Genomic DNA, 72,089 nt, shown 5'->3' with positions numbered 1-72,089 from the left:
AGATGTCCCTTATGCTTCAACGGGTAGGTAGTCGTCCCAGGTTCATTCTTAAAATTACCTTATCACCACTGTTATTTTGCTAATTCCAAAATATAAAATTAATTTTTAGAAGAAGATGTGAGCCCAAGAGATGCGAGTCTTAATTGTGTACTTTAAGTGAAATGTTCACATATCACATGGTAGCTTCATGACATATGCAATTCATGTATTTTTGTGTATAACCCATAATGAATTATTCAAACAAATAAGAGTGCTTAATCAAGCAATATATTTACTCCATTACTCAAATACCACTCTATATCTTTTATTTTCCTATAAATGCCTGCATGAAAATAAATCTCAAGGTAGAATATGGTAATATATACATACTTTGATAGTAAACTTTACTTTGACTTTGACATGAAAACAGTACACAATATTCTTAGTGAAGTCTCAGTAGGTCTCTGTATTTGGAGTAAGACATTTTTATTCTTAACATCTTTACCCAATTTTTCTCCTAATAAAGGACAAATGTTTTAAGAACATCAACAGGCTAATAAGCACACGTCCTCTTGCAAAGTCATCTAACCACATGTTTATATGGGCTATATTTATTTCCTTTCCTTAATTTCCCCCCATGTCCTCATGCTTTTGAAACTGGATTTATTGTTCAATTTCTCTCTCATTGTTTTTTTTCCAATATGAATCACAACTGGTGCCCTCCCAACTCCCCAAAGAATTAGTTGTCACTCAACATAATTTGACAAAAGATGATGTAGGACTCTAGCTTCTGGATGCAATGTCAGCTATCTACTTGTTCCCATCCCCAAAACTTCTATTATTAAATTCCTGACAAATACCAGATCAAGGCTCTTTCCTTCTCAGTTGTACAATAGCCAGTCAAATACATTGTCTTCAGTCTATTATCATATCTAATTGCAGGATATTTCTGTTCATTGATCCCAGATGCTCAGCAGGTAGTATGACAAATCAGTTTGCAGGGGTGGTGAACTGGGGTGATGGTGAGAAGGAGTTGGGTGACATCAGTATAATTGTGAAATGTGTACACTCCACATGAGCTGAAATAGAATCCTGTCAAAGGACATTTCTCTTCAATATCACCAGGCAACATTTTTTCAAAGTTCCAATAGCACTGGAAACTCTCTTTTGCTGTCATATACCATGTTTCCAGTCATCTGTTTTTTTATATATGCCATGGTTTCAGTATAAGTGGTTGTATTTAAAGCTAAATCAAATTGCTGCTGAAAAAAGCTACTTATTTTGTACACTTCACGAGTAAATTGGCTGTCACCATGTTCAGCAGTTCTCAAATGATCCGAGTTAATGTGCAGTCTCTGGATTGCTGCCTGTGCCATGTACCGGTGAGGGTAAGAATAGGATGATTTGGCAGCTGAATGCGTGGCTCAGGAACTGGCGCAGGAGGCAGGGTTTCAAATTTCTGGATCAATGGGATCTCGACTGGGGAAGGTATGACCTGTACAAAAGGATGCATTACACCTTAATTTGAGGGGGACCAATATCCTTGCAGGCAGATTTGTTAGATGTGTTGAAGAGGGCTTAAACAAATCTAACAGGAGGGATGGGAACCAGGGTAATAGGTGTGAAGGTGGAGCTCTTGATGTACAGGTAAATACAATGTGTAGAGGACCTACGAGGAAGGGTAGACAGTTGTTAGGGTAAAACTGCAGTCCATGGATCAGTTGAAGTGTCTATTTTAATGCAAGAAGTATCAGGAAGAAGGGTGATAAACTTAGAGCATGGGTCATTACATGGAACTAGGATGTTGTGGCCATTACAGAGACTTGGCTGGCACAAGGGCATGATTGGCTGATGGATGTTCTGGGGTTTAAGTGTTTCAAAGGCGACAGGGAGGGATGTAACAGAGATGAGGGAGTGGCATTTCTAATCAGGGATAGTATCGCAGATACAGAAAGCCAAGAATTGTGGAGGGATTGTTCTCTGCATTAGTGTGGGTAGACGTCAGGACAGCAAGGGAGTATTCTATAGATCCCCAATAGCAACAGAGACGCTATGAAACAGATCTGGAGGCAGATTTTGGAAAGTGCAAAAATAAAAGTTTGTTGTCATGGTGAACTTCAACTTCCCTAATACTGATTGGCATTTCTTCAGTGCCAAAGATTTGGACAGGGCATAATTAGTGTTAGTGTGTACAGGAAGGATTCCTGATTCAATATGTAGACTGACTGATTAGGGGAAAGGCTATAATGGATTTGATACTAGGCAATGAACTAGGTGAGGTGTCAGATCCCTCAGGGAGAGAGCATTTTGGAACAGTGACCAGAACTTCCTGACCTTTACTATAGCTTTGTGGAGGGATCGGAGCTGACGGTATGTGAAAGCATTTAATTGCAGGAGGGGGGATTATGTACTATTAGGCTGGAACTGGGGAGCATAAAATGGGAACAGATGTACTCAGGGAAATACATAATGAAAATGTGGAGGTTATTTAGGAAGCACTTGCTGGGGGGGTTCTTGAATCGGTTTGTCCCATTGAGGCAGAAAAGGATGGTAGGGTGATGGAACCATGGTTGATAACAGACATGGAACATCTAGTCATGAAGAAGAAGAAGCTTACTTAAGGTTTAGGAAGTAATGATCAGACAAGACTCTAGAGAGTTCCAAGGCAGCCAGGAAAGAGTTGAAGAGTGGACTTAGGAGAGCCAGCAGGAGGCTTGAAAAGGCCTTGGCAAGTAGGATTAAGGAAATCACCAATATGTTCTACATGCATGTGGAGAAAAGGAGGATGGCACAGTGAGGGTAGGACTGATCATGGATAGTAGATAAAACATGTGGCTGGAGTCAGAGGAGGTAGGGAAGGCTCTTAATGAATGCTTTGCTTCAGTATATACCAGTTAGAAGGACCTTGACAATTGTGAGGTCAGGGGAAAACTGACAGACATGCTTGAGCATGTTAATGAGAAGAAAGAAGATGTGTTACAACTTTTGAAATAATAGATACCCTAGTTTATTACAGAAAGTGGGGGAAGAGATTGCTCTGCCTCTTGCAATGATCTTTGCATCTATCTGGCCACAGGAGTAGTACCAGATGAATGGAGGGTACTTAATGTTAATCCTTTGTTCAAGAAAGAAAGTAGAAATAATCCAGGGAATAGTAGACCAGTGAGTCTCCAGCGGTGGGCAAACTATTGGAGAAGATTCTTAGAAACAGGATTTACACTTATTTGGAGAAGCATATTCTGATTTGAACATGACTTTGTGAGGAGCAGGCCGTGCCTCAGGAGCCTGATTGAATTCTTGAGGATGCAACAAAGCATGCTGATGGAGGTAGAGTAGCGGCTGTGGTGTATGTAGATTTTAGTAAGATGTTTGATAAGGTTCATTCAGAAGGTCATGGGATGCAGGGAACCTTGCCTGTGTAGGTGCAAAATTGGCTTGCCCATAGAAAGCAAAGGGCGGTAGCAGATTGACAGTATCCTGCTTGGAGGTTGGTGACCAGGAGATGTTCACAGGGATCTGTTCTGGGATCCCTGCTCTTAAACGAAAAGTGGAGGGGTAGGTAAGTAAGTTTGCAGATGACATGAAGGTTGGTGGAGTTGCGAATACTGTGGTGAGCTGTTGTAGGTTGAAACAGGACAGTGAGAGGATTCTGAGCTAGGCAGATGAATTCAGCCCAGAAAAGTGTGAGGTGATTCACTTTGGCAGGTCAAATTTGAAGGTAGAATACAAGCAACCCCCCAACAAACCCAATTAACTCTGAACTAGAGCAAATTTGCAGAAACAGGAAATCAAAGTAATACACACAAAATGCTGGAGGACCTCAGTTGTCCAGGCAACATAAAGAGTAACCATTCAATGTTTTGGGCCGAGACCCTTCATCAGGACTGGAGGAAAGAGATGGGAAGTCAGAGTAAGAAGGTGGGGGTAAGGGAGGAAGAAGCACAAGGTAGTAGGTGATAGGTGGAATTGGAGGGGAGGGGAGGAGTGATGTAATGAGCTGAGAAGTCGATTGGTGAAATAGATAAAGGGCAGGAGAAGGGGGAATCTGATAGGGGAGCAGAGAAAGCCAATGGCAGAAAGGAAAGGGGGAGGAGCACCCGAGAGATGTGATTGCCAGGCAAGAAGACAAGGTGAAAGAGGGGAAAGAGGAATGGTGAAGGGGGGGGGGGGGGCAAGGCAATTACTGGAAGTTCAAGAAATTGATGTTCAACCCTAACCCTAACCTAATCACAGGACAATTTACAATGGCCAATTAACCTTCCTAGTAAACCTTTGGAGTGTGGGAGGAAACTGGAGGACCCAGAGAAAACCCACGCATTCCACAGGGAGGACTTACAGACACTCCTTACAGAACAGTGCCGGAACTGAACTCTGAACTCCAGAATGCTCCAAGCTGTAACAACAATGTGGGATTGAGTTCAAGAGCTGTGAGGTGATGTTGCAACTCTATCAAACCCCGGTTAGACCACACTTGGATTGTTGTGTTGATTTCTGGTGCCTCTTGATAAAAAAGGCTGTGGGAGCTTGGGGGAGGATGCAATGGAGATTTACCAGGATGTTGCTTGGACTAGAGGACATGTCTTTGGAGGGTAGGGTGTGTGTTGCCCTTAAGGCATTCGTTTAGTTTATTATATTTTCACTTTAGTAATTCGTTTGTAATCATTTTCTAGTTAAAGTTAAGGTTGTTGAAAGTAAATTCGTTGTCTGTGATATATCGCGGCATGCGATGACGTCACACCCGGTTTCGCTGCGTCCTGTGGGAAAATACCGGTTTGGATAAATGGGAAGGAGGGGGCTTGTGTGTGCAGGATCAGCGCGAGAAAAGTTTTCTTTCTACGCACTAGAAACATCATAGAAGCAACGCCGTAAGTTCATAAGATAATCGATATGTTGAAGTAAAAATGTTAACGCTGATTCTGTTAAAAGTAATGACAGTTGATAAAGTTTATGTTCTTTGTTATTTAAAGAGTTGCGGATAGTTTGTGTTGAAGTGTATTTAAAGCCAGTCGATGGCTTAGGTAGATTCTGACTGTATGTTGTACTTTAATGTAATATAGTTTGTTGTAGTTTTATTTTTGCAAGTATTTATGATGTAAATGTGATGCCAAGAAGGAAACAAATACTGTATATATTTTGTATTGTTTTATCAACAGTTTTCACCATACGTTAATGTGGAAGAGTGAACAGTAAACGGTTAATCTTACTGAGATCGCGCAACATTAACTCCGGTTTATACTTGGTGTTTAGTTCAGAGTTTTTACACCTGTACGAGAACACCACAGGGTGATTGAACTAGGCCTTTTCTCCTTGGAGCGAAGGAGGATGAGAGGTGACTCATAGAGATGTACAAGATGATAAGAGGCATAGATAGCGGAGATAGCCAGGTTCTTTTTCCTAAGTTGAAAATGGGTAATACAAGGGGACATAATTGTAAGGTGATTGGAGGAAAGTATAGGGAGATATCAGAGGTAAATTCCTTATCTAGAGAGTACTGAGTGTGCGGAATACCCTACAAAGTAGAGATATATAGATCGGGGCATTTAACAAACTCTTAGATAGGCACATGGATGATAGAAAAATCAGAATCAAGTTTAGTATCACTGACATATGCTGAGAAATGGTGTTGTTTTGTGGCAGCAGGACATTGCAATATATAATAATAAAAAGCTATAAATTACAATAAGATTTATTTTATTTTCATTTTTTTGATATACACTAGTGAAAAAAGACAGCAAAAATTGAAAAATATAATAGTGTTCACTGGTTCATTGTCCATTTAGAAATCTGATGGCAGGGGGGAGGAAGCTGTTCCTGAAACAGTTTGAGTGTGTATCTTCAGGCTCCTGTACCTCCTCCTTGATGATAACAATAAGGAGAGGGCATGTCCAGGGTGATTGAGGTCCTTTGTGATGGATGTCGCTCTTTGAAGGTGTCCTCGACGGTGGGGAGGCAGGTGTCCTTCATGAACCTGGCTGAGTTTACAACTTCCTGCAGCTTTTTCAGATCTTGTGCAGGGGCGCCTCCATACCAATGATGAAAACTGGGGTGGGGGGGCTATATATGACAGAAGGGTTAGATTGATCTTACAGTAGGTTAAAAGGTCAGAATAACATAGTGGGCCAAGGATCCTGTACTGTGCTGTAATGTTACATAAGAACATAAGAGATAGGAGCAGGAGTAGGCCAATCGGCCCCTCAAGCCTGCTCCGCCATTCAACAAGATCATGGCTGATCTAATCTTAACTCTAGTTTTCACCGAATCCCACAAGGCAACAGTGCCAACCAACAGGGCACCATGCCGCCCATTTTATTTTATTATTCATCCCGCCCAAACCCATGTGATCACCCGGGGAAAAAAAACCGAGTTGCCAATTGAGGAGAAAAAATCTGGAAAATTCCTTTCCGACCCATCCAGGCTATCGAAAACTGGTCCAGGAGACCACATGGCTGACCTAAACCTAGCCTCATGTCCACTTACCTGCTCGCTCACCGTATCCCCTAATGCCATTTTTATCCAGGAAAATGTCTATCTCCGTTTTGAATTTATTGAGTGTAGTAGCTTCCACAGCTCTCTGGGGCAGTAAATTCCACAGCCCCACTACCCTCTGAGTGAAGAAATTTCTCCGCATCTCAGTCCTGGAACGGCATCCCCTTATTTTAAGATTATGCCCCAGTCCTAGTTTCACCCATCATTGGGAACATTCTCCCCGCATCCACCCGATCAAGCCCCTTCACAATCTTATATGTTTCAATAAGATCGCCTCTCATTCTTCGGAACTCCAATGAGTAGAGTCCCAATCTACTCAACCTCTCATCATACATCAACCCACCCATCCCCGGAATTAACCTAGTGAACCTTCTCAGCACTGCCTCGAGAGCCAGTATGTCCTTTCTTAAATATGGACACCAGAACTGCACGCAGTACTCCAGGTGTGGTCTCACCAATACTCGGTACAACTGCAGTAAGACCTCCCTGTTCTTATACTCCATCCCCCTAGCAATAAAAGCCAGCATTCCATTGGCCTTCTTGACCACCTGCTGCACTTGCATACTAACTTTTTGTGTTTCCTGCACCAGGACCCCCAGATCCCTTTGCACAGAAGCACTTTCCAGTTTCTCTCCATTTAGATAATAACTTGCTCTATTATTTTTCCTGCCAAAGTGCAAGACCTCACACTTGTCAGTATTATATTTCATCTGCCAAATGTCTGCCCAATCACTCAGCCTATCTATGTCCCCCTGCAGGGTTTCAATGTCCTCCACACTCATTACACTCCCTCCCATCTTTGTGTCATCAGCAAACTTCGATACGTTGCACTTAGTCCCTTTCTCCAAATCATTAATATAGATTGTAAAGAGTTGGGGTCCCAACACCGACCCCTGCGGAACACCACTAGTCACCAACTGCCAGTCTGAGAATAAACCATTTATCCCAACTCTCTGTTTTCTGTTAGAAAGCCAATCCTCCACCCATGCCAGAATATTATCCCCAATCCCATGATTTTTTACTTTAAGTAATAATCTTTGGTGTGGCACCTTGTCAAATGCCTTTTGGAAGTCCAAATACACCACATCCACTGGTTCCCCTTTATCTACCCTATATGTTATGTCCTCAAAGAACTCCAACAAATTTGTCAAACATGACTTCCCTTTTGTAAAGCCATGCTGACTTTGTCCTATTAAGCTATGTTTATCCAAATGCCCTGTTACTGTTTCCTTAATTATCGATTCCAACATTTTGCCAACCACAGATGTTAGGCTAACTGGCCTATAATTCCCAGCCTTCTGTCTATTGCCCTTTTTAAATAAAAGAGTTATATTAGCATTTTTCCAATCTGCCGGGACCATTGCCAAGTCCAGCGAGTTTTGAAAAATTATCACTAATGCATCCACAATCCCGACCGCCACTTCCCTTAAGACCCTAGGATGCAAGCCATCCGGTCCAGGGGATTTATCCACCTTCAGTCCCATTAATTTATCAAGTACCATTTCCTTGGTGATTTGAATCATAGTTAGCTTCTCTCCCCCTAGAGCCCCCTGTTTATCCAGTGTTGGGATATTTTGAGTGTCCTCTGCTGTAAAAACTGAACAAAATATTTGTTCAGCGTTTCCGCCATCTCCATGTCCCCTACCATTAATTTCCCGGTCTCATCTTCTAGGGGACCAACATTTACTTTAGCCACCCTTTTTCTTTTTATGTAACTATAAAAACTCTTACTATCTGTTTTTATGTTTTTCGCCAATTTACTTTCATAATCTATCTTCCCCTTCTTAATCAATCTTTTTGTTATTTGCTGCTGATCTTTAAAAGCTTCTCGATCTTCAATCTTCCCACTAGATTTAGCTACCTTATATAACTTTCTTTTTAGTCGTATACTTTGCTTTATTTCTTTACTTAGCCACGGATAACTATTTTTTCTTTTACACCCTTTTTTCTTCAGTGGAATATATTTTTCTTGATAGTTGTAAAATAACTCCTTAAATATACACCACTGACCACTGTAACACTGATCTACCCTTTAATCTATTTTCCCAATCCATCTTAAGCAATTCCGCTCTCATACCATCATAGTCTCCTTTATTTAAGCTCAGTACGCTTGTTTGAGATCCAACCCTCTCATCCTCTAATTGAATATGGAATTCGACCATGTTATGGTCACTCATTCCAAGGGGATCCTTTACTAGGACATTTTTTATTAGTCCTGTCTCATTACACAGGACCAGATCTAAGACTGCTTGCCCCCTTGTCAGCTCAGTAACGTATTGTTCAAGGAACCCATCCCAAATACACTCAATAAACTCTTCTTCAAGGCTGCTGTGTCCAACTTGATTAGTCCAGTCAATATGAAAGTTAAAATCCCCCATAATTATAGCTGTTCCCTTATTACAAGCCCCAACTATTTCCTGATTTATGCTCTGACCAACTGAGTTACAACTGTTTGGAGGCCTATAGACTACTCCCACCACTGCTTTTTTCCCTTTACTATTTCTTATTTCTACCCAAATTGTTTCGTTATCCTGATCCTTTGAGCCAATATCATTTCGCTTTATTGCAGTGATTTCTTGCTTTATTAACATAGCCACCCCACCTCCTTTTCCTTCTTGCCTGTCTCTTCTAATTGTCAAATACCCCTGTATGTTTAATTCCCAGTCCTGGTCACCCTGCAGCCATGTTTCCGTAATTGCCACAATATCATAACCATACGTAATTATTTGTACCGTCAACTCATCAATTTTATTCCTAATACTACGTGCATTCAAATAAAGGACTTTCAAATATGTTTGACACTTATTTCCTACCTTTTCCTTTTGTACAACTTTACGCTTATCTCCGTACATTCTTTCCCCTCCTGACACACTCTGTCTTTTTATTCCTCCACTTTTACCTACATCCATTACCTTCTCCATTGTCTTTTTAATTATTTGCTCTCTAGAATCCTCCCCCCCCACTAGTTAGTTTAAAGACCTCTCTGCAGCCCTAGTTATATGATTCGCCAGGACACTAACCCCAGCCCGGTTCAGGTGAAGCCCGTCCCTCCGGAACAGTTCTCTCCTGTCCCAGTACTGGTGCCAGTGTCCCAAGAAGCAAAACCCACTTCTCCCACACCAGTCTTTGAGCCACGCGTTTAACTCCCTAATTTTATTTAACCTAGCCAAATTTGCTCGTGGCTCAGGTAATAATCCAGAGATTATTACCCTTGAGGTTCTGTTTTTTAATTTGACCCCTAGCTGCTCATATTCCTGTAACAGAACCTTCTTCCTTGTCCTATCTATGTCATTAGTACCGACGTGTACTAAGACAACTGGATCCTCCCCCTCCCACTGCAAGTTTCTCTCCAGCCCAGAAGAGATGTCCTTAACCCTGGCACCAGGCAGGCAACATAGACTTCGGGACTCTCGCTCTCGGTTGCAGAGAACCCTATCTATCCCCCTGACGATACTGTCCCCTATTACTACAACATTTCTATTGACTCCCCCCTCTGGAATGGCCCCCCACTCCACGGTGCTATGGGCAGGTTGCTCATCCTCCCCACAGTCCCTGCTCCTGCCCTCACAGGGAGTTAAAGCCTCAAATCTGTTGGACAAGAGCAAGGCCTGCATCTCCTCCAGCCCTACCTCCTGGATTCCCCTACTTGCCTCACTCATAGCCACACCATCCTGTGCTTGACTGCAATCTACATTAGTTAATCTATTAGGTGTGGCTATCTCCTGGTACACAGAGTCCAGGTAATGTTCTATGTAAGAACTATTTCTTTGAAATCCAGAAATTCCTATCAATGCCCATTTAGGTAAACTTCTACTGTCCAAGTGAAAGCTCTATTTATGTGAACTATTCTCATCACTATAACTAATTGCAACTTCTGTATATTTACATCATATTTGCAGGAGACCATTATGTCTGAGACAGAAATTACTGATACATTCAAAATGAGGACGACATAATGCCTTTTACAATTAACTTCTGTCTACAATATGCAGCTTGATAGTTCATATATAATTTGAGTCATGGTGTACAGTATATGATTCAAATTAAAGAGATAGGACACATTTTTTCTCTCAGCACTTGTACAGTGATATTGCCTTTGGCAATGACAGAATGTGTTATGGGATGTTTAGGTGCTCATTCTTTTACAAGGCAATGGATTGAGAGAAATATTCACCAAGAAATCTGGAAATCATTCATTTCCTAATGTAAAATCATGAATGATATGGTTTTAAATGTCTCAATAACAGTCTTATTTTATGTCTTATACTTACTGTATGTAATACTGTTGAATAAGAATATCTGACTCTGTTATAAGAGGTGGGGCATGTTACATAAAACAGAATACATAACTAATTACTTAAGTTAGCAGCGATGATATTAAAATTTAGATGCCTTTTGGGCTGGACAGTGGGGAACTGCATGGATGAAATCCTTGGTTTAAATTAATACATTGGACTTACGAAGACATGCTGAGTGAAGGAGTTAAATACGGACCTCTGTGCTTGGCTCTTCAGGCTGCACATGAATGGAATGAATCAACTCAACTCTTCTTGGGAGCGTAGACTAGAAACAGATATTGGAAGAACCAAGAAAGGTTTACAGTGAAGAGAAGATGACATTCACCCAAGTGCTGAAGTCATGTTTAAACAGCATTGTTGGTGAGTTCTAGGCTACAAGGCAATATTATACATTCCAGAGACTACCTCAAGAGTATGAGAATGGTGAAAGGGATTTATTTCGTAAATCTCCAAGCAATTCTATTGTGCTGAAATTCTAATCAGTTTGGTGTTGTACGAAGGATAAAAGTAGCGAGGTATTTTCTTACTTGTACTATTACTATTTTCATGGAGAGTGAATTTTTCCTGACTGACCTTTCTTTCCTTGTATAATTGTAAATGTGTGTGCTATACACCTAGACACTCATTAGGCATTTCATTTTGCAGTTCTTTTTACCTGTTTGTTTTTGTTTGCATCCATCCCTGTGAGTAGCTTTGCGATAGATTTTGCCTGTGTGCTTTGTCTTATGGTTTTATATTGCTTTGGAAAAATACCACCTGCATAACCTATTCACAGTACTCCAAGTTTACTGGAAGGACAAGCAAACCAATACAAGTGTTTGCTTATAGGCCTACATTCCCAGTACAAGTTCAAGTTCAAGTTTATTGTCATTTCAACTGTGCACATTTGTACCACTAAACAAAACAACATTCCTCCAGACCAAAGCACACAACACAGTACGTATAACTTACACACAACACACTAAGTAATATTACTATAAATAAATTAACAAATACTAAGATACATTTACTTCACAAGCTAAAAAGTAAAGAGTATAATGCTATTGGTGCTTCAGAAGTGGAGATCTGGGTAGTGGCAGAAAGTTTTGTTGTCTCATGGCCTGGAAAAAGAAACTGTTTCCCAACCTAACAGTCCTTATTTTGGTGCTATGGTACCTCCTGCCTGTTGGTAGAGATGTCAAAGAGATTGCTGGATGGATGGAAGTGATCATTGACAATGCTGAAGTCCACACATACGCAGCTCCTGCTAAGTAGCCCGGTTGGTACTGGTAAGATTTAGGACTCCAGTTCCATTCACTCAGCTGCTGTATCTTGGACAGGACATACTATTTGCATGTTTGACACCAGTCTGTCAAAGCAGTCATTCTGTTCTGAGCTCTTTCATGGAAAGAAATTACCAGCTGGGGAGTTGAAAAGATTCAAAGATGTGCTCAAAGCCTCTGTAAAGAAATGCAACGAACCCACTTAGAATTTCCTGCTCATGACACTCAGAGTGAAAAGGAGCATCAGAGATATCATTGAGAACCTCAGAATCACAAACAGAAACATGGTTATTGTCACTGGCAGACTGTAAGGAGAAATCTTTAATGGCAGCAGTGCAGACAGAACAAATTATTTCATAACAAAAAGAAAACAAGCCTATTACCAGCAGAATATGGAGGATTTGCACTATTGTGGAGGCACAGGGCTCCGTTACAAAAGATTCATTTACTCTCTATCAACCACTATCTGCACCATCCATCGTAAAGCCTGCAATTTCCACATTGACATCGGGCACCTGAGAACCCATAAAATCAGAACGGAAGCGAATATCCCCAATCCCAAGGAACAACCACCAAAGAAGGATTCTCGCACCCACTTTCTCAGTCAGGAAGATGAGATGTTGGGAAGGCCCCCAAATAGAGAAATAAGTTACGTTTCCACAAAAAAAAAAGAAACAGACAAAAAGTAATATCCTGGCAGGGAGGTTTGCTAAGGCTATTGGGGAGAATTTAAACTAGAATTGCTGGGGGGTGGGAACCCAACTGAAGAAACAGAGGAAGGAGCTGTTGGCTCACAAATAGAGAAAGCTTGGAGACAGTGCAAGAGAGAGGATAGGCAGGTGATAGAGAAGGGATGCGCACAGACCAATGTGATATGTCTTTTTTAATGCAAGAAGTACCACGAACAAAGCAGATGAGCTTAGAGCGTGGATCAGTACTTGGAGCTATGATGTGGTGGCCATTACAGAGACTTGGATGGCTCAGGGGCAGGAATGGTTACTTAGAGTGCCAGGCTTTAGATGTTTCTGAAAGGACAGGGAGGGAGGCAAAAGAGGCGGGGGCGTGGCACTGCTAACCAGAGATTGTATCACAGCTGCAGAATAGGAGGAAGTCATGGAGGGATTGTCTACTGAGTCTCTGTGGGTGGAAGTTAGAAACAAGAAGGGGTTAATAACTCTACTGGGTGTTTTTATAGACCACCCAATAGTAACAGGGATTTCGAGGAGCAGATAGGAAGACAGATTTTGGAAAGGTGTAATAATAACAGGGTTGACGTGGTGGGATATTTTAATTTCCCAAATATTGATTGGCATCTCCCTAGAGCGAGGGGTTTAGATAGGGTGGAGTTTGTTAGGTGTGTTCAGGAAGGTTTCTTGACACAATATGTTGATAAGCCTACAAGAGGAGAGGCTATACTTGATCTGATATTGGGAAATTAACCTGGTCAGGTGTCAGGTCTCTCAGTGGGAGAGGATTTTGGAGATAATGATCTCAATTATATCTCCTATACCATAGCATTGGAGAGGGATAAGAACAGACAAGTTAGGAAAGCCTTTAATTGGAGAAATGGGAAATATGAAGCTGTCAAGCAGGAACTTGGAAGCATTAATTGGGAGCAGATATTCTCAGGGAAATGGACGGCAGAAATGTGGCAAATGTTCAGGGGATATTTGTGTGGCGTTTTTGCATAGGTATGTTCCAGTGAGACAGGGAAAGGATGGCAGGGTACAGGAACCGTGGTGTACAAAGGCTTTTGAAAATCGGAGGAGATACTTAATGAATACTTTGCTTCAGTATTCAGTACGGGAAAAGATCTTGGCAATTGTAGGGATGACTTACAGTGGATTAAAAAGCTTGAGCATATAGACATTAAGAAAGAGGATGTACTGAATCTTTTTGAAAGCATCAAGTTGGATAAGTCTCCAGAACCAGATTGGATGTACCTCCGGCTACTGTGGGAGGTGAGGGAAGAGATTGCTGTGCCTCTGGGAATGATATTTGCAACATCAATAGGGATGGGGGAGGTTCTGGAGGATTGGAGGGTTGCAGATATTGTCCTCTTATTCAAGAAAGGGAGTAGAGTTAGCCCAGAAAATTATAGACCAGTAAGCCTTACTTCAGTGAGTTGGTAAGTTAATGGAAAGAATCCTGAGAGGCAGGATATATATTTGGAGAGACATAATATGATTAGGTATAGTCAGCATGCTTTTGTCAAAGGCAGGTCGTGCCTTACGAGCCTGATTGAGTTTATTGAGGATGTGACAAAACACATTGATGAAGGTAGAGCAGTCGATGTATATGGATTTCAGTCAGGCACTTAATAAGGTATCCCATGCAAGGCTTATTGAGAAAGTAAGGAGATATGGGATCCAAGGGGACCTTGCTTTGTGGATCCAGAACTGGCTTGCTCACAGAAGGCAAAGAGTGGTTGTAGACGGGTCATATTCTGAATGGAGTTCGGTAACCAGTGATGTGCCTCAGTGATCTGTTCTGGAACCCCTTCTGTTTGTGATTTTTATAAATGATCTGGATGAAGAAATGGAAGGATGGGTTAGTAAGTTTGCTGATGACACAAAGGTTGGGGGTGTTGTGGATAGTGTGGGGTGCTGTCACAGGTTACAGTGGGACATTGATAGGATGAAAAACTGGGCTAAGAAGTGGCAGATGGAGTTCAACCCATATGAGTGTGAGGTGGTTCATTTTGGTAGGTCAAATATGATGGCAGAATATAGCATTAATGGTAAGACTCTTGGCAGTGTGGAGGATCAGAGGGATCTTGGGGTTTGAGTCCACAGGACACTCAAAGCTGCTGCACAGGTTGACTCTATGGTTAAGAAGGCATCCGGTGCATTGGCCTTCATCAGCTGTGGGATTGAGTTTAAGAGCTGAAAGGTAGTGTTACAGCTATAAGTTCATCCCAGCTGATATGGGCTGAAGAGCCTGTATTGTGCTGTAGGTTTTCTATGTTTCATTTTTCCCAAGGGACTGTCTAGGAACAAAGCTGATATTGTTCTTTTTGCTACTCACAGCTTTATATTTTGGCAAGTAAACCTCTTATCACTTGGAATTATGCACCAATTTTGTATTATGTTAAATTACATTATGAACATCTTCCACTCATCTGCATCAAGTTCAAGCTAATTAAAACCAAATTGGTTCTGACACATCAACAACTCCGTTCCCCCCACAGATGCAGCTTGGTCCTTAGAGTTCTTCTAACAGGTTGTATGCTTATCAAATTTAGAATCTTCTTAGCTTGTTTACCGTTTCTTCTTTTCAAACACTCCATTCATCTCAGTGATATTGTATTTTCTTTTAGATAAATATTCAAAATTCATAAATATCAAGCAGTAGTAAATCAAGACAACTGGACTTGTTGTGTTGTCTAGAAGATGACAACTCATCTGAGAGGCTCCTTCAGTTCTAATCAATGGTGGGTATTTTTACGGTTTATAAAGTCTGTCAGTTGTTTAGAGGTGCAGCAATCACATGGGGGTCGCTAAGAGTTGTAGAGGCATTGAGAGGGTTATTAGTCTTATCTTTGCATGAATGGAGGTGTGAACTGTTGTGGAGACACCGGGGTAAAGATGTTAGGACTACTGATAAGTGGTGTTGTATCCCACCCCCTCTGTTCAGGGATGGATTATCCAGTTTCAGGGATGTGGAGGGGGGGGGGGGGGGTGGAACAGGTGGTTTGAAAGAGGGTTAAAAAAAAACATCTTTGTTAAACTGGAATTGAACGCGAATGCACCACTTCTGCTGGCAGCTCATTGCACACTTTCACCACCCTCTGAGTGAAGAAATTCCCCCTCATGTTCCCTTTAAACAGTTCACCTTCCAACCTTAACTCATGACCTCTAGTTGTAGTTTCACCCAACCTCAGTGAAAAAAGCCTACTTCTATGTTTGTATACCTCTATCAAATCTCCCCTCATTCTCTTACGTTCTAGGGAATAAAATCCTAACCTATTCAACCTTTCACTATAACTCAGGTCCTAAAGTCCTGACAGCAAACCATAAGATATAGGAGCAGAATTAGGCCATTTGGCCAATCGAGTCTGCTCTGCCATTTCATCATGGCTGCCTTCTCCCTGTATCCCTTCATGCCCTGACCAATCAAGAACCTATCAGCCTCTGCCTTAAATATACACAAAGAATTGGCCTCTACAGCTGCCTGTGGCAAAGAATTCCATAGATTCACCACCTTTTGACTAAAGAAATCCCTTCTTGTCTCAGTTCTAAAAGGACACCTCTCTATTCTGAGGCTGTGTCCTCTTGCGTAAGACTCTCCCAAAATAGGAAACATCGTCTCCACATCCACTCTATCAAGGCCTTTCTCCATTCAATAGGTTTCAATGAGGTCACCCCTCATTCTTCTGAATTTTAGTGAATGCTGGCCCAGAGCCATCAGACATTTTTCATGTGACAAGCCATTCAATCCTGGAATCATTTTCATGAACCTCCTTTAAACCCTCTCCAGTTTCCTGCACACAATCCTCCAAATTAGGCCTCACCAATGTCTTTTACAACTTCAGAATAACATCCCATCCCAATACCTTAATTTATGAAGGCCAATGTGTCAAAAACTCTCTTTATAACTCTATTTGCTTGTGAAGCAACTTGCAAGGAATTATGAACTGATATTTTCAGATCCCTCTGTTCTACTGATCTCCTCAGTGCCCTACCACTTACTGTGCAAGTCCTACCCTGGTTTGTCCAGCCAAAGTGTAACACCTCACATTTGTCTACGTTAAATTTCATCTGGCATTTTTCAGCCCATTTTTCTAGCTGGTTGTCCTTTTACAACCTCTATAGATACCCTAGACATCTTTTTTGGACAGTTCCCTCTTCCAAATCTCCTTGTTATGCTCTTCCTTCTTGTGTATTTCCACCGTTGAATCTTATCCCTCCCATATTTCTCTTCTGCACACTTCCCTCCCACACAAACTCTTTTCACTTCAGCTTTGCTCTTGTCACTTTGTCCAGCAGACATGGTGATCCCGGCACAGAACTTTTAGGCAACAGCTTTACATCCATCTCATTAGTAGATTCCATAGGTCCTTCTTAACTGTACACTGACGAGGACTCTAGCTTATATTTGTTACTGTGAATTGACAAAGCACTTGTAAGAACTAAATGTTTATTCAATTTGGACTATCTAAATGTGATTGACCTCCATAGGACACAAACTTTCTATTTATTGGCTCACTTCTAATGCCTCTGGAAACTCCTGCTGAACGCATTAAATTTGAAGGTTACTGTGATTCAATTTAAAGAGACCTCATTAATACAGTCTTGGAATGTTAATTACTGTCTCCCTACATTAATTAATTTGCTTTTAAGAATGTTATTTGCTGGCATCCAAATACTATGTCAATGAATTGATGATCTGAAGCTAGAAATTACTTAACAATCTAGTCTCATTGCCCTCATCTACACATTCTTGAGGGTTAAATATTCCCCTTAATCCCCATACATTATACTTTAAATTATGACAGATGATCGGAATTTCATGCACAGAATTTAGAATCAGAAATATAATTGGGTTTATTAACACTGGCATACTGTATGTTGCGATATTTGTTGTTTTTGCAAGGGTGATAAAGTGGAATGCATTAAAAATTACTATGTTACAATAAGAAATACTGTACATAAAAGAATAAGTAACTAGTGCAAAAATGAAGCTAAGTAGTCGGTAGCGCTCATAGACCAATCTGAGGCCTGATTGTGGAGGGCATAAACTGTTTTTAAGAAGTTGAGCTTGTGTTTTCAGGCTCCTATACCTCCCCTCTGATGGTAGTAAAGAGAAGGGACATATCCCTGGATGGTGAAGGGTCTTAATGATAGATGCTGCCTCATTGAGGCACTGACTTTTGAAAGTGTCCTCGATGATGGAGGGAAGGCTACAGCTCCTGATGCAGTTGGCTGAGTCTACAACCGTCTGAATTTTTTTGATCCTGTGCATTGGAGCCTCTGTACCAGGCAGTGATGCAGCCAGTTAGAATGCTTTCCACCATCTATCGGTTGAAATCCGTTAATGCCTTTGGTGACATAACAAAGCTCCTCAATCTCCTAATGAAGTATAGTCACGTAAGTGCCTGCTTTACGATTGTTTCAATATATTGGGCTCTGGATAGATCTTCTGATATTTATTCATAGACAATTTTGAGACAACATTCATTATTGGGTCAAGTCCTAAGGGGCTAGGAGAAGGGGTAAAGGAATAGGACAATAATTAATGGTGTTTAAAATCAAATAAATAAAACTGTGACTTTTTTGAATAAGTATTTATTTGTCCCATACTATACTACTGCATCAAGAATAAATAGACTTCAAGTCTTCCAGAGCTTATGTGTGACTTTTATTCCTCTCCTCACCTCTGGAAAAGGAATTGTGGTGGGCTTAAATACTGGTATCTTGTTCATATCATTCATTCTTGAAGTTATTTTCTCATACACTTCTGACATATGTACCTGTTATTTGAAATACCATGGAGCCTGGATTTCTTCAAGACTAACTTTCCAGGAAACCTTGGAACTCATGGAGCAACTTAGATTTTACTCGTGAGGAATACAAAAAACACTTGAAAGGAAATGTGGCAAAATACTTTATTTTAAGAGCAATAGGAATTTGTTGCAGCCTCTCCCCCACCTTTATTGAACCCCATCAATATTATTTTTCTAATCCGCCCCAGTGTCCTCGTGACATCTGCTAATCTAACTTACCTCTAAATTCATTTATTGGCCTCAGTTTCTTCTTGTAGGTAGGCACAGCCTCTAATCACTCTTTGGGTAAAGTAGATTCTCCTGATTTCTTAGCTGGATGTATTAGGCGTTAGATTACATTGACGGACCATTCATTGTTCTGGGCATTCTCACAAATTGAAACCTATTTTTTATATTTGTACCATCAAACTCTTCCATAATCATCAGAGTTCCATTCAGCTCCCAGTACTTTTTAATATAAAAAATGCCCTAATCTAATCAATCTTTTGAAAGACATAGCCTCTCGGTTTTGATATAATTTAGTAATTTTTTTTTGCATTTCGCTCAATTCCTCTGTCGCTTTTTTAATGACATAAATGTCACAGTACACCAAATATATTCCAGCCAATGTTCAATATGTGTTTAACATAGTTCCTTTCTTTTCAGTTCCATTGTTAAGGAAATAAATCTGAATGTTTCTGTTTTCAAACCTTTATTGTTACATTGGCTGAATGGGCATTTAGAAACATAGAAAACCTACAGCACAATACAGGCCCTTTGGTCCACAATGCTGTGCTGAACATGTACTTCCTTTAGAAATTACCTATCCACACGATCAATGCTTCTCATCATTTTATACACCTCTGTATTGCAAGATCTTTCTGCCTTTCGATCCCATAAAGACACTTCCACATCAGGTTTTAAGTGTGTATGATTTGTTTTGTTAATCGCTATGGGGGCTGTTCTGACTCTAATTTTATCCAGGTGTCCTGTGTCATAAGTTTCACCCACACACTCTGAAAGTTTGTCAAGTAGACAGATCATGTTGGGCAAAGCCGAATGGTATCAAAGCTCTCACATCAAACTTCAACAATACAAATAACACATTGCCTGGACAGTGGATTATTTAATGCTTATGTTTTTGTGCACCATGCAATCCGATCTATGTGAAAGTTAACTGCAAACAGTAATTAAAATCTTAGAGCATTGAACTCCTCTGAATTTAATTCTGGATTCTCAGCATGTAACAGATGGGGTATCCTGGATATGTGAAGATACCTGGAACAAGATGCAAGATATTTCTCAACCATTTCCAGAATTTTCATTTGGCTGACTGGCCTGCACAAGGCCCCAGTACTAAAAATGGAACTTCAAAGTGCCTGGACCTGTTTCTGCATTGGGACCCTGGCCCAGAAGATTCCAATTCATCTGCTGGCCATCTATATGTTTACATTCCACTACTGGCAATTGACACTTGTAGCAAGCCCCACCTTCCAGCTCACAATCCTCTGTCCTCCTACATGTTCCCAGCTGCAGACCTCTAAACATTTCCTTTTTATGCTCTATATTCACAAAGTACAGTTGACTTCTGTTTTTCAAGAAAGAGTTGTGTTTCTAGAAAAAAGACTATCAAAATTTTCAGTAATGGAAAACCACATTTTCTGTTCATGTGTAAAGAATAGAAGTTGAAAAATAATTTATTTATAAGTTATAATAATTATATTAAATAATCTATTAATAATCAATTAATATTAATTATATTACAAACATATAATCTATTTATTTATTTACTTGATTCACATGAACTCTGTAAGAGTGAACTTTCAATACCTGAAAGGCCAAATTGTAGGAGTCACCAATTTCAAAGACATTGTGTAAACCCAGCTCGGTGATGTTGGGTTCTTTTTAATCTCTGCATATGAGTCTTCCACTCTGCAGGCACCAATGAATTATTAATTCTATATGGATATAAAGATTATTTAGCAAGTTGATGGACATTCCCTCATTCATTCATTCTCATGCAAACGTACCCTGAAACTCATTATGCTAACTACAATGTTTTCAAAGCCTCCATAGATTTTATTACTAGTGTCCTCTGTAATAGCTTACACCTGGATGTTGTACTTTGCATTCCAATTTTATATCATTTATATTAATATTGGATATTAGTGCTTCCTGAACTAATGCTCGCAGATCACTACTTCGTACACGTTGCCAATTTCACATTGTTTTCTGTTTTGCAGCCATAATAATCTCCACTCACTTTGTTATTGATGCCAAATGTTCTTCCCTTCGTCAAGTGTCTACCACATGATACCTTAGCATACCTTCGTGGAAATCTAGTTGTATTGTGCTAACTGTATTGCTTTACCCAACCTTCCAGCTGGGTCAAGTATGCCCTTTTCTTTTGCATCTACATTGACTTATGCTTTCAGCTTCGATATGTTTGTCTATACATCTTTGAGTAAGGATTCTGTTTTTGTTTCTAGAATTGACAAGTCCTGTCCTGGACTTGTTCTATCTTCTTTCCTATATATCAGGATCACATTAGCTGTCTGCCAGTCATCTGACACTATTGCCTTTTCTAATAATATTTTTATAAATATGTAATAGGGACTGTTATCTCTCCAGTGGCAGTACTTTTTTAATAAATGTACTCTAAGCGAGGGCTGTGGAAATTACTGTCAAGATCACCATTGATTGCCCATTCCTAGTTGCCCTGGAGATAGTACATCAGAAGACACATTCTTGACTGGCTGCATATGATTAGTTTATTAGTGAGTTCCACCACCCTGCCACAAACACCCATCCTCCCACTCTCCCCACACCACCTCCCTATTGAGTACATCTATAATGTTTTTGATCTCTTCTTCCAATGTCATGTCTACAATATTAACCCTTCCTGGTAAGTCCTGAAGCAAAGTAATTATATAGTACGTCTGTCCTCCTGCTGTCATCGTATGTATCCTCTACTGGCTATTACCTGGCCTAGTATTTTGCTTTTGATATTTTTGAGTCTGTTTAACAGTTTATTATTTTAATACTCATTAATAATATAAATGCACATTTTTACTTTAGGGTCACAGAGTCATCGAACACTACAGCACAGAGTCAGGCCCTTCAGTTTATCTAGTCCATGCAGAACTATAATCTGCCTAATCCTATCGAACTGCAGCTGGACCAAAAGAGCATTGCCTCACTGTTTTTTCCAAATTTCTTTCATAATCTTTATTTCCATTCTGCCCACCTCCTATTGTCTAGTAGAATATTTACAAATTCTGTGGAGAAAAAATATTGGGACTTAACCTGTGGATCAATAAGTTTCTCAATTTCCCTTCCAGTTCTACCACAGAGATAATGTGTCAGCTTACCAAAGTGACTAAGGAAGAGCCGTTTATCTGTCAGTGTACAACATATCTGAATTACACTTTGGAATTTTCATCTTGCATGCATGGCCATCTAAAAGTCATTACCTTATCAACATTACCTCCCAGGAATTGATTGCCACTCCTTTCCCAACCATCGTCCCTCAAAGCCCATCTCAGCTTGGGGGGTTCTGAATACTTTCTAACTGATTCTTTAACCATACCTCCTCCGAAGAATGGATCTCCCACGATTCCTCAGCAGCCCTCTCATGCAATGGCTCTCAAAACCATCAAGTTCCTCACATGAAATTTGCAGTGGCAGATCATAAAAAGGAATGAACTTTCACCGTACGGTCTTCTGTTCCATGATGCTGGCCCCTCAAAGAAATTGTTGACTTACCATGATTTAGCATATCCTTCCAGGCGCCAAGAAATTTCCAGACCTATGTATTTGCTGTGCACCCAGTTTCTTATTACTTAATTCATCATGTATTGGTACTGAGTGATTTGTCTCTGCATTTTACTTGGATATGTTTCTTCTGGTCTCTATTTATATGTTTCACACTGACATTCTTTTCTATTATTTATAAGTTATTTTCTAGATTCTTTTCTCTTGATTCATGTTGAACCCCTTAAAATCAACCTTTTTCAATATATTACTTTGGTATTTGTCTTATATTTATCTCAGTCTTTCAGTATTGTGATTATTATTGCCTAGATTTTCTTTTGCTTCAATTATTTCCCCTGCTTTGATTCTCCTGTTATTCTACACTGTGCTTTCAGCCATGAAACATTTATGGGGAATGAGAGGTGCTGGATGCATGAGAGCTGTTTTAAAGATCACTGTTAATCAGGCACTAGAACAAAAATAGGGAGAGGTTAGCTTTACTTGTCACGCATACATTTAAACATTGAACCATACAATGAAATGCGTCATTTGCTTTAATGACCAACACGGTCTGAAGATAAGCTGGTGGCAGCTCAAGAGTGCTATGCTTCCGGTGCTTCTACTCTTGTAAGTTTTCCCAGCCTCCACCTCAAATCGATGATGCCTGAACATTGAAAGAATGCTTCCAGATCATGAATTCCCATGAGGTAAACCTCTTTTCAGCATCTATTCTGTGTAGCTCCTTATATTTCAACAACTCATCCCTCCTTCAAAAGGCATCACTCCCTCTCTGGAATCTTCCTGGTAAATATTATCGGACTACCTCCAATGCAAGTATATCCTTTCTTAACAAGGGGATCAAAACAGCAAGCAGTACTCTAGATATGATCTCCTCATCCCTTCTAGGAGTCATTTCCTCTCAGAAGTTAATATTGTTTTGGTTGTCACAGAGCCATATTTCTGTTATTTCTTCTTCCAGTCTCAGTGCTAGTGCAGGTGTCCCTGAAACAATATTGGTTTATCATTGTCATATGTTCTAAGATGAGGTGAACATGTGACTATAACAAACCAGTGTCAATACAGATCATCAAGATAGTTCATGCCATACATACTGACATCAAAATAGTGAAAAGAAAACAGAATGCAGTACAGAGAAAATGCAGTGCAGGTTGACAGTCATTTCGATTGGCAAATGATACTTAAAGGGTTGACGGTGGATATGCAACGGCAAGCATTTAAAGATCGCATGGATGAACTACAACAATTGTTTATCCCAGTTTGGCAAAAGAATAAACCAGGGAAGGTATTGCACCCGTGGCTGACAAGGGAAATTAGGGATAGTATCAAGTCCAAAGAAGAAACATATAAATTAGCAAAAAAAAGTGGCACACCTGAGGACTGGGAGAAATTCAGAGACCAGCAGAGGAGGACAAAGGGCTTAATTAGGAAAGGGAAAAAAGATTACGAGAGAAAACTGGCAGGGAACATAAAAACTGACTGTAAAAGCTTTTATAGATACATGAAAAGAAAAAGATTGGTCAAGACAAATGTAGGTCCTTTACAGTCAGAAACAGGTGAATTGATCACAGGGAACAAAGACATGGCAGACCAATTGAATAACTACTTTGGTTCTGTCTTCACTAAGGAGGACATAAATAATCTTCTGGAAATAGTAAGGGACCAATGGTCTAGTGAGATGGAGGAACTGAGGGAAATACATGTTAGTAGGGAAGTGGTGTTAGGCAAATTGAAGGGATTAAAGGCAGATAAATCCCCAGGGCCAGATGGTCTGCATCCCAGAGTGCTTAAGGAAGTAGCCCAAGAAATAGTGGATGCATTAGTGATAATTTTTCAAAACTCCTTAGATTCTGGATTAGTTCCTGACAATTGGAGGGTGGCTAATGTAACCCCACTTTTTAAAAAAGGAGGGAGAGAGAAACCGGGGAATTATAGACTGGTTAGTCTGACATCGGAGGTGGGGAAAATGCTAGAGTCGGTTATCAAAGATGTGATAACAGCACATTTGGAAAGAGGTGAAATCATCAGACAAAGTCAGCATGGATTTGTGAAAGGAAAATCATGTCTGACGAATCTTATAGAATTTTTTGAAGATGTAACTAGTAGAGTGGATAGGGGAGAACCAGTGGACGTGGTATATTTAGATTTTCAAAAGGCTTTTGACAAGGTCCCACACAGGAGATTAGTGTGCAAACTTAAAGCACACGGTATTGGGGGTATGGTATTGATGTGGATAGAGAATTGGTTGGCAGACAGAAAGCAAAGAGTGGGAGTAAACGGGACCTTTTCAGAATGGCAGGCAGTGACTAGTGGGGTACCGCAAGGCTCAGTGCTGGGACCCCAGTTGTTTACAATATATATTAATGATTTAGACGAGGGAATTAAATGCAGCATCTCCAAGTTTGCGGATGACACGAAGCTGGACGGTGGTGTTAGCTGTGAGGAGGATGCTAAGAGGATGCAGGGTGACTTGGATAGGTTAGGTGAGTGGGCAAATTCATGGCAGATGCAATTTAATGTGGATAAATGTGAGGTTATCCACTTTGGTTGCAAGAACAGGAAAACAGATCATTATCTGAACGGTGGCCGATTAGGAAAAGGGGAGATGCAACGAGACCTAGGTGTCATTGTACACCAGTCATTGAAGGTGGGCATGCAGGTACAGCAGGCGGTGAAAAAGGAAAATGTTATGTTGGCATTCATAGCAAAAGGATTTGAATACAGGAGCAGGGAGGTTCTACTGCAGTTGTACAAGGCCTTGGTGAGACCACACCTAGAATATTGTGTGCAGTTTTGGTCCCCTAATCTGAGGAAAGACATTCTTGCCATAGAGGGAGTACAGAGAAGGTTCACCAGATTGATTCCTGGGATGGCAGGACTTTCATATGAAGAAGGATTGGATCGACTAGGCTTATACTCACTGGAATTTTGAAGATTGAGGGGGGATCTTATTGAAACATATAAAATTCTAAAGGGATTGGACAGGCTAAATGCAGGAAGACTGTTTCCGATGTTGGGGAAGTCCAGAACGAGGGGTCACAGTTTAAGGATAAAGGGGAAGCCTTTTAGGACTGAGATGAGGAAAAACTTCTTCACACAGAGAGTGCTGAATCTGTGGAATTCTCTGCCACAGGAAACAGTTGAGGCCGGTTCATTGGCTATATTTAAGAGGAAGTTAGATATGGCCCTTGTGGCTAAAGGGATCAGGGGGTATGGAGAGAAAGCAGGTACAGGGTTCTGAGTTGGATGATCAGCCATGATCATACTGAATGGCGGTGCAGGCTCGAGGGGCCGAATGGCCTACACCTGCACCTATTTTCTATGTTTCTATGTTTCTATGACAGGTAAAATACAAGGGCTTTAACCAGGCACAGTGGGAGATCAAGAGTTCATTCTTTTCAGTAAGAGAGATCCATTCAAGGGTCTGGTAATAGTGGAATATATCCTGGTGGTTTGTGTTCTCAGATTTTTATATCTTCTGTCCAGCTGAAGATGGGAAAAGGAAGAATAGCCAGGGTGGGTGGGGTCTCTGATTACACCAGCTGCTTTCCCAAGTAGGTGGAGAACATGGAGGGGAGGTTGGTTTATGTGATGAACTGTGCTGTTTTAAAAAATTTGCTGTACTTCTTGCAGTTCTGTACAGAATAACTAGAATACTAAACTGTAAATAGAATACGTTTAATGGTCCATCTATAAAAATTGGTAAGAGTATCTTAGTCTTCTGAGGAAGTAGGTGTGCTGGTGTGCTCTTTATGGCCGCAGTTCTCACGTGGCTGGACTTGGACAGATTGTGGGTAGATATTCACACCTAGTAACTTGAAGTTCTCATCCATCTCCACCTCAGCACCTTTGATACAGGGCTGCGTACTCCACCTACTTCTAGAAGTCAATGACAGTTCCTTTATTTTGCTCTCATTGTTGTAAATCCTTCTCTACATCAGTCTTGCATCTATATATTTTAAAACTCTTTTTGTCTTCAGCTATGCACTGAATTTGTCTGAATTTGTCACTAGTCAAGGCTCACACAGCAGCACAACCCATGACTCTTTTTAAAGGCTATTAAAACTGAGTGGTTCAACAATAAAACAATATGAATACAAAACAAATGATATTTATTCATACAAATAGATAAATATTACTTGCTGATTTACTCTGTGCAAGCTCATGTTTATGTATCAACATCTTTACAGTTCATATAAAGGATACTACTAGGATAAAGGGAAAGCTCAACTTTCTCTTGGGTAATGGGCAAGGTAATGATCTTAGTGACTTTGGCCATGGAATGATTGTTGGTGCTAGATGGGGTGATGGAGTATCTCAGAAAATGAGAGAGGTCAGAGTAGAATGGCCAGACTGGTTCAAGTGAACAGAAAGGTGTTAGTAACTCAAGTAAGCATGTGTAACAGGAATGGTGTGCTGAAGAGCATCACAGAATACACAACATGTCGAGTCTTGAAATGGATGGGCTACCATAGTGGAAGACCAGACTGGGTTCCCGTACTGTGGCCAATTATTTAAGTACACTCCTGTACCTAATGAAGTTGCCAATGAGTGTTCGGAATTAGCCGCCAGAAGAAGAGGTTGAGGTTAGTATAATAACAACTTTTAAAAGACGGTTAAGACAGGTACATCAATTGTAAAGGTTTAGAAGTTTAAGGGCCAAACACTAACAAAAAGGCCTAGTTTGGACCACTTGGACCAAAGAACCTGCCTCCATGCTGTGTAAGTCCATGTCTCTATGGCTCCGACCCCTGACATCTGCAAGTTGTTCTTCAAAGTTCAATATTACTACAACTCCAGATAATTTTGAACATAAAGAACTTGGAAAGTGGTGCAGATGTCTTCTGTAATTTGCTTATATTTGCCCTCCACCATCATTATTTTTTAAAATTCCAAAGCCACACCTATCACCATTTGATTGATGCAAATTTCCCTTCAATTGTGCCATCCTCATATTATTAGACCTTTACTCAAACCGGGTCTGACCAGCTAGACTGTTCTGTATTGAAATATTATATCAACAGAGGCGTAAAAAAACCCAGAGCAATAGGGGTGAGGATGAGGTAGCTGCTACACAAGTTGATGCTGTGTGGAGTGAGACCGTGAAGAAGGACAGGCAGATAACAGGGCAAAATTACAGTCAGTGGGATAAGATATGGGCAAAATTGAAAAGGGTGATGAATACAGGACTGAAGGTGTTATATTTGAATGCACGCTGTATGTGGAGTAAGGTAGATGATCTTGTAGTGAATTTAGAGTTTGGTGTTCTGATGTTGTGGACATCACTGAGTCATGACTGAAAGAAGATCATAGTTGAGAAAAGAACATCCAAGGATACACATCTTATTCAAAGGACAGGAGGTAGGCGGGGTGGGGTGGGGGGGGGGGCGGGGTGGGAGGAGAAGTGGACTGATTCTGTTGGCAAAAAATGGAATCAAATTGTTTAAAAGAGGTAACATAGGATCAGAGGATGTAGAATCCTTATGGGTTGAGTTAAGATACTGCAAGGTTAAAAAGTCCCTGATGGGAGTTTTATACAGGCCTGTAATAAGTTCAATGTTACGGTAGTCCTGGGAAGATTTCAATATGCAGGTAGATTGAGAAAATCAGGTTGGTGTTGGATCCCAGGAGAGAGAATAGAAGATAGACAATAGGCGCAGAAGTAGACCATTCGGCCCTTCGAGCCTGCACCGCCATTTTGAGATCATGGCTGATCATCTACTATCAATACCCGGTTCCTGCCTTGTCCCCATATCCCTTGATTCCCCTATCCATAAGATACCTATCTAGCTCCTTCTTGAAAGCATCCAGAGAATTGGTCTCCACTGCCTTCTGAGGCAGTGCATTCCACACCCCCACAACTCTCTGGGAGAAGAAGTTTTTCCTTAACTCTGTCCTAAATGACCTACCCCTTATTCTCAAACCATGCCCTCTGGTACTGGACTCTCCCAGCATCTGGAACATATTTCCTGCCTCTATCTTGTCCAATCCCTTAATAATCTTATATGTTTCAATCAGATCCCCTCTCAATCTCCTTAATTCCAGCATGTACAAGCCCAGTCTCTCTAACCTCTCCGCGTAAGACAGTCCAGACATCCCAGGAATTAACCTCGTGAATCTACGCTGCACTTCCTCTACAGCCAGGATGTCCTTCCTTAACCCTGGAGACCAAAACTGTACAGAATACTCCAGGTGTGGTCTCACCAGGGTTCTGTACAAATGCAAGAGGATTTCCTTGCTCTTGTACTCAATTCCCTTTGTAATAAAGGCCAACATTCCATTAGCCTTCTTCACTGCCTGCTGCACTTGCTCATTCACCTTCAGTGACTGATGAACAAGGACTCCTAGATCTCTTTGTATTTCTCCCTTACCTAACTCTACACCGCTCAGATAATAATCTGCCTTCCTGTTCTTACTCCCAAAGTGGATAACCTCACACTTATTCACATTAAACATCATCTGCCAAGTATCTGCCCACTCACCCAGCCTATCCAAGTCACTCTCTGAATTCTCCTAACATCCTCATCACATGTCACACTGCCACCCAGCTTAGTATCATCAGCAAATTTGCTGATGTTATTCTCAGTGCCTTCACCTAAATCGTTGACGTAAATTGTAAACAGCTGTGGTCCCAATACCGAGCCCTGTGGCACTGCACTAGTCACCACCTGCCATTCCGAGAAACACCCATTCACCGCTACCCTTTGCTTTCTATCTGCCAACCAGTTTTCTATCCATGTCAATGTCTTCCCCCCAATGCCATGAGCTTTGATTTTACCCACCAATCTCCTATGTGGGTCCTTATCAAATGCCTTCTGAAAATCGAGGTACACTACATCCATTGGATCTCCTCGAAAAACTCCAACAGATTAGTCAAGCATGATTTACCCTTGGTAAATCCATGCTGGCTTGGCCCAATCCTATCACTGCTATCTAGATATGCCACTATTTCATCTTTAATAATGGACTCTAGCATCTTCCCCACCACCGATGTCAGGCTGACAGGTCGATAGTTCTCTGTTTTCTCCCTCCCTCCTTTCTTAAAAAGTGGGATAACATTATTCATTCTCCAATCCTCAGGAACTGATCCTGAATCTAAGGAACATTGGAAAATGATTATCAATGCATCCACAATTTCCAGGGCCACCTCCTTTAGTACGCTAGGATGCAGACCATCTGGACCTGGGGATTTGTCAGCTTTCAGTCCCATCAGTCTACTCATCACCGTTTCCTTCCTAATGTCAATCTGTTTCATTTCCTCTGTTTACCCTATGTCCTTGGCCCATCCATACATCTGGGAGATTGCTTGTGTCTTCCTTAGTGAAGACAGATCTAAAGTACTTATTAAATTCTTCTGCCATTTCTCTGTTTCCCATAACAATTTCACCCATTTCATTCTTCAAGGGCCCAACATTGCTCTTAAATATCTTCTTTCTCTTCACATACCTAAAAAAGCTTTTGCTATCCTCCTTTATATTCCTGGCTAGCTTGCGTTCGTACCTCATTTTTTTCTTCCCATATTGCCTTTTTAGTTAAGTTCTGTTGTTCCTTAAAAACTTCCCAATCATCTGTCCTCCCACTCACCTTAGCTCTGTCATACTTCCTTTTTTTTAATGCTATGGAATCTCTGACTTCCTTTGTCAACCACTGTGGCCCCTTTCCCCCCTTTGAATCCTTTCTTCTCCGGGGGATGAACTGATTTTGCACCTTGTGCATTATTCCCAAGAATACCTGCCATTGCTGTTCCACTGTCTTTTCTGCTAGGCTATCCGTCCAGTCAACTTTGGCCAGCTCCTCCCTCATGGCTCCATAGTTTCCCCTGTTCAACTGCAACACTGACACCTCCGAGCTGCCCTTATCCTTCTCAAATTGCAGATAAAAACTTATCATATTATGATCACTACCTCCTAATGGCTCCTTTACTTCAAGATCACTTATCAAATCCTGTTCATTACATAACACTAAATCCAGAATAGTCTTGTCCCTGGTTGGCTCTCGTACAAGCTGTTCCAAGAATGCATCCCATAGGCACTCTACAAACTCCCTATCCTGGGGTCCAGTACCAACCTGATTCTCCCAGTTCACCTGCATGTTGAAATCCCCCATAACTACTGCGACATTACCTTTGCCACATGCCAATGTTAACTCCCTATTCAACTTGCACCCAATATACATGCTACTGTTTGGTGGCCTGTAGACAACACCCATTAGGGTCCTTTTGCCTTTACTGTTCCTCAGTTCCATCCACACAGACTCTACTTCTCCTGATCTTATGTCCCCCCTTGCAAAGGACTGAATCTCATTCCTCACCAACAGGGCCACCCCACCCCCTCTGCCCACATTTCAGTCCCTACGATAGCACGTATACCCTTGTACATTCATTTCCCAGGTCTGATCTCCCTGCAGCCATGTCTCCGTTATCCCAACAACATCATAGTTACCCATTCGCACCTGAGCTTCAAGCTCATCCGCCTTATTTCTGACACTTTGCGCATTCAGATATAGAATTTTTAGCCCATTTCTCCTCTCTCTGTTTGAATCGCTGCCTATTGTGCTTAACCCAGCTCCCCGATCTCCCATCGGGCTATGCGTCCCTGGAATTTTGTTGTCCTTCCTAAATTTACTTATTCTTTCTGCACATTTAACTCCATGTTCCATCAGACCATCCCTCTGTACATGTGTCCTCCTTATCACTTGTTCCGCCTCACCTTTCTCTACTACACACTTAATATTCCGGAACCGTGTAGTCCCCACCTGTCCTTTATTCTTCCTCTCGCTATCCTCTCTCACATTCTGGATTCCCGCCCCCTGCAAATTTAGTTTAAACCCCCCCAAGAAGAACTAGCAAACTTCCCTGCAAGAATGTTAGTACCGCTCCAGTTCAGGTGTAAACCGTCCCTTCGAAACAGATCCCACCTTCCCTGGAACAAAGCCCAATTATCTAAAAACCTGAAGCCCTTTCTCCTGCACCATCCTCTCAGCCACGTATTAATCTGTATAATCTTTCTGTTCCTTTCCTCACTCGGACGTGGCACAGGTAGTAATCCTGAGATTGTTACCCTGGAGGTCCTGCTCTTCAGCTTCGCACCTAACTTCCTGAACTCCCTACGCAGGACCCCCTCACTCATCCTACCCACGTCATTGGTCCCTACATGGACCACATGTAGGTCTGTAGAATACCTACAAGATGGCATTTTAGAGCAGCTTGTGGTTGAACCCACTGGGGGAAAGGCAATTCTGGATTGGTTGTTGCGTAATGAACTAGATTTGATTATGGAGCTTCAGGGAAAGGAACCCATAGGAGGTAGTGATCATAATAAGATAGAATTCATCCTGCAGTTTGAAAGAGAGAAGATAAAGTCAGATGTATTAGTGTTACAGTGGAGTAAAGGGAATTACTCCACTGTAATACCCTTGAAAGAGAGGAGCTACCAACGTTGATCGGAATGATGACAGAGCAGCAATGGCCGGAGCTTCTCAGATCAATTCAGGAGGAACAGGATAGATACTGTACATCCCAAAGATGAAGTATTCTAAAGGGAGGATGAGTTAACTGTGGCTGACATGGGAAGTCAAAGACAATATAAGAGCAAAAGAGAGGGTATATAATATAGCAAAAGTTAGCAGGATGTTAGAGGATTGGGAAACTTTAAAAAACCAACAGAAGGCAACTAGGAAAACCAGAAGGAGAGAAGAGTAAGTCTCTGGTGACTGACATACTTCAATGGTCTAGTGGAGGATCTCTAATTTTGGGGCAAGCTAACTGCTTGTTTGAATAATTGACTACATGTTTTCCAGTCTCCTGACAGCATGCTAGAATTAATTTGTTCCTTGATTTTTGCTCATATTTGGTTCACCATGAGTTAAGTACTTTTGCCAATTTTTAAATTTATGAATAGATCTGATTAATTTAACAATGAACTAAGATATATGATAAATCAAAAATCATGTATTAATGCAATGTATTAATTTATTTCAGAACTGGAATTCCTCCATTTTCACTGTTCCTCTGAAATTATTTGCCAAATTCAGAATCTTCCCTGCATCGCAAGAAGAGCTTATGTTACACCTGTACCACCTACACGTTCCTCTCCACTTCAGAGGCCCTATCTGTTATGTACTAGTATGTGTGAGATTTGTTACACCTATAATATGCAAGAGTCAATGCCATCTGCCAAATGAGCCTTGTCTGATACACTGCAGCTGAAACTGGTACATTTTCCTGTTTGGAAATATCACAGGGCATTCTCAGGAAGCCAGATTTTCACTGCACCAGTACCATGTAAAGGTTCACGCAGCAAATTAGCTTGCAACCATTTGTTCTGATCATACTTAGCCACCTCCAACTGTGCCGTAGTTCAGTGGAATAATTATTAGTATGGGCTGGTGCCCTGATGTCAAGGAGTGCAGAACTAGGCCAATAGGTGTAAAATACTGGAGCAGTAATGGTTGTTAACTATGCAACTACCGGACAGTCAAAATGATATATGTTCAGAATGTACATAGACATTTCATAATCATGATAGAATACTATATCCCAGCTACGCTAGCTCTATTAAGCACAGGTTAATAATGTTGGCTTGATGCCTCTGTTCAAGTGGGAATGAACTCATGGCCAGACATTATCAAGCATTTTCCTGCATACGGAATCCTGAGGATATAGGGACACATTTCAGTGTCGTACTGGCCTTTTAATAACTTGCCTGATGGTGAAGGGGGGAGCAAATTGGTCAACCCTCTGTGCTACATTCAGTCATTTCACAAATGAGCTACTTTCCCCAGCAGCACTTTTATATTCCTTGATGTTTAATAGCCAGGTTCATGAAGAGGAAGCTGGGTTGGGGCTGGCAATGACAATTGAAATTCCTGCTGAGCTATAAATAATTCTGTGTGCTCTGAAATGAACAAATGTCCAGAAGCTTTCTGAAGTGGTGCCTGCAGGCTTTCGGGTGCTAGTATTGCTGCTTATTCATACTTCATAAGGAAAATAACAGGGGGCCATCTGCACAGCCCCCTTTATTAAAGGCAGCGAACTTCCAACCAGTTGCTGTAGTTACTGCAATAACAAATCAAAAAACATTGGAAACATTCAGTTCATTAATATTCACTAACCACAACATATACAGAGTTTGATGGCCTTGTAAAAAAAACTGTACAAACGATCAACCACCTGCATGCATAAAGTTAACTTACTATTTGTAGAGATAGTTACATAGTTAACATCTAACTGGTCACCAAGTCTTTCCAAACATAAATTCCTTCATTAATATTGTTATCAATATTATACTGTATGTTATCCTGATGTTTTGATACTGGTGATTCAGACGAATTATTTCTTCAGATAGAATTAGTATTCATCTGATCACAGAACCTAGATTAATACAATAACAATGCATTGCTTTAAGTACAATATATTCCAGTATATTGAAAAAAACAGGAACAGTAAATATTTAGCATAATTCACACTAATAAACTTTGCAAACTACTACAGTAAACACCATTGTACAGTTATTGTGTGCTTTATCGTGAAAGTTAAATCTATCTTAAGGCTCCTGAGTTTGTACCTTTTATACTTGTCTTATAACCTGACTTCTACCCCCAGCTTCCACTAGACACTGAAATTTTCCTATCCTGTGTTCTTATTGAAGTCAGAATGTACGTAATTTTTTCTCTCCCCACAGCTCACAATTTGGCTATTCTTTTCAGCATTTACTGTTGCTCTCTAACCAAGCTCTCTGGGGTTGATGTCAATAAATTAAGTTGAATATGACTGAAAGATAGTTCAGGATTTTCAGATCAGATAGCACTTTTGAAATGCAACACCTCAAGGTATCCTGCTGGATACAGGTTTGATTCACCCCATCCACTAACTTTAACAATGATCAAAGACAGCAAAAACTTTCCAAAGATTTACTCAGTCTCATTAACTGCTGCAACATCATTAGTTTTTGACATGGCTTCAATACAGCACCCATGCAAGTGTCTTGCTTTTCTCCCTATCTGGATTTGAGCAAGGATGCAGCATTCATGTTGGTTCATATGCTGCTTTGCAATATCTGAAGTTGTTGCAGATTTTTCCTCTGAATTACTTGCTGAAGTACTGAGGCTTACTTAATATGAATGGCGGTGGATAATTAATCAGCTAACAGGTGGACGAGACTCTAAGAACACCTCCATCTTCAATGATGGCATGGCCTAGCGTTTTAATGCTGAATAAAAGGCAGGAGCATTTGCCACCATGTTCTGTTAACAAAGCAGAACAAATAATCCACTTCAGCCTTATTCAGAGAACTCCATCACTACTAAGCTAGTCCATACCTGCATGTAGTAGGATCCAGACAACACTGACAAGTGGAATGATCAGAGGTAGATAACATATGAACCAAAAAAGCACCAGGCAACGATCATTTCCAACAAGAGAGAATCAAACCATGAAGCCTCAATATTTAATGGCATTACCAACATTCAGTCTCCCAACGTGAATACCCTAGGCAAAGGGTGTCAAATTTTTCAGAGAGTTTATGCACAATCTGTTGATAATCTCCTTAAAAAATTCTTTGCATGTTATTGTAATTTTGAGCAGAGGTTATCATTGATTAATGAATTACGAAGAATAATTATGGATGTTTTAAAGGAAAAAAGGATGAGCCCTGATGTTTATTTATGTGTATTCATTGCTTTACTATTGTATAATAGAGACAGATTGAAATAAATGTAGTATTTTAGAAAACCTGTTTAAAAATGATTAATATTAATCTTTTAAAAAGACAATTAAAAAATAATATCATGTCTGAACAGTACTTTTACTGTCATATCATGTCTGAAAACGACTTGTACTGTACCTCATATATAACTCATATATGAGATACTGTAGCTCATAATATTTTTTATGCGGCTTGTATTTGGTTATTCTGAGAGCTATGCATGTGGCACTAGCTTCATCCGTAGAACTACTACAATTAAACTTCACCAAGTTAATCACTGAAAACAATAACCCACATGAATGTGTTGTTGAAAGTACTGGTAATATTGCCATTGCACAAAAAAATATTCACAGAGCTGCAAACTACATATGGTATTAACCACTATTATCACTGAATATCCAGAGTTTACTCACAAATGACAGAAGAAAAAATGTAAGCAGAGCGAAGCCTATTCCAACAGGCCCAACCATTTACTATTGAAATACTGATGTGTACACCAGGCCTGCAAAGATATCAAAGCACATTATCCAATGTCATGTGTTCTCACAGCCGTCTAGCTGGTGCCAAACAGGCGTGAAACCTTTCCTGTGAAAACATCTCACTGCGCTTGAGTTGCAAAAGAAATCATTCACTGCTTCATTTAACAGTTAAGACAATTTTTGTGTATCTTTTTCAGTGGGTGGGGTTTAAAGGATTGAGGGGGTGGCACTGCATGCCGCCTACCAACAAAATTTTTGTGCATACCGTATTGGGCACACGTGCTATGGTTTTGGCGCTCCATGCTAGGGGTTACCGCTGACCAGAATGTTACTGCTTCAGTCACATGCTTGCTGTAGCTATAAATACAGGTGAGAAGTTGTGTATCCTGTAGCAAGTGATTCACCCCCTGACATTTCACACTGTTTCCAGTAATTGCAAGCCAGGAGCTTGGTAGAAAACACGCTACTTGCACCTGCTAACCACCCTAAATATTCATTCCCCCCACTGCTGGGACACATTGCCTTACTATGTGCAGGCTGCAAAAGGCATTGCAATTACTTACACAGGCTACTCGAGAACATCTCTCAACCCACAACCTCTTCCACTAAGAAGGACAAGGGCAGCAAGCAGCTGGAGATTCCAGCAGTCCTGCACAATACTGACGTGCACCTTGGTTTTCAAGAAATATTCAGGTCCTGGTTAAGGAAAAAGAAGGCATGCATAGGAAATATAAGCAGGCAGGAACAAATGAGGTACTTACGGAATACAAGAAATGCAAGAGAACACTTAAGAAAGAAATCAGAAAGCATGAGATTGCCCTAGCAGCCAAGATGAAGGAGAATCCTAAGGGATTCTACAGGTATTTTAAGAGCAAAAGCAAAACTGGTCCTTTGGAAAATTAGAATGGTCATCTATGGCATAAGAAATGGGGGAGATCTTAAATGGATTTTTTGCATCTATATTTACTCGGGAGACGGACACAGAGTCTATAGAAGTAAAGCAAAACCATAGTGAGGTCATGGACTTATGCACATTATGGAGGAAGAGGTTTTTGCTGTCTTGAGGCACAGTAGAGTGGATAAATCCCCAGGGCAAGCCAGAGTTTTCCCTCAGAACCTGTTCCCTGTAGGGGCAAGTGAAGAAATTGCAGAGGCCCCAGCAGAGATATTTAAATCATCCTTAGCAGCAGGTGAGATACTGGATGATTGGAGGATAGCCAAAGTTGTTTCGCTGTTTAAGAAAGGCTCTAAGAATAAACCAGGAAATTATAGGCCAGTGAGCTTGACATCAGTAGTGGGAAAGTTATTGGAAGGGATTCTAAGGACCAGATATATGAGTATTTGGATAGATAGGGACTGATTAGGGATAGTCAGCTTGGTTTTGTGCATGGTAGGTCATGTCTAACGAATTTATAGAGTTTTTAAGGAAGTTACAGGGTAAGTTGATGAAGGCTAGGCCGTGGATGTTGTCCACATTAGTAAGGAATTCATCAATGTCTCGCATGGGAGGCTTGTCAGGAAAGTTCAGTCACTTGGCATTCAAGATGAGGTAGTAAATTGGATTAGATATTTGCTTTGTGGGAGAAGCCAGAGAGTGGTAGTAGATGATTGCCTCTCTGACTAGAGGCCAATGACTGATGGAGTTCCGCAGTGACTGGTGCTGGGTTCCTGGTTGTTTGCCAACTGTAGCAATGATCTGAATAATAATGTGGTTTACTGGATCAGCAAATTTGCGAATGACACCAATATTGTGGGTGCCCTGTTCAGTGAGAAGGCTATCAGGGATTGCAGCAGGATTTGGAACAGCTGGAAAAATGGGCGGAATATGGCAGGTGGAATTTAATCCAGATGAGTGCAAGGTGTAGCACTTCTGTAGGACCAGCCAGGGTAGATCATACACAGTGAACAGTAGGGCATTGAGGAGTGAGGCAGAGAAAAGGGATCTGGGAATACAGATCCATAATTCATTGAATGCGAGGGCACCGATAAATTGGGTCATAACAAAAATTTTTGGCACATTGGTCTTGAACAATAAAATTATTGAGTACAGGAGATGGGATGTTATGTTGAAATTGTATAAGACACTGGTGAGGCCTAATTTGGACTATAGTGTGCAGATTTGGTCTCTTACCTACAGAAATATAATTATGGAGAAGGATAGGACTGGATCCAGGATTGAGATTTTTGATTGGAGAAAGGTTAACTTTAAGGAGATGTGAAAGGATTTAGAAGGAGTGGATTAGGACAATTTGCTTTATGGGAAGGATGTAATAGAGAAATCGAGGTCATTTAAGGGTGAAATTTTGAGGGTACAGAATCTTTATGTTCCTGTTAGATTGAAAGGAAAGGTTAAAAGTTTGAGAGAGCCATGATTTTCAAGGGATATTGGAAACTTGGTTCGGAAAAAGAGAGAGATCTACAATAAATATAGGCAGCATGGAGTAAATGAGGTGCTCGAGGAATATAAAGAATGTAAAAAGAATCAAGAAAGAAATAGAAAAGCTAAAAGAAGATATGAGCTTGCTTTGGCAAGTAAAGTGAAAATAAATCCAAAGGGTTTCTACCGTTATATTAATAGCAAAAGGATAGTGAGGGATAAAATTGGTCCCTAAGAGAATCAGAGTGGATATTTATGTGTGGAGCCAAAAGAGATGGGGCAGATTTTGAGCAATGTCTTTTCTTCGGTATTCACTAAAGAGAAGGATATTGAATTGTGTAAGATAAGGGAAACAAGTAGGGTTATTATGGAAACTATGATGATTAAAGAAGAGGAAGTACTGGTGCTTTTAAAGAATATAAAAGTGGATAAGTCTCCGGATCCTGACAGGATCTTCCCTAGGACCTTGAGGGAAGTTAGTGTAGAAATAGCAGGGGCTCTGACAGAAATATTTAAAATGTCATTAGAAACGGGGATGGTGCTGGAGGATTGGCGTATTGCTCATGTGGTTCCATTGTTTAAAAAGGGTTCTAAGAGTAAACCTAGCAATTATTGGCCTGTAAGTTTGACGTCAGTGGTGGGTAAATTCATGGAAGGTATTCTTAGAGATGGTATATATAATTATCCGGATAAACAGGGTCTGATTAGGAACAGTTAACATGGATTTGTGCATGGAAGGTCATGTTTGACAAATCTTATTGAATTTTTTAAGAGGTTACTAGGAAAGTTGATGAGGGTAAAGCAGTGGATGTTGTCTATATGGACTTCAGTAAGGCCTTTGACAAGGTTCCACACAGAAGGTTAGTTAGGAAGGTTCAATCATTAGGTATTAATGTTGAAGTAGTAAAATGGATTCAACAGTGGCTGGATGGGAGATGCCAGAGTAGTGGTGGATAATTGTTTGTCAGGTTGGAGGCTGGTGACTAGTGGTGTGCCTCAGGGATCTGTACTGGATCCAATGTTGTTTGTCATATACATTAATGATCTGGATGATGGGGTGGTAAATTGGATTAGTAAGTATACAGATGATACTAAAGATAGGTGTTGTTGTGGATAATGAAGTAGGTTTTCAAAGCTTGCAGAGAGATTTAGGCCAGTTAGAAGAGTGGGCTGAAAGATGGCAGATAGAGTTTAATGCTGATAAGTGTGAGGTGCTACATTTTGGTAGGACTAATCAAAATAGGACATACATGGTAAATGGTAGGGCATTGAGGAATGCCGTAGAACAGAGTGATCTGGGAATAATGGTGCATAGTTCCCTGAAGGTGGAATCTCATGTGGATGGGGTGGTGAAGAAAGCTTTTGGTATGCTGGCTTTTATAAATCAGAGCATTGAGTATAGGAGTTGGGATGTAATGTTAAAATTGTACAAGGCATTGGTAAGGCTGAATTTGGAGTATTGTGTACAGTTCAGATCACCGAATTATAGGAAAGATGTCAACAAAATAGAGAGAGTACAGAGGAGATTTACTAGAATGTTACCTGGGTTTCAGCACCTAAGCTACAGAGAAAGGTAGAACAAGTTAGGTCTTTATTCTTTGGAGCGTAGAAGGTTGAGGGGGGACTTGATAGAAGTATTTAAAATTATGAGAGGGATAGATAGAGTTCATGTGGATAGGCTTTTTCCATTGGGAGTAGGGGAGATTCAAACAAGAGGACATGAGTTGAGAGTTAAGGGGCAAAAGTTTAGGGATAACACGAGGGGGAACTTCTTTACTCAGAGAGCAGTAGCTGTGTGGAACAAGCTTCCAGTAGAAGCGGTAGAGGGAGGTTTGATTTTGTCACTTAAAGTAAAATTGGATAGGTACATGGACAGGAAAAGAATGGAGGGTTATAGGCTGAGTGCGGGTAGGTGGGACTAGGCGAGAGTGTTCAGCATGTACTAGAAGGGCTGAGATGGCCTGTTTCTGTGCTGTAATTGTTATATGGTTATACAGTTAAAATATATACAGTAAATAAGATTGAAAGAGTACAGAGAAGATTTACAAGAATGTTGCCGGGACTGGAGAACCTGAGTTATAAGGGAAGATTGAGTAGATTAAGACTTTATTCCTTGGAACATTGCGGGGAAATTTGATAGGAGTATACAACATCATAGATAGGATAAATGCAAGCAGGTTCTTTGCACTGAGATTGGACGGGTCTACAACTAGAGGTCATGGGTTAAGGGTGAAAGATGAAAAGTTTGAGGGCAACATGAGGGGAAATTTCTTCACTCAGAGGATCCTGAGAGTATGGAATGAACTGGCAGAGCAAGTGGTTTTTGTGTGCTCGATTTCAATCTTTAATAGAAGTTTGGATAGGTACACAAATGGGAGAGGTATGGAGGACTACAGTAAGTTGCAGCTCGATTTGGATAGGCAGTTAAATGGTTTGGCATGACCTAGATGGGCTGAAGGGCCTGTTTCTGTGCTGTAGTTTTCTATGACTCTACAGATATTGGCTATCTTTCGTTGTTTCTGTGTCTAAGTTCTGAAACTCTCTGCTTAGCAGCAGATTGAGACTACTCTCTGCAGAAGGACTGCCACATTTGAAGAAGGCAGGTCGCCACCTCTTCGTCAGACAAAGGCAATGAATGTTGGATTTGTCAAAAATCCCAGATATCAAAAACAAATACAGGAATATCAACAGTGAAGCACTTCGTGGTTTGCATTTATATGTAGGTTGGACTGTATAAGGAAGAGAAGTACCCTTTCCTTGAAGAACAATTGGATGGGCTTTGCAACAGTACCACTACTATTGCTTATGGTAGCCTTTCCATCACCCAGATTCATTTGTTTTCACCCTCCGCTTTTGTTTAGGCAAGATTTGAGGTCTGTCTCTTGTCTCTGGACTGATAGTCCAGTTTGCAGGGTATTAGTACCGTGACTTAAATGCTGTGTTAGTATGACCTTACTGAAATGGTGTCAAAGGTTATGGGAGAAGACAGGAGAAGGGAGTTGAGAGGGATAATAAATCAACCATAATCAAATGGTGGAGCAGACTTGATGGACTAAATGGCCTTATTCTGCTACCATTTCTTATGGTCTACATGAAAGTGTCACAGCAAGTTCAGTGAAGTAAGTTGGCAGCAGATACCTTTCCAGGTTGGCGAATTAGTGGAGCAATGTTAGAAACCTCCCCATGCTTGGAGCTCCTTTTCACTTAGATTAAAAAGAAGCTCGAGAAATGAAACACAGAGTTTCAAACACAAGACAAATAACATGTGAGTGAGATCTATAAGATTGTGAATCATTGGATCTCTGTTCTTCAAAGGACAGAGGAAGCAGGATCTCTGAACATTTTGAGAGCAGACAGATTTTTGTTAAGCATGGGGGGGTGGGTGGAAGATTACTGAGCACAGGGAGAATGTGGAATTGTGGTTACAGTCAATTCATGACCTTTGTGAGTGGCAGAGCTGGCTCCAAGGACCTACATATAAATATAAGTTAAATCTAGTGACTTTTGCCTCTCAGTTATTTCAAGCTGAATGTGGTACTTGTACTTGCTTTTACGCAAACTGCAATGGCACCAGCGATACTAAAAGCAAGGCAACCGTGTCAAGCACAGAAAAAATCCTCTGACCAGCAGTTGACATTTAGCAGGAACTCATTTTATCCTTTTGATCTTAGCACACACATGGCATTCCTCTGCCTTCTCTCTTATGAAGTGGACCTCACTCCAATGCAGAACTATTATAAACCATTTGCACTCAACCATTTCATCCAGCAGAACAATGATTAGTCAATATTTGATTAAAGAGGAAATCTCACTCTAACATCAGAGGTTAAACGGGCCTCTGCAAAAATTCATACCAGATTTTGAGCCACCTCTCTGAATAAGCATTAGCTGACATAGAGTTTTCATTACTTTGTTCCTGGCTTTATGAGGTTGTTATTTTCATATTTTAAAGAGGCAGTATATTTTTATCTGAATGGTGATGCTTACTGGTTTCATGGTTATCAACCTTACAAATACTGTATTGCTAGTGTGGCTCCTACTACAGTCGCCCTTGTGAGGCCCAGAAGAGTTCACATAATGAGTTTTGTCACCCGGTATTTTCTCTTTTTTAAAAGCAAATTCTTATCTGTTTCCTACCTTCATTATATTGTTTGCCTATGTTTCAGTTTTCCAATGTCATTGTGGCCATTCTGGTGGTCTCAGCATTGGGACAACACTGTGTGACAGTGTCTGGACATCAAGGAACAATTGTTAGACTTCATTCCTGAAAGATAGATTTCTAGTACACTAAGCAATCGATGAATTTAGTGAAGACCTTGTTTTAGGTTTCCTGCAAAAGATTATGAAACTGGCCAAAAATACATTCGAGATAACATTAGAAAAGCTTTCATTGTTCAAATGGATCCTGCACAGTTTACAATGGAACCACACCCAACTGAACATAGTTTCTAACAAATTTTCACTCATCAATCTGAGACAGGCATTAACCCTTAAAGACACATGGGAGTCAGCCAGCTGACCATACATTCTACCTAGTTCACATAAAATCTTGATCCAAAACATCCAAAATATCTATTTTCCTTCGCAGATACTGTCTGACACTCTGACTTCCTCCAGCACTTTGTTTTCACTACAAATTCCAACATCTCTTGTGTCTCCATCTAACCAAACTGCCACTGAGGAGGTATAAAGGCCTGATATTGAGTGCAAGAAACCTAGATGTTCTCATAAGAAAAGGCCAGGGCGAAGGGTCTGTGTACCAGAAATCAGAAGACCTGCTGGAACACAGATAAATATAGCTTACAGGCAATAGCTGGAAATGCCTCATCCAGATGTAGGAATTCCCACTCAGTGCTGGAAATTAAAAATAAACATACCTTTAAAATGCATCAGGATGGACAGTGGCTTCTGAAAATCATCTAGTTAGGTAACTGACTCAGAGATTCAGTTATTGAACCAGGATCAGTGAGACCATGTAGAGGAGTTGTTATCTCCTCTACAATATAGTTAATTGTTCTACAATTATATATTTGGAACCAGTGCAGGATAGAGAAGAGCACTTGCTTTAATTTGGTGACTATGAACTTCCAGACTGATTCCTTCTATAGGAATTTCTGATATTCATCTGGACAATTCTTCCCTTTCTTTGCCTGCCTGAGAGATGGGGCAATGGATGCTGAGCAGAAAGAGCCTTCATCCCACTTGTCTTATCCAGGATGCTTTTCAGACTCTGCATTATTACCCTCAGGATTTGGATCTTCTGGCTGTTTTTCCAACAGCAAAATTTGTTGCCTTCTTCTTGGAAGCTTGTGCAAAATAGGGCACATAAATGATGAAATCTCCACATCCTCTTGACATGTTTTGGAAAGAAACCTCTGAATAATGCAGCCAATGGAATCTCATTTTCTACTCCAACCTTCATCACTTTGTGGCTTTCTTCGTATCTGTGTCTGCACTCAGCTGAGATACATGGAGAGTGCACTGATTTGAGCAGCCACAGAAGCAGATGGTGGCCCTTGTCACATAGGATACATTTCTCAGGGCACTGCCAGCCACTGAAAATTCCTGGGTCTTTCCAAGGGAGGAAATAACAAAATCCCCTCAAAAATCAGAAAGTTCTCAAAGACCTAGAAACAGCTTCCTCCCCATCGCCATCAGATTTCTGAATGGTCCATGAACTCACGAATGCCATTTAGTTTATTCCTTTTTATTATATTGTTTTTTTTGTTATTTACAGTAATCTTCCAGACGATGCTGAGGATGTTCTACGAGGCTGTGGTGGCCAGTGCTATCATGTTTGCTGTTGTGTGCTGGGGCAGCAGGCTGAGGGTAGCAGACACCAACAGAATCAACAAACTCATTCGTAAGGCCAGTGATGTTGTGGGGGTGGAACTGGATTCTCTGACGGTGGTGTCTGAAAAGAGGATGCTGTCCAAGTTGCATGCCATCTTGGACAATGTCTCCCATCCACTCCATAATGTACTGGTTTGGCACAGGAGTACATTCAGCCAGAGACTCATTCCACCGAGATGTAGCATTGAGCATCATAGGAAGTCATTTCTGCCTGTGGCCATCAAACTTTACAACTCCTCCCTCGGAGTGTCAGACACCCTGAGCCAATAGGCTGGTCCTGGACTTATTTCCACTTGTCATAATTTACTTCTTCTTCTTCTTATTATTATTTTATTATTTATGGTTTTATATTGCTATATCTCTACACTTCTTGGTTGGTGCGACTGTAACGAAACCCAATTTCCCTCAGGATCAATAAAGTATGTCTGTCTGTCTGTTTGCACTGTACTGCTGCCACAATAATCAATATTCATGTCATGTAAGTCTGTATAATAAATCTGATTCTGGTTCTTCTGCTGGTCCTAGGTGTCCTGTGCATCGACAGAGTGGGAGCCTTTCCTTTTCAAATTAAAGTCTTGGTTATCAATAAGAGCCCAATAACTATGCATTTAGTGGAAGCCAATAATACTGGCAGCCCTCAATGTCCAAGTTGCCACCTCTTCTCAATCAAGGCAAGGTCAATTAAATAGGTCCTTCATGAGCATAGTGCTTCAGTAACCTCTCTGTTGCAACTGTGAGCAGAGCCTTGGGAAACATGATAGGAATCTTAGAATGGTTTTGTGCTGAGGAAGCTCAGACTCAACACAAATTTAACCTCCACAGGGAGAGTGTAGCTACGGTCTTCCTGGAGAATTTTACATACCTGATGACTGCTTTAGACCTGCATATACATTGTACGTCAGAAGTCCAAGTGGTAATCAGATTCAGATTTATTTGTCATATTAGATGTAGAAGATTATAAGGCTAGCAGGAAGGAGCTTAAGAATGAAATTAGGAGAGCCAGAAGGGGCCATGAGAAGGTCTTAGCAGACAGGATTAAAGAAAACCCCAAGGCATTCTACAAGTATGATAAGAGCAAGAGGATGTGAGAGAATAGGATCAATCAAGTGTGACAGTGGAAAAGTGCATATGGAAATGGAAGAGATAGCAGAAGTACTTAATTAATACTTTGCTTCAGTATTCGCTACGGAAAAGGATCCTGGCGATTGTAGGAATGATTTGCAGGGGACTGAAAAGCTTGAGCATATAGATATTAAAGAAGAGGATGTGCTGGAGCTTTTGGAAAGCATCATGTTGGATAAATTACTGGGACCGGAAGGGATGTATCCCAGGCTACTGTGGGGAGCAAGGGAGGAGATTGCTGAGCCTCCGGCGATGATCTTTGCATCATCAATGAGGACAGGAGAGGTTCCGGTGGATTGGAGGGTTGCAGTGTTCCAAGAGCATAGGAAACGAACCCAAGTGCAGGACACAGGCACAGAGATTAAGTCTGGATGCTTACATGGGCATAAGCGCCAAAGAGCAAACAGGAGGAATCTTGACACAGAGCCTTAATTCAGAGAAACAGAGTCTCATAGTCAGGGCCCCAGACAGTCCTTCCAGGTGAGGCGACACTTCACCTGTGAGTCGGCTGGTGTGGTATACTGCGTCCGGTGCTCCCGGTGTGGTCTTTTATATATTGGTGAGACCCGCCGCAGACTGGGAGACCGTTTCGCGGAACACCTATGCTCGGCCTGCCAGAAAAAGCAGGATCTCCCAGTGGCCACACATTTTAATTCCACATCCCATTCCCATTCCGATATGTCTATCCATGGCCTCCTCTATTGTCAAAATGAATCCAAATTCAGGTTGGAGGAACAACACCTTATATACCGGCTGGGTAGCCTCCAACCTGATGGCATGAACATTGACTTCTCTAACTTCCATTAATGCCCCTCCTCCCCTTCTTACCCCATCCCTGACATATTTAGTTGTTTGCCTGTTCTCCATCTCCCTCTGGTGCTCCCCCCCCCCTTTCTTTCTCCTAAGGCCTCCCGTCCCATGATCCTTTCCCTTCTCCAGCTCTGTATCACTTTTGCCAATCACCTTTCTGGCTCTCAGCTTCACCCCACCCCCTCCAGTCTTCTCCTATCATTTCACATTTCCCCCTCCCCCCACTACTTTCAAATCTCTAACTATCTTTCCTTTCGGTTAGTCCTGACGGAGGGTCTCGGCCCGAAACTTCGACAGCGCTTCTCCCTATAGATGCTGCCTGGCCTGCTGTGTTCCACCAGCATTTTGTGTGTTGTTGTCTCATAGTCTTGAAACAGGAGCTAGACTTGGAACAAACAGTTCTAAGCAGTTGGGGAACATAGTTATCTCACGGGAAAAAGATAACCAAACTGGTGACCAGTGGTTGTGACGTAGGGGTTCTTATACTGAGTCTTTGATGGAAACCAGGTGTGCCATCATCAAAGAGAATTGGAAGCAAATAGGGAAATTAACGATCGGGACCATGACATAATCAAAGAAAATTAGGAGCAAGATAGGGAATTAATAATTGGGACCATGACATGCGGATGTTGTTCCTATTTACAAGAAAAGGAGTAGGGATAGCCCAGGAAATTATAGACCAGTGAGACTTACTCCAGTGGTTGGTAAGTTGATGGAGAAAATCCTGAAGAGGCAAAATTTATGAACATTTGGAGAGGCATAATATGATTAGGAATAGTCAGCATGGCTTTGTCAAAGGCAGGTCATACCTTACGAGCCTGATTAAATTTTTTGAGGATGTGACTAAACACATTGATGAAGGTAGAACTGTAGAGGTAGTGTATATGGATTTCAGCAAGGCATTTGATAAGGTACCCCATACAAGGCTTATTGAGAAAGTAAGGAGGCATGGGATCCAAGGGGACACTGCTTTGTGGATCCAGAACTGGCTTGCCCACAGAAGGCAAAGAGTGGTTGTATTCTGCATGGAGGCCGGTGACCAGTGGTGTGCCTCAAGGATCTGTTCTGGAACCCTTACTCTTCATGATTTTTATAAATGACCTGGTTGAGGAAGTGGAGGGATGGGTTAGTAAGTTTGCTGATGACACAAAGGTTGGGGGTGTTGTGGATAGTGTAGAGGGCTGTCAGATGTTACAGCGGGACAGTGATAGGATGCAAAACTGGGCTGAGAAGCGGCAGATGGAGTCAAACCCAGATAAGTGTGAAGTGTTTCATTTTGGTAGGTCAAATACGATGGCAGAATATAGCATTAATGGCAAGACTCTTGGCAGTGTGGAGGATCAGAGGGACTTCAAACACAGAATGCTAGGCATGGAGGAGAGGTCTGACCTCTAATTCCACCACATCCCTGATAGTAAACCCTTTCATTTCTCCACATTACGTGCCCTAAGCCCTAACCTGACATCTAACATCCCTCTCTGTCCCCAAAATCATGCCTATGAACTTAAAGAAAGGATGGAGTGTGTCTGAAGAGTGTAAGAGAATCGTTATCCCAAGCCCTGAGGTCATCAACCCACCCTGGGTGGCCAGCCATGACCCAATGACGCCTGCTGTAAACTAACATTGCCAGCAGGTTTACTGCTGAAGCTCAGCGGTAACTAAGTACTGGAGAAGACAGCCATTCTCAGTTGTAGCGTACTCTGTGAACTCTGACTTGCCTCCAGTCAGTTTTAAAACTGCCAAGTCTTTCATTCATAACATTAAATAGTGAAAAAAACAACAGGCCGGGGTAAGGTCTTTGAGTTGTATCCAGAGTTTTCCATGATGGTTTTAGTTTGCGTATTTGAGCTCTGGTTAATGTCAAGACAGGTGGAGTTGGTTGGCAATGAAGAACTACTGGACATTGCCATTCAGTTAGAAACTGAACCTGAAAAGTGGAATATTCACATAGCAGCCTCATAAAACCAGGACCAAGGGAATGAAGACTATATGTGAGTTGGTGGGAAAAGGTCAGACACACTAGCATGAGTGGAGCAGGTAAGTGCCCACTTCAATTTCCTGATGTGTGCCATTTAATCCAGAATCTATCACTAGCATATCTAGCCCCAGGGAATAATTGCTGACACAATTTACCCCAGAAGTAAACACTGGCACAATTCAGCTCAGGTGAAGTTGTGCATTGCATGGTTTGCAACTGAAAACAATGGTCAGTAATCAGTGTAGTTTTTCAGCTCAAGTCTCAGCCAGGATATCACGGATGACTTTGCACTGGAGGCAAGAAACTGCCTGCTGGAGAAAGGGAGAAGCAATCCAAGCTATTAGAAGCCAGTCATAAAGCAATATAAAGATATCTTGAAGCATGGTGCCTGTCTGCTGGGTTAGCAAATAAGCTTTTATGCATGCAATCATTTCTTTTCAGTGCTATCTTGGAGACTGTCTTACTTGCAGAACAAATACATTTGTTTCACATTGAATAAATTAATCAGACAGTACAAATGCTGAACACATGCAGCACCAATACACAGTGTGTTGACCCAGCTTGAACTCTCTAAAGCTCTTCATTGCAATGTGTTAACACCTTTCCAATTTGCACAATAAGCCACATTGACTGCGTCTGCAATTCTGAACATGCTTGGCAGTGAAAAAAAATGATATTTTGAGCAGATATAAAACCAAGGCTAATTTACAGTGTATTCCTTGTTAAATTTAATGTTCAGTTTAGTAGAATGTTCATCCTATAATAACAAAAAACTGTGCAGCATGTGCAGGTCCTGCAGTGCCTCAATCTGTTCCTTATGCTGGTAGTCAGACTGGCTGTGATTATCAAACATCAAATGACCAGTTTGTACACCAATGCCTGTTTTAAAGCTTCAGTGAAATAAAATAAACAGCAGTTATTATACATATTAATGACCAGAGGCAGCTCATTGAAAAATTTCCCCAAATTCTTAATATGTTGGTAGCTCTGCAGATAACATCATGTAGCTTGGTAGCTTCTGCAAAGTATTTGTATGAATCCGTCATAGTGCTTAAAAGTAGTTGCTGCGTTTGAGAAGCACAATTAACAATGTACAAGTGAGGCCATACTTAAAATTAATGATCACAGTGATCTGCCAGCACTAGTTTAATGTGTAACCATGAGGCTGGAGTTATGGTCAGCTAGGATTAGGTTAAACTATTTATAGATGGAAACCATTGAAGATAACAGTATTTAATAAATACTACTTCTCACTCCCACTTCCCTGTCATTTAACACACCCATCTGATTTACAATTGGCAAATAGTATAAGTTAATAATCACAGAAACAGACACTTTCATGCCGACCTGTCTTCTGCCTAGTTCCATCTACTCTACCCTGATTATAGCCCTCCAAACCCCATCATGCACGTAGCTATCCAAATTCCTTGTCAATTGAACTGGTATCTTCTACTTCTGCTGGCAACTCATTCCCCTCTCTGAGTGAAGAAGCTCCCCCTCAGATTCCCTTTAAATATTTCACCTTTCTTTCTACACCTATGACCTCTAGTTCCAGTCTCACACAACCTCAAAGGAAAAAGCCTGCAAGCATTCACCCTCTCCATATCCCTCATAATTTTGTATACCTCTATAAGATCTGCCACGAGTTCTTTCTTCTTAATAGAAAAGGACTGAGAGGCAATGAAGAGAGAAAAAGAAAATAAAAAAGGGGAGGCGGGGAGATAGAAGGGAAGAGAGGGAGGCTGGTGAACAAAGATTTAAAACCAGTAGCCTCATAAAAGACACGTATGGGTCAGCTGATGAAGCCGTAAAACAAAAGGGCAGAGGTTTAATATGAAAGGGGAAAGATTTAAAGGAGACCTGAGAGGCAAGTTTCCCACACAGAGGCTGGTGATAATGTGGATTGAGCTGCCAGGTGTGTGGACAATGCAACATATTTGCACACGTACGTGAATAGGAAAAAAATTAGAGGAATATGGGTCAAATGCAAGCAAATAAGTGCCTCTGAGAGTACGGTATTTCCATCCTTAATGCTAGTGGAGAGTAACGTACCAATGCTATAGATAAAAGCTGGACTATTTGCAGATATGCTCAGCCAGAAGGGCTGAAAAGATGATACAAATTGGCTTTGATTTGAGATCCAGCTTCACTGAGAGCAGTACTCAGTCATATTGATTCAATCCATGTGATATCAAAAAGCTTCTGTGAACACAGGTTACAGCAACAACTAAATGATCAGACAACTAGCTGTTGTACTAAAGACCTATGCATTACTAACTAAGCTGTTACACTACAGTTCCAACATCCATCCAACACAACATGGAAAACTGCAGAATTATGTCCCCTTCAGGACAATCCAGTCCTATTGTCCAATCAGACCTCTTTCAATCACAGACAAAGTTATTAAATATGTTTTCCACAACACTATCAAGTTGCACCTACTCGCTGATAAACCAGCGCAATGCAGCCCAGTTTACAATTAACCAGGACCAGTTAGCTGCAGATCTCAGCACACGAAAGGACCAAAGATCTGGATTCAAAGTTCAAAGTAAGTTTATTATTACAGTACATAAGTGTCATCATATACAGCACTGAGATTCATTTTCCTGAAGGCATTCACAGTAAATACAAAGAAACACAATAGCATCAATGAAAGACTGCAACAAACAAGACGGACAAACACCAATGTGAAAAATCAATAAACTATGCAAATATAAAAAGAGAAAAAGTAATAATAATAATAATAATTAACAAATAAGCAGCAAATATCACAAACATTAGTTGAAGAGACCTTGAAAGTGAGTCCATAGGTTGTGGGAACAATTCAGTGATGCGGCAAGTGAAGTTAAATGGAGTTATCCCCTTTGGTTCAAGACCCTCATAGTTGAGGGGTAATAATTGTCTTGAGGCTCATGTACCTCCTTCCTAATTGTAGAAGAGAGCATGGCTTGGATCAAGATTTTGGTGATGAGGTTGGAGTAACTGACATTGATATTAAGGTTGCATTTGACTTCATTGATGATTAAAGTGTCTTGGTAAAACTGAAGTCAGTGCTCATTAATAGGAAAACATTACCAAGATCAGAATCATAGTGTCACGGTCCCAGCTGTCCCTCTCGTTTATTCCTCAGGTTCTCCTAATTCCCTCTTCCCCGTGTTTCCCCTGCTCCCCTCTCTCTCTCCCTCTGTTGGTTTGTGTGTTGGTGCGGTGAGCGTGGCATTCCTTTAGTTCTCCTGAGCGTCCTGATTGCGGTACACCTGAATCTCATCTAACCTGCAGCATAAATACCCCGGCTTTCCATCCATTCATCGCCAGATCGTTGCTTCAGCCAGTGGGGCAGTTCACGTTCTAGGCTGCTTAGAATTGTGTGTTCTAAGTTTTGTTTCTGCGCTGTTGTTTGCCTGTGTTAACTCTGACTCTCCATGCCAACAGGCGCATTGAATGCCGCCTGCCTGTCGTTATCCTCCAGCCACGCTCACACCCTTGCTGGCATCCCTGCTCCGCCTCGTCCTGCCGCCCGCCTACACTCTCCGTTGGCTCAGTGGTTAAACACCGTGCTCTGACCGCAATGACCTGGGTTCGACCTGCAGTCAAGCCTTACTCAATCCTCTGCTTTCCTCTGCCTTGTCCTCATACCCCAGCCTGCCCTGCAACCATTAATAAGCACTCTCCAAATTACTCTACCTCCATGTCAGTGTCCTGTGTTTGGGTTTACCCATTCCTCGCAACACATAGTTGCAAAAGAGAAGATGATTGTGATTGCCAGAGGTCAATCATCCTAGCCCAGTGACAAAGTTCAGTGAAGAAATCTGCCTTAATCACCTTGACTGTTTTATCAATGACATTCTTTTCTTCACAAGGTCAGAAGCAGGAATGTTCACTGACGATTGCACGTTGTTTAATTCTATCTGCTAATCCTCAGCAAATGAAGCAGCCCATGCCTACATGTAACATCATGTAGAGAACATTCACGCATGGGTTAATGTGGCAAGTAACATTCATGCCTCAAAAGCTCCAGGAAAGGCTAATCCTATGGAGAGAAGTTTAGATGTACATTTAACTTTCAATAGTATTGCAATAGCAGAAGCCCCCACTAACAATTTCTTGGGGGCCTCCAATGACCCGAAAATTAATTGGACCAGCCATACAGTGTGTGGCATCCATTAGTCTTGTGAGACCATGGATCTGCACCCTCTCCAGGACGCAGGTCTGGGTAAGGTTGTATGGGAGACTGGTAGTTGCCCATGCAGCAAGTCTCCCCTCTCCATGCCACTGATATTGTCCAAGGGAAGGGCAAGGGCCGATTCAACTTGGCACAAGTGTTGTCGCAGGAGTTGCCAGGAAGAGGTTGAAGGCAACGTCGGACTGCCTTAGGGACTCCAGCTCCGGATTTGTCCTCAGGGTTTACTCCCGAAGCCTTTCCCATGAGTGAGTATGGACGCAAGGCAGCGGAGGTTTGAAATCAGAGTTTTCCCTCTCTTAGATGGACTGCCTTCCCAGGCTGATGAGCTCCATCTACCCGAAACCAGCCATACACTATATGTACAATAGCTACACAAGTTCAGAAACTGGATATGCTGTAGCATGAGACTCACACCTTGACCTCCCAAAGCTTTTTCTTTCCAATTGTCTGAATCTGTGGTGAATGTGTAGTGCAGCATTTCCCAAACTGCTCAACACCATCCAAGGCAAATCACATTATTTGACTGGCATCCCATCAACTACACCAGAAGTTAATTCTCTGTACCATTGGCACGCAGGTGCTACGAAGTATTCTGTCTACAAAACATGATGTAATTACTTACCCAGGCACTTTCCAAACCTACAATTTCTACCGCCAAGAAAGTTAAGTTCAGCAGGTGCGCAAGGAAACACCGCTGCCTGCAAGTTGTCCACCAAGTTGTGCACTGGCCTAACTTATTGTTGATCCTTCTCGGATGCTGAATCTACAAACTCCCTGCCCAACAGCACCGTGAGAGCAACTTCATCCGAAGTACTGCAGCAATTCAAAGAACATAGCTTACCACCAGCTTCTCAGAGAAAATCAGGCATTGGCAATTAATTCTGTCCTTGCCGATGATGCCCAGATCTTGGAAATAAACATGCAGAGGGAAAATTCTCAACATAGCAGGGTAGATTCTGAATGGCTCCAAAGTTAAACAATATTTACTGAGCAGTCAGTAAAAGGTGCTTTACAATCAATGCACGCTCACCAGTCACTGTCAAAGGATCGAAACTCTAAAAAACAAAAACTGTAGATGCTGGAAATTTGTAATCAGCATCTCTGTGAGAGAAAAGAATAAACATGTGAAATAAACATCAGTGGAAACTCTTCAAGCTGAAACATTCATATTGTTTCTCTTTCCACAAGCACTGTCCAATCTGCTGAGCACATTGAATCTTTTTGAAACTGATTCTTTTTGGGTGAAACATATCACGTTCAAAGCTCAAAAGTTCAAAGTACATTTATTATCAAAATATGTACACTATATATAACCTTGAGATTTGTCTCCTTACGGGCAGCTACAAAACAAAGAAACCCAATAGAATCGATTTTTAAGAAGAAGACTGCCAAACACCCCAATATGAAAAAAAAATCAGATTGTGCAAAACAATATAAAGTAAGCAACTAAAATTTATGAAAGTGAGTTCACAGCCGCAAAGCCAGTCATCACTGCAACTGGTCGAGCAGCCATTTACTTGCAGGCCACAGCCTCAGTTCAGCGCAGAGACAAGTAAGCCTTGCTGAGTAGCATGCTGAATGCCGGCCCATCCTTTGCCTATGATCTTGATACACTGATCTTTTCAATCTGATCTGGTGCTTAAATAGGCCAATCATCGCGTAGTTCCTTGCTCAGGGATCTGGGCCCTGCTGCTTTGATATGCTCTTGGGCCTTTGCCCAGATATGTTTGGCCTATACCCGACCTTTCCAATCTGGCCAGAGGTGAGGCAAGCAAGCCTAATTATTTCTATTCCAACCTGTACCTGCTGCCCAAATCGGGCTCATTCACAGGAAGCAAAACCTTGGGCCAAATCAGCAATAGAATTTTGCAATGTGGTACCCTTGAGGAAAGAAATGTTAATCAACCTGCAGCCATTAGGCACTGTTTTTCCAGGCAGCTAAGAATTTCTAAGCCCAAGGATATATTTTCTTGCATGCATGGCAGAATTTCTATGAGTTTTGCTTCACTTTGCTCATGCAGCAATCACAAAATATTGTGTGTCAAGGGAACTTAAAATAGACACCAGGTCTCAACTCATGACTATAAAGGCTGAATAATACCGGAGTGTTTATAAGACCAACTAAAGAACAAGGAGGACATGAAAAGGGTGCTTTACAATATAACCTCTCACAGATGTTCACAAAGCACCTAAGTACAAGGTATAGAGTTCCATGGTTGTTAGCAGCACAAGCTGTTCATAATTAATAATAGGAGTTGGTTGTAAAGTGGTGAAAATAAATCACTTTATAGGTTAAATAGTACAATATGGTATGAAGATCAGAAGGCACACAGAATGCAAGCTGTCTGCAGTTAGTATAATGCCCCAGTCATTTCTGCAGATTGTGACATGCCTAACTGGCATAAATCAGAGTGGTTTGTGATACTTTCATCTGTAGCCAAGTTACTCACTAGATTCACCACTGCCAGTGACATTGAAGATCTCACTGTACTCCTGAATCCTACCAAATTATTAAAGGAATCCATTTTCATATCAGACACCATGCTGCCAAAAACATGAGAAAATCTGCAGAAGCTGGAAATCCAAAGTAACCGACTCAGAGTGCTGGGGATCTCAGCATCCACGGAAAAGAGCAAACAGTCGCGGCCTCGGGCCGAGACCTTTCATTGAACAAGCTGCCTATGTGTTTCACTTTGGGTAGAGTAGCAACACTCTCAGGCACTTTTCACACAAGTAGTGACAGCACTATTTTTGCTCCCTTTTTGCACTACATGGTTTTTTGTGTTTATATATAGAATACATACGCTCTTTTATAATTCATAGTAGATTTTATGTATTGCAGGGTCCTGCACCCACAAAACAACAAATTGCATTACATACGTCAGTGCTAATATACCTGATTCTGATTCTGATTCTGGAGTTCCTGAATACCTCTTTATGGCCCTCTAAGCCTAGATTGCCAGCAACATAGACAAACATTACAATTCTGCCTGGATGGAGAACCTTGAAACCGAGGCTTCACTGAATGATTTGATGGATAAATATCAACAGGGGAAGAGGGTAATTAAATTACTGGATTTTTATACATGTCTTTCTCATCCAAAACATCTACTCCTTTTATGTAGGTGGAAGAAAACACTAGTTTTGGTGCATAACAATGCATCACTGCTTGTGATAGATTTTCACCTGTGTTGGTTAGAAAACAAAGATATGAGCTCAGGTTAAGAATGTGCTAGGATTAAGCCAAAGTGAAATTCTATAGTCCTGACTTTCCAACTCCTTCCTTTTTGTGACACTATTCACATAAGTCCACATGTCATAATCTTGAGTTTACGATGACTGAACTTTCATCCATTTTCATGTCTTTATTATGCTGTGTACCATCTGGTTATGCACAGAGATGTGTACCAGTCTTCACGTGATGTAATTTGAAGGCATGCATATATAATAGGATTCGGGCATTCTGCAACAATGTGGTACTTCTGTTTAAAAAGAAAGATATAAACCTAGTAATTACAGGCCAGTAAGGTTAACCTTGTTGATGGACAGATCATAATCAATCCAGAGGAATAGTAAAAATCATTATTTAGAATGGCACAGATTAAGTGGAGCCGTCATGGATTTGCCAAGTGTATGTCTTGTCTGGTTGAATTATTTGATGTAACAAGTGCAGTCAATGAAAGCAGAGAATTTGATATAACCCTAATGGAATTTACCAGAACTTTTGATAACATTGTAACTAGCAGAGAATTCAGAAAATTAGAATTTCCTGTCTGTGTTAGAACCAACCAATTCTGATTTAAGATAATTAATTTGTAAAACTAATTCCATTTATCCCTCCCCCCTAAATGCCTGATCCACTATTTCCAGTATGTTCTTTAATCTCAGCTTTCCAGCAGCTGCTGTGTTCAGTTCCAATATTGTTTAGTTATTACTTTCCTCTGTCTTATATCATCTTCATGTGGTGAACTACATATACCTGTCTGGACACGCCCCCTGATGACTGCTCCTGTGGCTCCTCCCACAGACCCCTGTATAAAGGTGATGGAGGTCTGAGCCCGGCCTCTCAGTCTCCAGGATGTAGTATGGTGGTCACTCACTGCTTGTTCCTTCTTCCAGTCAATAAAAGCCAATACCTCGCTTTTACGTATCAGAGTGAGTTATCGATGGTGCATCACTTCATTTCTCTACAACTCCTCCAGAGAGATCAGCTGTGATTTAACAAACCTTCACCACCACCTTTACGTTATCTGGATTCTCATAATGCCTACTTTATCACAGACAGTTCTCTCTACCTCCTCCTTTCCCTACAACTTGTTGGTGACACAGTAATGCAATGAAAAGAGCTGCTACCTTACAGCTTTGGATGCTGATCAATCGGCTGGAGATCTTTAATCTCGCGTTTCGGCAGTCTGAGGTACCCAGCTGCTGCAAGCAAGCTTCGGTTGTACTGGTGCCTAAGAAGAATGTAGTAACCAGCCTCAATGACTCTTGTCCAGGAGCTCTTACACCTACAGTGGTGATGTTGCTGATGAAACTTATCAACTCTTGCCTGAGAAGCAATGTGGATCTGCTTCATTTGCCTACTGGAGCAACTGGTCCACAGCAGATCCCATTTCATTGGCTCTTCATTCAACCCTGGATCATTTGGACAGCAAAGGTGCACACATCAACTCAGCATTCAATACCATCCTCCCCTCAAAACTAATCAATAATCTTCAAGGCCTTGGCCTCAATAACTCTTTGTGCAATTGGATGCTCGGTTTCCTCACTTGCAGACACCAGCCAGTTTAGATTGGCAACAATATCTCCTCCATGATCTCCATCAGCACAGACGAACCACAATGCTTTGTGCTTAGCCCCTGCTCTAATCATTTACGCCTATGATTGCGCTGGCTAAGCACATCTCCAATGCCACATTCAAGTTTGTTGATCATACCACTATCATAGGCCAAATCAAGGGTGGAGATGAATTGGCATATAGGAGGGAGATTGAAAATCTGGCTGAGCAGTGCCATAATAACAACGTCTTAAGCAATATTGGGAAGACCAAAAAGCTGAATATTGACTTCAGAAGAAGGAAACCAGAGATCCATGAGTCTGTCCTCATTGGAGGATCAGAGGTGGAGAGAATAAGCAATTTTAAATTATTTGGTATTATTATTTTGGGGGTCCTGTCCAGGGCCCAGCACATCAGTGCAATTACGAAGAAAGCATAGCAGCAGCTCTACTTCCTTTGGAGTCTGCAAAGATTCGGCATGATATCCAAAACTTTGACAAACTTCTGTAGATGCGCAGAGGAGAGTATATTGGCTGGCTGCATCACAGCTTAGTATGGAAACCCTTACAAGAAGTAATGGATACACCCCAGTCCATCACAGGTAAAGCCCTCCCCACCATTGAGCACATCTACATGAAGTGTTGTTGCAGGAAGGCAGCATCCATCACCAGGGACCTCCTACCACCTAGGACCTGCTCTCCTCTTGATGCTGCCATCAGGAAGAAGGTACAGGAACCTCAAGACTCACTGCACGAGGTTCAGGAACAGTTATTACCCGTCAACCATTAGGCACTTGAACCAAATGGGATAGCTTCACTCAACTGCATTTGCCCCATCATTGAAATGTTCCCACAGTCAATGACTAACTTTCAATGACTCATCATCTTATGTTCCCATTATTGAAATGTTGCTATAACTTATGGACTCACTTTCAACCCTTCATCTCATGGTCTCAGTATGTATTGCTTATTTATTTCATTATTTTTGTGTTTGCACAGTTTGTTGTCTTTTGCACACTGGTTGAACACTCAAGTAAATTGTCTTTCATTAATTATGTTTTGGTCATTATTCTATAATGGATTTATTGAGTATGCCCACAAGAAAATGAATCTCAGAGTTGTATATGGTAAAAGATATGTACTTTGATAATAAATTTACTTTGAACTTTGAACAGTGAAATACGTTTAATACCAGTTAAGCCACAACCTGGATGGTATAGATTACAGGTTAACAGGAAAGATTTAACTGGAAAGGCAGCAAGGTAAGGATGGTACTAGGTGTTGAAGCAAAGATTAGATAAGCTTTGGATATTTTACTTGGAATAGAAGAGGCTAATGGGAGACTTAATTAAGTCTAGAAAGTATAAATATGAAAGGTCAAATTCCCTTAGCAGAGGAATCAAAAATTAAGAGTCATGGGTTTAAAGCAAATCAGAGAGGAGACAAGGGTTTTATCGAATGGGTGAAAAAAGTTTGGAATTTTCTACCTGGAAGGGTAGTAGAAGCAGAAACCTTCCTCACATTTGTAAAGGATTTGGATCAGCATTTGAAGAGCCATAACCTGCAGGGTTACAGGCCAAATGCTGGAAGATGGAATTAGGTTGGGTAGACGTAATGGGCTGAATGGAGTTCCATGTCATAATCGTTCTATGATTATAGGTTCCAACCTTTAGCTACCTTGCACTTCATTAAATTATCTTGTTGCCCACTGGTGGAGTGAGATTCTGCGGCTCTTGACTAGGTGTGTATGAAAGTTAGAAAGAGAACCAAAAGCAGCTTAATCACAGTACTCACCGCATCAGCACAATTTTTCTAAAGAGAGAACCACAGAGTATGAATCACTCTTCTTTTTTGGTTTTGTTTGAACCAACAAGTTTATCTCTCGTGAGAGTACTGCTTGTGCTTGGATTCAGTGTAAAGAGTAATAATTTCCACAGCCAGAAACTGGAAGGAACAGATGTTCTATTTTAGTGTTCAGATTTGAAACTCATATCTTTTTCAATCCCTTACTTGCCATTGGAGATACCCACATGTATGACAAGTTATGTTGAATAATTGTGGCAGACAATGGTGTGTAGATGAGAAGCCTCATTTAGTTATTTCAAAGACTTATTATCTTATTGGATGCATAAATAAGCTCTGTTTACAAAATAAGAAAGAGGCCTTTATGGTCTTTTGGAGACCTTGTTACATACATTGGCAATTTTATAATAATACAGTTCTACCATAAATGGAAGAAATGAAATTCAGTCCTGGGTCCAAAGAATTTTCTAATTCCACTGTATTATTTAGCATTTACTATTTGTTACCGATATTTCAGTTCTATAGTTTGACAAGTTGCCTTGTATACTGTTTTATGTGTGAGCTCCATGCAAACAAGTAATTTCACTGCACCCTGGTGTATATGATGACAAAATAATCTGAACCTGAATGTTTTATGAGAGCATAATTTACTTGCTTTAAGACTGTGATAATTTTATATTGAAAGGTATGCGGCCCTGTTTAAACATATCACATACTTAGGCAAAAGAGAACTGTAGAATGTAGAAAAACTTTAAAAAGTAAGAGAGACTGCTGGAAATATCCAGCAGGTCGGGTGGTTTCTGGGTAGAGAGAAAGAGTTTCAGCTTGATAACCTTTCTCTGAAATAAAAGAAGGGATATTTCATGTTGCAGAGAGGGAGGAGGATGTAAAGTACAAAAGGATACAAAGAGGGACCTAACATACAAATATTGATCATTACAGATGGAAGAGGATCACAAAGGCCTGTTCACTGCAACTGAACAGTCTGAAGAAGAGGCAAATCAATGGAAATGAATGAAGATGGATGAGAGAAGACTGTTGGAACTATGGAACACCAGAAATAAAAGAAAATTCTGGAAATATTATATCAACTATGACAGGCAATAAGAGAAAAAAATCGGTTGCCATTACAATCTGATGATTCTTCTTTCAAATAGTCCAGTTCCAGTACAAATTAGAAATGCTGACTCTCTGAAGCTGTTGAATTCAATGCTGAGTTGTTATAATGTCTGACTGGAAGAAGATGGCACCAGTGAACAATGCGACCAAGGATGGTATCTTTCAGATGATTCACGAAACAGCTCCTTTCACTTCTTTTACGTCTTACTTTCCTTTCAAATGTGGTTCTGCTACGACTGGAACCTATGATCTGTGGTTTGTTTTCGGGCCGATCGAGCAATCTGGCACATTGCTGTGTCTCCAAGGATGTTCAGTGAGGTTTTGAGTGAAGCTCGCGGCCTCGAGATGAAGCACAAGCCCACAAAGAGCTCGATTTCTCACTGATCGTGCCAACTAAAGCATCGATGAAGACTGAAATCATCTAAGTGAGAGTGGAAGGCAAACAGGTATTCTGCGCCATCTACCTGCCTCTCTCTGTCTGTTGCCAGAGGGAGGTGTCTGCGTGTGATAGTCTCTCTCTCTTCCTCTCGCTTGCCTCTCTGGGAGGAAGGTCCCTCATTCAAATGACCCTTTCACTCAAAGCCGGATGATTGTACTGGAGTCTTGGGTCTTGGGCAGGGTTTAGTTGATGCAGTTTGTGAATTTGCACTCTGTGATTCACATTATGAAGTGTTTCTTGCTTCTGGTCACTCTGTTATTGTTGCGATTTTGGGTGATTTTGATCAGGGAGGCCTGCAGAAAACAAATGACACAGTGCTGGACTGAGGTGAACTGAATGGCATTGAATATGCCTGGAATCTTTCGGTTTTGTGTTTTAACTTCTTTCATTTTTGTCATTTGCATGATTTTTTGGGCTGCATGGGGGGTAGGTTGATGTCTCCCTTTGAATGGGTTCCATGGTTTTCTTTGTTTCATGGCTGTCTATGGGAAGACAAATCTCAGGGTTGTATACTGCATACTTTGATAATAAATATACTTTAAATCTTTGAATCTAAATCTTCTAAAGTGAAATGTGCTTCTTTTGGAGTACTGGAAGAGGCCAAAGATATAGGCATAGTTCCCTTTGCCAATTGAACACGCGAGGCTCTGTAAAGCAGCATTGTGAGGCTTCAGAGAGTGCTCCTGTGAGAGGATGTGATTGTACTGAGTAGGTGGAGTCTACACGTCTTCTTGAGGGATTTGCTATTTTCACAAGGGATTTTCCTGGGTGCTCCTGTTTCTTCACAAATCCAAAATATGTTCTTCATATTAGGCTTGTTAGCTACACTAAATTGCTGCAAGTGTAGGTCTTTTGATGGGAGAATTACATGCTGTTAATGACATATGTGAGAGAAGAGGTTGCAGGCAGGAAAGGAAGAGCAGGAATGGGATTGATGGGATTGATCTGAGAGCTGGTATAGACTTAATGAGGCACAAGGCTTCCTTCTATGTTGTAAGGAAATTCAAGTTCAAGTTTATTTTTATTCAGCCATACAGCTAAATGAAACATCATATTATTTAGCTGTACCTTGAAACATTGAACGTACAGCTAAACAAACAGGCGGCATGGTAGTGTAGGGGTTACTGTGACACCATTACAGCTCTGCTCGTTTCCAGAGTTAGGAGTTCAATTCCAGCACCTTTCTGTAAGGGATCTCTGTACATCCTCCCTGTGGAGTAGGTGGGTTTTCCCAGGTGCTTCAGTTTCCTTCCACAGTCCAAAGACGGATCAGATAGGTTAATTGGTCATTGTAAATTGTCCAGGTGATTAGATTAGGGTTAACCGTGGTTGTGGGGTTGCTTAGGCAGTATAGCTCAAAAGGCTAGAAGGGCCGACTCCACACAGTCTCACTAAATAAATAAATTAATTAAAATAAATAAATAAAATAAAAATAACCAAATCTGCATTTGCTTTTCTTTTAAAAAAAGAACATTTCCAAATGTGGATCTGATAAAATGTTTTATAAAAATATTTATTAAACATTGTTATTCTTTTTTAGATATTTTATTTTAATTACTGGTTAATTGATTTGGAAGATGTACAGAATTTATTTACTTCACTCAGTATAGATACATACTGTGTGCTCAGAATTTTCTGATTTAGAAATATCTGCTTTGTAGTTTTCCCAGTTCTATCACTCTTTATCAAAAGACTGGAAGCAACAAAGTCATGAAAATTGTTCAAAGCACCTGTCATAAAACAGCAGTCAGAGCTGCTGAACTTAAATAAAGTGTTTCACTACTCAAGCAATGATTGAGGAGCTAAGTTGTTAGTATTTCTGAATGAATCTGTAATAAATGCTATGACTGCTTTCAGGACAAATTATTAACTTATGATGTTAACAGTTTTTTGCTTACCAAAGATGCTACCATAACTGAGGCAATTCCAGCATTCTCTTTTGTGTCAGAATTCTATAAGACCATAAGACATAGGTACAGAATTAGGCCATTCAGCCCATCGAGTCCGCACCACCATTTCATCATGGCTGATCCCACTCAACCCCATACACTTGCCTTCTCGCCATATTCTTTGATATCCTGACCGATCAGGAAACGATCAACTTCTGCCTTAAATGTATGCATGGACTTGGCCTCCACCGCAATCTGAGGCGGAGCATTCCACAGATTTACTACTTGCTATTTTTAAAAAAATTCCTCCTCACCTCTGTTCTAAACAGTCGCCCTTCAGTTTTGAGGCTGTTCCCTCTAGTTCTGGATACCCCCACCATAGGAGACATCCTCTCCACATCCACCCTATCTAGTCCTAACAGGAATCATCCTAGTAACAGGAATGTTCCATATTTCACTGAAGAATATCAACATTATTTTCATCTGAGTGAAAATGTTCTAACAAATCAATTTTAAAGAGTGTTTTGCTAAATTTGAATTCTACATTCTATCACAAATGCGTTATTATAATGAGTAGACACAATATGCTATGTGTATAGAGCATGCACATCAAAGTGATCACAATCCAATATCCCTGCACATGTAAATACAATGCATAAAATGGTGGTGATTTTACAGCCTTTCTAAAACCTGTCCTGCCATGCAGCATCCACCTTGCCTAAGCACCTTGCCCGGGTATGCCTGGGCAAGACAGAAAACTTTTCAGCTTACATTGTGGGCAACATTTTAGTTGACTTGACTTATGAAGTGAAATAACAAATATTGGTGATTTTTAAAAAATGGTGTGTGATAGGGAAATTTCATGATGATTTTCATGATCAGCAGCCCAAAATCCATAAGACATACTCAAAAGTATTCAGGAAGCAAAATCCTTGTCCAGTGTTATTTGCAACAGCATAGTCTTAATTTTGTGAAGCTTCTGAGCTGGCTCCAGCATTACTTTTATCTACAGACCAAAGATTAATCTCTTTCTTTTTCCCTCAACCTGCTGTGCATTTCCACCAATTTCTGTTCCAAAATATTCAAATTTATCTGAAAGAATATCACATATACAGAAAATAGATGACTCTTAATATAGGGTCAGAGTTTAATCCATAAAAGGCTTTAAAGAATGTCAGTCAATAGAGATTATAACTCCAATCCAAAACAATGCCTTTCATCAAAGCATTGGCATTGCCCTGTCTTCCTTTCCTTTCATAGCAGACATACCACAGCCTTACTGATATGTGAGGGCTGGTGGAAAACTGGAACTGCATTGAAGGTGACCTTGAATTTGTGTTAGTTCAAAGTTCAAAGTAAATTTATTATTAAAGTATGTATATGTTACATAATATTTTGAGATTCATTTTCTTGTAGGCATTTACAAGAAAAATAAAGAAATTCAATAGAGGCTGCAAAACCATACCTGAACAGCCAATGTGTGATAGAAAACTCACTGCAAATAAAAAGAAATACTGAGAGCATGAGTTCACAGTGCACTGTGAGAAAACAATGACTACCATGCTAGGGGCTTAAAGATGTAGTACATGAACAGAAGCACTATACCAAAAATACCTTTTGATTTATTTAGTGTAGATTGCATGTAAGGAAATAAAATATACAAAAGAGATTATGGATATTCTGGCAAAATTTCTGTCAAATCTGCTCAAATATTAACTGAAGATGTAAATCATTTGACAGTAATTGCTTAATTTTCAAGATCTAAATACAAATCATAAGACTACCTTGTTCTTACTATTAACAGGTTTTGAATAAGAATATTTGTTCCTTTTGGACTTGATGTATTAAGTCAGGATCAGCACGTCTTAACACAACATGAACCTGGAGCTAATTCAAGATCAGACTTGTGCAACCCACAACTTCTTTCACTCTCAGTAGTGGTGGTGTGACATAAAAGTACATTTCGGTAGGAACCTCTTCTAACTGTATTGATAATTCTTAAGTGCAGGAAAGTTGTGACAGACCGTACTTATCCCTTAAACATAATGCAGAGACAAATGCCCTTAAACAGAAGAATAAACCTTTGTTAGAACAAGTAGCTGTCAGCTTGGAGTTTCTTAGATCATTTCATTAAGCTGCATTCTGTGCCTTGGGGTACAAGGCAATTTGTAGACAATACTTCCAGTATAATTCATTGACTTTCATCTCTCATTTGTTGAATAGGAGTAAGACCGATAAATGTGTTTTAAAAATTTAAAACGAATTATACTGAACAAATAATTACGTTTGTATACATAAATCAGAAAAATCTATCATATGAGAGATGATAACCTCACCCAATTAGAGCGGCAAAACTTGTTACATGGGAAGAATTTGAAGATATCTTTCAGCAGAATAAACCTTTGAAACACTTGATTAGACTTGAAAATATTATGTCTGTACAAAAATCCTCCTGTGATCTATTTTGTAGTACACTAGATAGGTAATTAAAAGTTATCGATCTGAAATAACATACTGCTTCTCCTCTCCTCATTGATGTCACCTGAACTGCTGTACAAACAAAATCAGATATATATACACCTTCTTCACAATTAGTTATAAAACAACTTTACACATTTTTTGAAAGATCATGTTACTGCAGCATCAGAAAAGTAGCAACTGAGGAATATGGCAAACATGTAAAGCATATTCAAGAAAATAGAAATCCTCCCAATGGCGGCAGCACAAACTGATTGAACTTGGTTATTCCAGGCGTCTATAGTCCTGTAATTATTAAGCACTTCAAGGAAATATATCTGTGCATGTATGTTATAACATGTGTCTATTCAAAATGTCACGCCAAATGTTTTAATCCATATAATATTTCAGGAGAAGTCAGCAAGGCTTTGTATGTGAGAAATCATTCTTGAGAAACCTTTTATTTTTTTTTTGAAGTAATCAAATTGGTAGATGAGGATTCAGCAATAGATGTTGTCTATAGGGACTAGCAAGACTTTTGACAGGGTTTGGAAGGTTAGGTGCCCTGGAATCCAGGATGAGCTGCTTGTGTGGATTCACAGTTGGCTCAGAAGTAGGAAACAGATGGTGGCGTTTGTAGGTTGTTCCCCACAATGGAGCCAGTGACTAGTGGTGTAGAGCAGGAGCTGGTGTTGGGACTCTTGTCATTCATTATTTTTATAAATAATTTGGATGCAAATGCACAAGACTTGATCAAAACATTTGTTGAAGTAAGGATGACAAAATTAGGAGGTGTTGATAGTGAAGGAAGTTATTGTAGATTAAAAGGGGGATCTTGATCAGATGGGAAAGTTGGTTGAGGAGGATTTCAAAAACAGAAGCAAATGAATTTCAATACAGATAAGTGTGAGGTGATATATTTTGAAAAGTCAAAGGTGCTTAGGACTTACAGTATGTATATTATGAATGAAAGGGCTCTAGGGAGTGTAATGGAACAGGAGCACAATGTAAGGGTCATTGAAAGCCTAGGTAAACAGGACTGTGAAAAAGGTATTTAATGTACTGGCTTTCAAGGTACAACTACGATGCTGGGTTAGAAGGCTTTTCCCTGAGTCCTGATAGAATATTGCAACTGCACAGAAATTCTGGGTTTAGAAACAAAAGCTGTGCCAAAGTTCTAATTTCTGATTTGCTCTGTGGCATTTGTTGAGTGCTAACTGGATCAGACATAAATGTGACATTGAAGTGTAGATAACAAGGTTGGATGGTCTGATCTCAAGAGTGTACTTCTACTCCTGGTGTGTAGTGGAGACTGAGGACCGTACCACCAGTAGTAAGGACTGTAAAGATATCATCAAGGTAGATGGAAGACCACTTACAGGGCTGCTCTGAATTGGAAGATGGGACTATATTCATGGATTCATCTTCTGGTCTGAATGACTATGCTACAGTCATCATTGCTTTCATCAAGACCTGCATGGATGAATGTGTCTTTGTAAACACTGTAAGTACCAAAACCAGCAGCCATGGATAAATCACGATATCCACAGTCTGCTGCGGAGTATATCTGTGGCATTTAAGGCCAGTAATCCAGTGTCCTACAAGAAGTTAAGTCCAACCTACGGAAAACCATCATGAGAGCAAAAGGCAATTCTGTGTGAAGCTCGAGACGCAATCAGATGCACATCAGCTGTGGCAGAGTATGCATTCTATTACTAACAGCATAATTGGCAGTGATGTCTCACTCCCTGATGAACTCAATGCCTTTTATATATGCTTTGAAAGGGAGAATAAAATTACATCTGTGTGAATCTCTACATCATCTGATGAACCTGTGATGTCTGCCTTGGAGGCCAATGTCAGAACATCCTTCAAGAGGGTGAACCCACACATAGCATCAGACTCCAATGGTATGCCTGTTCAGAGTGCAGAACACTTGAGCCAACCAAATGGCTGGAGTGTTCAAGCACATTTTCAAACTCTCACTGCTGCTGTCAAAGTTTCCACCAGCTTCAAAAGGACACCAATTACCCTGATGTCCAAGGTGGTCAGTGTCAGCAGTCATATCTATGGTGATAAAGTGCTTTGAGAGCTTGGCCATGGTTACGATGAATTCCTGTCTAAGCAAGGACATGGACCTGCTACAATTTGCCTACTGCTACACCAACCAATCACTGGTGGTATATTTAAACCCAGCTCTCATTCACAGTCCTTGTTCATCTATTGAACCAGCCAGCCTTCAGTTACCTTGCTGCTTTGCCTTGTCATGTTAAATATCTGTTTTCTCTTGTTTTATGGACTCTCGTGGCTTGTTCTTTTACAGTTTATTAGTTAAATCATCTCCGCTGCTCTGCTTCTGAATCAAATCTCCTCTACATTTTCTGACAAAATTAGGAAGAATCACAGTGAGAATATTTTGGAATGGGGGTACAGATGTCCGTTTTGCTTTACATTGCCAATCTAGATATTCCTCCTGCTATGCCTGGAATTGCCTGGTCATGGTTGTAGTAATGGCACAGAAGAACATTGCTCAGAACATATAACCTCTTTGCTTCTTTCAGGCTGTTAAGTTGAGTTTTTTAGATCTAGAACATAGAACAGTACAGCCCTTCAGCCCACAAAGTCTATGCTGAGCATGATGCCAGATTAAACTGAATGTGATCCATATCCATTCTCTGCATGATGTCCATGTGCCTGTCTAAATGTGCTCCCTTCTCTGCTTCTCCCACCACCTCTGGCAGCATGTTCCCGGCACCCATCACTCTCAGTGTGAAAGAAAACTTATTGAATCTGACTTGAAGACTGAAATTAACTTCTGCCTTCCTCTCTTCATAGTCATGATCCCCCAGTTAGAACCCAGATTGGTTTTCTGGTTCTGAACTACAGGCCTCACTGGGGCACCATCTGTATTGTGTGCTTTGGAGAGCTGATCTGAGAGAAGTTCCTGCTGAAAATGTGAAGAGGCTGACCCTCAGTTGTGGCAAAATTGATAGATCAAACAAAATTTCATTGGGAATACTAGGAGGTGAACGATGACAGTAGAAAGAGAATATTATTACTGAGTGATTAAGATAACAGGCCATGAGTCAATAAAAAGATGAACCAAAAAAGAACAGATTTCAATTTTAAACATCACTGACGAATTTTGCATTTGTCATGCCAGCACAGGAATATTTGCTTCTTGTTTGTCTGCAGTGCAAGATCAGATTTTTATTCTATACATCAGTTATATGCAACATAAAATGCATGCCATTAATGCTCTTACAACATTCCTTTAAACTAATCTCACCAGAGCACTGGATCACTTTTTTTTTACAGTAAGCATTGTCTGATTCCTGTGACAATCCAATTTTTGCTGAAGGCTGTTCTATTTGGTTAAAGTCATGTCCAAAAGAATCAAGCTTCAAATTGCTCATACTTGTGAATTTCTCAGTCAGGAAGTAACTCTTATCCCATCATTGTGCATTGAATTCCACCCAGGCTCTGAGTAAAAAAGGACAATGTACTGACATGCAATATCCAGTCACATTAATCCCTTTAGATTTTTTAAAAGGCCTATAATGGTGTGCAACCAGCATCTTGTGGTTTTTCTCTTGGCTCTTTGAACACTTTGTTCAGATGCCCTGCCAATGACTCAATGAATGATAAAGAAATACATCAAGCAGAGAAAAGTAAATTAGCCGCTCCTTATAATGACATAAGGGAGTTACTTGGGTTTCAATGTGCAGATAAATAAAATCAATCTTCAGGAAATATATCCTTTCCATGTCATAGCCACAATTCCCAGGTTAATGTTAAACCTAGAGTGAGTGCAAAGTTCTCATCCATTTATCTCAAATGATGGTGATCATCTTTATTTCAACATCACATAAACTGTTTGCAAGGTTAAACCTTTGCCAAATACTATTTCTTAAACCGACTTTCTGCTGAAAAGGCATGGCAGGTAAATAATTAATTATAACTATAACGTTTAATAAAATTATTGTGTGGCCAAAATAAGCTTCTGCCTCTTCTTGTTTTGTGAGCTGTGCCCCAGCACATCCAGAATCCTGTCATTTGCTTCCCCACTCATTAGCAATTGCATGCCTTCTCTCACTTCTTGCAGCTGAATCATTCTCATCACATAAAAATATAAATAAGATAATTTACACTTTGTTGCATTATGTAAAGAATTTTTTCACCCAAATTTCTATCAGAAGTTGATAAAGCCTGAGGTCTATGTGGAGAAATTAAGGGCGAGATTTTCCTTCTTACTGCAATAGTGGCACATTTTTCAGATCCCCTGCATCTCAGATGAGTCTGGATAGAATAGTTTGAGTATTGGTTGTGAAGTCTATTCCTTTTTATATATATATCTGTTCATACCCCTTCACCCTACCTACTGAAACTTTTCAGTCTCCCCTTATCTTCAATACTTATATCTTTCACAAGCGATCATCTTCTGCTTTTTCCAGCATGAATTCACCACCAAGCTCTTTCCTTTCCCGTCTGTTCAGCAGTCAGAGAGCTCATTTCCTAGGAACATCCTGATTCCCTCTTCCATCAGCACAAGTACCCCTCCCTTTATCATGGCCCCATTCCATACAACTGCAGCATCAGTCCTTATAATTCCCTCTAGGGATGCAAACACTCTTCCAAAGGGAGCAGTGAATGCTTCTTTCAATGAGATATACTCTATTTTCAATAATGGGGCATTCCAGAAGTAAATTGGTGACTTTTGAGCTACTTCCTTTCAACATTCAACTCTGATTATCATGCTCTAGTCTATCATAACTTTAGGCCACTATCCCACTTTCCTTGTGTGCTCTTGGCATATGGCCATCAATGCTGTTTCACTGAAACTCTATGTAACCTCAGAGTACAACAATTCATCTTTCAACTAGCTCCAAGCTGGGCATGTACTGTAATCTGGTGAATACATGTCTTAATCCTTCTCATTGATCAGAGGGCAGCCATGCATTACAACAAATTCTTTAATATTTGCAGTCTTTGGAAAGTTTTTAACATTTGCTTCATTATACCTTAACCATTTGTTGCCAGAGGCTGGAACTTGTGACTTTTGTACTTCTGATTGCGATTCAGATCCACATTCTTTTCATGGGAAAGCAAATGATCAAAGTCCCATAGTATGGGAGAATTGAGAGGAGAATAATTTGCATAAGAAACCAAATACTGTGCAAGCCTCAGCCACAAATGCAAAGGAGGGCCCCGCAAAAAAGGGGAGCAAGAACATTTTCTTGATATCAAGTAAATAGTTGGAAGCAAACCGTTACACATTATGTCAATGGTTTTGAATTGCTCAAATTGTTTAATTGTAATCACAATAGGAATACTGGAGTGCATGCCCAATGCCATATTTGAAAAGCAAATTTATTTTCATCTGTGTACCATTTCTTCCTATGGCCCTTAAAATTTGAAAGGTTCCAACCTTGACATATTAGAACAACTTACCTAACCCAAGAATAAAACCCTAATTGCACTGTAGCTGAGATATAGAAACCAATCAGCACATGAGTGTCATTACAAAGAAGGCACAGCAATGCCTCTACTTTCTTACTAGTGTGCACAGATTCAACATGTCATCTAAAACTTTGACAGACTTCTATAGATGCACAACAGAGAGTATCCTGACTGGTTGCATCATGGCCTGGTACGGAAACACCAATGTCTAGGAATGGAAAAGCCTACGAAATGGGATGGATTCAGCCCAGTCCATCACAGGTCAAGCCCTCCCTGCCATTGAGCATATCTACAAGGAGCACTGCCCTGTAACAAGGGGACATGGAGACTGGACCCAAATGTAGGACACAGGCACTGAAGTACTAGGGGCAGGACAGGAACAACTAAAGGATAGAACAGATGGGGAGACCATTGCATACAACAGTGATGCTGGGGTTCAGGGAGTTCATGGCAAAGGTAGGACCTTGGCTAGGCTAAAGGATGGGTCTATGGGACAAGGAATGCTGGGAGGATAGCTCCCTGGGCAGGCCACATTACTTCTGGGCAGGGCCCAGCCTCCCAGGCAGGAACACAGGGGCCTGGGCAGGTCACAGGGCACCTGGGCAGGATGCAGGGCACAACCTATCAGAGGCAAGGAGTAGGAAAGGGTCAGAGTCCTCAGGGCAGACCACATAGCTCCTGTGCAAGGCCACCTCCCAGGCAGGAACACAGGGACCTGGGCAGGTTGCAGGGCACAACCCATCAGAAGAGGGTTAGGAAAGGGTCAGAGCCCCCCACCAGGCAACAGCAGTCCAGCCTGCTTACCCAACAGAGGCAAGGGATCAGATAGAGCTCAGTCCAGGGTGACTACAAGAACAGACTTACAGAACTAGATGATTAACAGTGGGTACTCCAAGCCAGGGTCAAAACAGGATAGCCAGGCCAACAGCACAACCAAGACAAACCAGACAGAACAGCAGGTGCATGACAAAGCAGACCAGGACCAGGAAACTAGACTCAGTCCCAGAGCCCCTTATATACACCTGCCAGCCAATAGGTCTCAGGTGCACCTCCTTAAGCCAGGATGATCCTATTTGGGCTTAAGGGTGAAAGGAGGGACGGCTACAAGACCCAGAGTCCGGAGTCTGTGGACCGGATCAAGACCCGGAATGTGGGCTCTGGACCGGACCATAACATGCCCCAAAAGAGCAGCATCTATCATAAAGGATTCACACCATCCAGGCCATACTCTCCTCTCACTGCTACCATTGGGAAGGAGGTACAGAAGCCTTAGGTCCCACAAAACCAGGTTCAGGAACAGTTATTACCCACGAGGCACTTGAACCAGTATGGATAACTTTACTCAGCTCAACATTGAACAGATCACTGAACAAGGACTCTACAACTTACATTCTCAGTATTATTTATTTATCATTATGATGATGATTTTGTATTTGCACGTTGTTTGGTTGTCAGTCTTTGAATGTTGTTTTTCATTGATTCTATTGTATTTCTTTGTTCTACAGTAAACACCTACAAAAAATGACTCTCTATATGGTGACATGTACAATATGTATTTTGCTAATAAACTTACTTTGACGCTGTCAGTGAATCATCAACCACTGAAAGAGCAAGATTCGCTGTTGAATTACTATACATCAAATTTTTGCTCACTAAATCAAATTGTTGAAGGGAAGGTTATATTGAACCATTGATCACAATAGATAAATATTAGGATTAATTTGCTTTTAACATATTTAATCTTCCCAGAGAATTCACTGTTATTCATCCCTTAAAAACAGGGATTCTTGTGCTAGCAGTCTATTAAATTGCTCATTTGATGAGTCTATTATTGCTTCATCTACAGACACACTATTAATAACAAATCTGCCTTGATGACTTCATGAAGCCCAAATCTGCTCTTGGTGTGACCATGTTTGTACATATATTGGGTGTCCAGGTCGCCGACTTAGATGTCCCCAAATCAGTGCAGCAAGATAAACTAAACTACTGAGCTCAACAACAGGTACTAAATAAAAAAGAACAGATTTAAGGCAAATTCAAGCATTTGAAAAAGGCACACAGGCTTTTAAATGATGCAGTGGCAGGCACTGTTGGGATCAGGGTGGCCAATATTACTTTGTCTAAAAGATGTCATATTGCTCTAAAAATGGAGCTGGTAGTTTTTGGCATGAGAAAGCCTGTTATATTGAAAAGACCATTTCATAGGGTGGCCATGATTTCAGTTCGGAGGTGTTTTTTAGTATGTTAATCCCCATTGCCACGTTGAGACAACTGAGGAGCTGTACAGTTAAATAGCTCATGTTAAACAGCAAAATTAAAGAGCTGAGTGTGAACTTCAGGAAGGGAAAGGAGAA

This window comes from Hemitrygon akajei, chromosome 13 (genome assembly GCF_048418815.1).
Source record: "Hemitrygon akajei chromosome 13, sHemAka1.3, whole genome shotgun sequence".
Taxonomy (NCBI): domain Eukaryota; kingdom Metazoa; phylum Chordata; class Chondrichthyes; order Myliobatiformes; family Dasyatidae; genus Hemitrygon; species Hemitrygon akajei.
The sequence above is the reverse complement of the archived record's forward strand: the minus strand, read 5'-3'. Positions refer to the sequence as shown.